Consider the following 70,843-nt stretch of genomic DNA (forward strand, 5'->3'; position numbering starts at 1 on the left):
CACGTGAGCCAGGAAACAGTGGGCCAAGTGTGAACATGCCACGAGCCGGCCAGCCAGACCCCTCAGGGCCAGGGCCAGGAGGGAGAAGCGCCGTCCATCAGGCAATGTTTTGAATGCACTGATGTAAACCAGTGTCTTCTTGGTTCCCAGGTGTCATCTCTCCACTCATGGAGGCAGCAGGCAGAGGGCATCTTTCCCTGGGAGGGAATCAGCTTAAACAAATCAACAAGTCGGGGGAAAGAGAATGTTAAAAAATAGAAGTGGAATTAATGAACACTTCTGAAAGAAAAGAGAAAACCAGCCTCTACTCATTCATCCAAACTCTGGGAGATGCTCCGTGGAGCATCTCAGGGTCCATCCCTGGAGCCTCGGTTCTGGTTTTCAGTGTTTGTCCTGCAGGAGGCAGCCTGCCTGCCTGGGACAGATGCTGAGGGACTCATTCTGTTGGGCCCCCAGTTCTGTTATAAGCTCTTGTTGGACCTCCCTTCCAGACTTCGAAATATTTGTGGATGCAGTGATTAAGCAAGAAACGTCAAGACGAGGGCTAGCATGGGTGAAGGGCCCCAACCATCTTCAAGTGATGGTGGCCACTGTTCATTCCAGGGTCACCAGGAACCATGCATGCTACATACATCATCCTGCCCTTCCTGTTTTCCCCATTCTACATATGAGCAACCCAAGGCTCAGAGAGGGCATGTCACTGGTCGGGGTCACAGAGCTAGGACACATTGCTGCTATTTGAGCCTAGAGAAGAGCAGACTTGGGGTAGACTTTGAAAAGCTGGCACATGAGAAAGGGATTGGGCTTGTTCTGTGTGAGGGAAGCCTCTCATTTTGGGCTTGTTTCATGGCACTCACATGGTGTCTTAGTCCCTCTGTGCTGCTATAACAAAACACCACAGACTGGGCAATCAATAAACAATAGACATTTATTTCTCACAGTTCTGGAGGCTGGGAAGTCCAAGATCAAGGTGCTACAGGTTTGGTGTCTGGTGAGGGCTGCTCTCTGCTTCCAAGACGGTGCTTGATTGCTGCTTCTTCTGGAAGGGATGAGCGCTGAGTCCTCACATGGTGAACGGGCAAACGGGTGATCGCTACTTCCCTGCAGCCTTTTTATAAAATCAATAATCCCATTCATGAAGGTTCCACCCTCAGGACTTAATCATCTCCCAAAGACCCCACCTCTTAATACTATCACATCAGTGGTTAGGTTTTGACACGTGAATTTGGGGGAATGTTCAGATCACAGCACACAGCCTGTGGGGTCTTAACAGATGGAGGTGAGAGACTGAAGGCCAAGGACAGGACAGAAGGATCCAAGGCCTGGGGTCTCTGTGAGGATGAGTGGCATGGATCCACTTCCCCACACTGTTGGTCATTTCAGCTCTCTGTGCCTCACTCATCTCATCCATAAAATGGGAAACAATTGATCAGGCCAAACCACTCTGCCTCATGCTGGCTTTCAACTGCTCCCTGTAGCTCTTAGAAATAAACCCAACCCCTTCCCCTTAGCACAGCAGAGAGGCTCCTGCACCTTCAGGCCCCAGCTGTCCTCTCCAGCCTGCCGTCTCATCACTGCCTCAGATACAGCAAACTGCTTCTTGGTCCCCAGACTCCCCATGTCCCCTTCATTCTCCAGGCCTTTGCATATGCTGTGTCCTGTCACTCTGTTGCATTTTCCTGGGTGGGAGAGAATGGGGCAGCAGTTGAGCTCAGGCGTGGTGATCCCAGCAAGAGTGTGCCCAAAACACCTGTGTGTCCCACAGGGGAGCATGCCCCACGGTGTGCACTCGGGCAGAAGGAGGTTGAATCCTTTCAGCGGGGGTGGGTGGGGGGTGGGGTCGGGGGGTGGGGAGGGGTGGCTCTCGCGTGGACTGGATGCAGGCCTGGCCCTGTCCACCCTTCAGGTGGGCAAAAGGACCTGTCTCTTCCTTACTGCTCATTCTGGCCACCTGCTCAGGTGGGCAGGAGAAGCCCGGGTGGGTGCGGCAGCAAGGGGGTGTGGCATTCTGTGGTGGGCTGACCAGCCAGACCCAGGCAGAGCCCGTGGTTTCCAGACCTACCCACTTACCCTGAGGTCTAAGTCTTAAGGAGCCCCGGGTGGGCATTGTCAGGAGAGCCAGCCTAGACCTCAGCATTGCACTGGGGTTGGACACTCAGACGCCTGCAGTAGCTATGGAGATGTCACAATGACTGGCCCGGCAGCTGTGGCCCTCTTGGCCTGCCGCTTCCTCAGTTTGGACAGACGTGGATTCACAGAGAAGACAGTGTGCTGGAAGTAAAACATCAGTGCAAGTGATATGATAAATAACAAAGGGCATGCTGCCTGGGTGCTGGGGAGGCCCTGGGGGATGGGGGTACCCCACTCTTCTCCCCTTAGAGTGGCTGCTGCCTGCTCCCAGCGGCAGCCCATCGCTCCTGTGGGAGTGAGAGCAGCCGGGTGTGCATGCTGTCAGGGCCTGCCCCTCCCTCACACCTCACCTCTCACTGGGCTGTGGAAACTTCCAGCCACCCAGATCTTTGCCTCTGGGCCGAATGGCCTTTCCCAGAGTTCTGCAGCACTGTTCTGCTGGGGCCACAGGCTTGCGGGGGAACCAGTTCTCCCCAAGGGCAGGTTTGTGTGGGGATACGCCAGGCTCCCTCGGCTCACCCCTCGGGTGGGCAATTCCAAGGCATAGGCTTCACACCGTGTCCGGAGGGGTTCTGCTCTGAGTCCCCAAGCTGGCAGCTGGCTTAACGCTGCACCCTTTGCTGAATGCTCCTTTGCCAGCTGTCTGCAGCTCCCACATAAACCATTTTGCTCCCAAACCCTCGTCCCACTGTCAGCTTCTGGTGTAATGCAAACCAAGACACCCAATTTTTATGAGAAACCAGAAATCAGATTTTTATATAAAATTCCTCATTTTTAAGTATTGGCCTCTAATGCCAATTGTTAGGAACAAAAACAAACACTGTGTGGGCCACACATCCACGGGGCAAATGTGGCCCATGGCCAGAGGTGTGCAGGGCCGCGTGTATACCTGGGTTTGCTGGCCTGGCCTGACAGTCCCCTAAATTCCTGGGCACTGTGCCTGTGGCTGTCTTCCTCCCCTGCACTGGCATCAGATTGCAGCCTTATTGTCACCATTCCTCCTTTCCTTCCTCTCTTCCCTCTCCCTCCTTCCCCCTTCAGTCCTTCCTTCTCCCCACGGCCAGTTTTCTTGGGCAGGCCCCCCTGCCGGGTCTTTACTACTGCTGCTTCTTCCAATAAACCGTGCAGCAGCGGTCAGCAAAGGTTTTACTAGCTACTAGGGGATTACACCTCCAGGGAACCTATTTACTGTGAGTAACCTTTGTCCAGCTGTTGCAGAAATGGCTCCTTTAAGAACTATCTCAGACTCCTGCATCTCAGATAAATAGTGTCCCGTGGTGTTTATGCCTGGCCTGGTTCCCCAGGGTCCCCACTCTCTGTGGGGGTCACCACATCTTTTGGGTAATGCCATGGAAGCCCCACAGGTGTGGGCTGAGTTGAGGAAACCAAGGACCAAGGAGGCTTTGTGACAGCAGCATGGATATCTTGGGGCCTTGAATTCCCACACACAGTGACCCTGAGGCTGCTACAACCCCTGAAGGCTTCTCTTGCTCCAGGCCTGCAGCTCCGTGAGAATGTTGTGAAGGTGGGATGGGCCCTTAGACGGACCTGGACCTGTTCTCCCGGCACCTCACCCACCACCTTCTTGTAAGTGTGGCTTTTTACACACTTACAGTGGCAGGCTGTTCTGTAGAATGTCAGAGTCTTGAAAATATTGTTGTTTGGGAAAAAAAAAAAAAACAAACAAAAAACCCCAAAACCAAACAAACAAAAAAACCCACACACACAGAAAGGTTTTCATGATAAAGGAATTCGGCTCATAAGCATGGTTCTGTCCACCGTAAATCCGCAGTGCTGGGTCAGTCAGAGGAAAGCAGCCCCACTCAGAGCCTTTAATACGCTAATGTGCTAATGCGCACTGCGACTTCACAAGAGCAATCCTGTGACCACAATTCCTCCAAACATACTTGGGGATGCACTGCCAGGCTCCAGGGCTGGGCAACAGCACAGGCCCCAGTTCCCAGGTCCCTACTGATCAAACTGCTCCCCAGACGGGTTCCAGCTGTCACTCTCAGAGATCCCTCCCAGGGCTGGGTAGATTGGGGAACAGGAAAGGAAGATTCAGGATCCCAAAGGGGTCTGAGAATGGGGGATGGGGAGGAGACTGAGGGGGTGGGTGGGTGGGGAGGTGTCTGGCTTCTCGGCTCTGCGATTAGGGCAATTTGTTTCTCCAGGGGGTCATTTGTGGTAGGAAATGCAGCCTAGAAATTAAACTAACTATATCCGGTCCCCAGAGCAGGCAGGGGAGACAGCAACAGCACCTGACTGCAGTGGGAGCTTCTATTCTGGTTGGGACGACATTGCCTTGACTCAAATATTTTAGGGCTTGGGAGGGAAGTGGTTTGAGCTTCCAAACCTGGGCTGGGTGAAATGGCAGAGACACGTGTGTGAGGCTGGGGGGAGGCATCCTGTTCCCTCATATCGTGCCTCACTGTGTCATCACTCCCCAAAACTCAAAACACTGTCCCCCCATGGCTCAGCTCTGCCGCTACCCCCTGCTGCTGTTCCTGCCTCCCCTGTCCCCCCAGACACACAAAGCCTCACCAGCTCTGGCTTCCTGTGTGTCCAATGAACACTCTCCCTTCTCCCCGGGAAAACACCCACTCCCTCCAGGTAGCTCTTAGGAGACAAGAGGGGCTAAAATCTAATTTGAACTAAAGTTGTTATGACCGATAGACTAATGTAATCGCAATTTGAAGACTCCATTAAATTTCTTAGCTGAAAGGTCCTTTAGTAATCGCCTCCAGTGGTTTTTGAGATTTTGCTGAAGGCCAAACACATCTTAAGCACGAGCTCAACCTGCAAAGCAGAGCAATGCAGTCCCCTGGCTCAAGCCCCCTTGGCTGCCTGCCCTTTCAGCAGACTTTTACATTCCTAAAGGGGCTTTTTGGAACAACGGTTGTAAACCACTGATTACACTCTTCATTCTAAAAGCAAACTGGGGCCCAGATAAAGTGAGTTAGTCCAGGTCATACGGACAGATAGTGCAAAACTGGGCCTTGTCCCCGGGTCTCCTGATCGCTGACCTACTGCTCCTGCCCCTGACCCATGACACCTGGGCACTTCCTCTCTCATACCTCATCCCTGCAGCTGGCTCCTCCAAGCACAGCCCCCACCAGCCTGGTAACATAAAGAACGTTCTTCATGCCCCACACTTCATGCTGGAAGTCACCTCTTTCCTACTGCTGTTAATTTTTTCCCTGTTAATTTTTATGACCCCATTGCTGCTGAGAGCAAATGCAAAAGAAAGGCAGAGACACAGGGCAGATTTTGCTCATTGCATGTTTTCATTTTTAATTAAATAAGTCAAGTAAGCCATCAGGCGATGGGTTCACATTCTATTCCGCAAAGCAGACCCTGACCGCCGGCAGAGGCCAGCTCCCTGAAGGGCAGCCCTAGCGTTTCCAGGAGACGGCAGATTGTCTGTGGCCATGGCAAGGACATCTGGGATGACGGCAAGGGGGCTGGGAGCAACGTGTGGGGGAGCCAGAGGCTGAGCAGAATGAGCTACACACTACACATACACACGTGTGGACACATATGTATATACCATGACCAAGTATGCCATGAAGGGGGTGTCTTAGAGCGTGTGGCATGAAACATGATACAGGGCCAAGGTCTTGGCAAAAACACAGCATGTGCAGGATCCAGGAGGAAGCAGGGGATCCAGGCAAACTTGGACGAGAATATACAGATGAGATGGAGACTTCAGGCGGTGCCCAGCTCAAGCCCAGTGTTGGAGGAAGCAGCCTACAGGCCCATTCTTAGTCCTCAAATAAAGTGCCTGGTCTACAACACGAGCTGGGCCCGTGAAGATGGCGCCATGTCTGCATCCTTGGGAATACGCAACAAATTTGTCCCCATGCACAGTCACGGGATGCCAAAGGACACAAGACCAAAAGGATCTTGAAGCTCTTAAGTCTGAAGTTGCCAATTCTGCTTTGTGCTTTTGAGGTAAAGAGCAGCTTCCACTGCTTCTGACACCGCGGGCGGTGGAGGGTGACGTGGCTGCGCCCGGGAAACCCTCGATGCAGCTGTCCCGTCGCACCAGCCCCTGGCGGGAGCCCCTAGATGTGAAGTAAACTCGTCATGAAACATTTCTTTTCTGTCATTTCATTATTTATTTTCAAGTGTGTGAGTCACCCAGGGACAAAGGCTAGAATTTGCTTATGTTCCTCAGCCTTTGCAGAGTGACTTGAACTTGGGCGTGCTACAGAGCTGCACAGCCAGGCTCCTCTTTCCGTTTCCTGGGGACTTGAGAACCGTGTCCTCCACTGACTACTCCCAAGGACACCCCAGGGTCCTCACCCACTCCATGGTTTATGAGCAGGCAGTGGGGCCAGGGCCCTTGTGTATTAGACACTGCCCCGTCTCACCAAGGCCTGGGACGTTCTGAACCACCTATCTAGGCTGCGCTAAAGAGCTCATCAGCAAGGAGGAGAATGAGTACTCTCCTTGCTGCATGGGCCTCTTGTGCTGAGGAAGCTGGTGGCCAGGGAAGGGGAGGCCTTGCTGCTCCCGTCTCCAGGAAGGTGGGCTCTGTGGACAGGAAGGCTCCTGGTGGGGCCAGCTGGAACACAGCAGCAACTGGGGCTGGCCTCTGCCCCTAGCTGGACCACCTGCTCCTTCCACGCTGAAAACCCCAAACGCACGACTCCGACCACGTTCACAGAGAGTCAAGCCAGTTGGTACCCCACGCTGTCCATCCCCAAACCCCGAGGGCTCCCAGAGCATCACTGAGCCCCAGGGGGATCCGTTTCAAGGCAATACCCATCCATTTAAGTCGTGCCCTGTCTCGGACACCTGGGCAAAGGTAACACAGCAGAAAGGGCCTGTTGCATCTTGAAATCAACAAGAGAGAAACCAAGGATTCCCCTCGAACAATGTCCTGGGGCCGCCATGATGCTGGTTCACTCCCCTCTTGTATTCTGAATTCTCTTTGGGTGTCCTTGTGTGTATGGTGTGTGTGAATGGTTTCTATTCTTTTGTCTTTCTTGATTTGGGTACTGCTTTGAGTCCCTGCAAATAATTAGGTATTTTCTGTTTCTTTTCACAAAATAAATAAATTAAGTCAACTTGCAATGTGCACATTGTCAATGTCCTGAGAAGTCCCAAAGGTCCATTCTCGGTACCGTCCTCACAGAGCGGAGACATGGCCTTGGCCCCAGAGGCACAGGAAGGGAGGATGAAGTTGGCTGTCCCCACACCAAGAGGGCCCCTAGGAAGAGCCCCGGATGGAGGTGGCTGGCCCCCAGCCCCAGTGGGGAACCGAGGAGGGGACAGGGTGGAGACTAGGGAAGAATGGCCAGCACTTCTGGGCCTGCCAGAGACATCCTGGCCCCAATCTGCCCCGCGGTCAAGTTTTCAGAACTGGTGTCCCTTTGAACTCCAAATTAGAACCATCTCTCTGCACAACTTATCCTTGGACTGTAAAACCAAGAGTGGAGACCTCCTTGAATGACCGAAGTCCCTGGAGATAGAGACCCCACAGCTCAAATACACTTATTCCACCAAATCCCACAAGCTGGCTCCTGTCCTCAAACAGTGGCTTTGTGCCAGGATGCACTCTTCCCTTCCCCACAGCAATGCCAGCTGGACTCAGATCCTGTACTGCCCTGGTGTCCGTATTACTCAAACCCAAACTCAGCCCTCTGGGTTTGACAGTGGGTTGTATCTGACAGAGCGCTTGTCCAGGAAATCAGAAACAGAGCAGAGCAGGCCATGGTGAAGCTCCCTGCAAGCTCCGAGGCGGTACTGAGTTCTGCTTGCTGCGTGGGGTGGGAGTGGGGAAGAGCCTTCACTTTGGAGATACTCACTGTTTAGTCCTAAGACCCCGGGCCCCCAGGAAACCTGTCAGGGCCCAGGAAGGATTTTCAAATCTATCCTCTTCTCAGGGAGGGGGCAAGGGTCACTATTTATACTCCTTCTGGACACTAAGCAAGAACACTGGTAGTTCTGAGATTCATTCCACATGGGGTTCAAACAGAAAAGCCCGTGGGACGCTGTGGGCTGCCACGTGGCCACCTAGGCTCCATCCCTCTTGGGCAAGTCTCCTTCTCCCACCCTTTCCCTCTGCCAGGAGGCAAGTGCTCCCTGCTGGCTTCCCCAGCCCCCCTCAGGCCCTCAAGCCCAGACTGCTTCAGGGCCACAGTCCTGCAGAAACAAAGCCAAAACACAGCCACAAAATAAGACACTAAGCCATAAATAACCTAAAATCCCCAAATAAAACACCCAGCCCATCCCGAGTTGAGCAATAATCTTCCCAGAGCCCTAAAGGAGGAATTCCAGATACTGGTTGTAACCATGGTAACCAGTTTGCTGACCTCTGTCCACGAGGGAGAAGGCAGGCTTCTCGGGAGGAGCGCATCGTGAGGTGACTTCTCCCCCAAGAGCAGTCTGTACTTTCTTCTTGGCCCCACCCCAGTTGAGGCCTGGCTGGAAATCGCAGGACTGTGAGCTGCCTTTTGTCTCCAGGGACCACAGCTGCTTCTGCCAGTCAGGCCCCAGGCAACCTTCAAATATGGACATGTTCTTGGGGAGCCAGCCGAGCTGGACAGGCCTTTGGCCACACCATTTCAAAACATCCTGCCTGCCAGCCCTGAGGACGTGGAGGGTGGGTCCGAGGAGGTAGCCACTAGAATCCAAGGTGGGCAGGGCTTTGGACTCCGCAGTTCTGAATCCATTCAGGCCCAAACCTGGGCAGGGAACCACTTCATTGCCTCCATTGTTTCCTTCCTGTGCCTCTCTAATAGTCCTAAAAATTCAATTAAAGGCTTCTGTTTAGATGGGTGATACAGATAAACCCTGTGGGCATAAACAACAGGAAACCGTGTCTGGTGTGTGTGCTTGTGTGCTTTTACGGTGCGTGTCTGTGTGTGTGGTCTGCTCCTAACGGGTATCTTTATATTCCCGTGTGTGTTCTGCTGCTCCACACGGGGCGGATATTCATCAGTAACCAGAACAGCTAATCCATTTATGAAGATATTGAATCGTTCTGTACTGGCAGGTAAACAGCCACTGTCACCTCATGATGCCACCTCAAATGCCACCCCTGATCCCTGGGCTGTCCCAGCATCTCCCCAAGGGCCCACCCAGACAGACTTCCCCACCATCCAAAAAAGAAAGGTTTGCAATGGTGGCGGGGGGGTCCACTGGGACTGGCCAGTGCCTAGGCCCTCTCTGGTTGTTAAATATTTGGACTTTGGCCCACAGGGTCTCCAGGCATTGATGTGTGTTTCATGTATGTTTATGTGTGTTTGTGTGTGTGAGGGAAAGAAAGAGGCTTGCCAATAGATCCCAGCCTGTCTGGGCCTGCCCAGGAGGCTGTAGCCCCTCAGGTCCGGGTGTGACGTCCCACAAAGGGACCAGGCACTGTCCTTCTCAGAGAGAAATGCCAGGGCCTGTGGCCGTGGCGGGGACACTAGCTGGCAGGGGGCCTACTGCTACAGCGAGGGGCTGCCTGCTCACGGGGCAGCTTCCCGCCCGCCCGCCCTCTGCGAGGGCTGCACTTCACCGCTGGCCTGGGTGTGAGGAAGGCAGGGCGGGCCTTTTACCAGGAGGGGTCCACAGGGCTCCAGGCCCCCTACGTGACCCAGAAGGTGCCCCGTTCCTCCAACAGGCTGACGGAGCGGTTGGTGAGGGAGGCGGCATCCCGTGCCAATTTGTAGCCGAAGAGGTGCATGGCGGGGCCGCAGGCGGCCTGCACCACCTCGGCCAGCTTGAAGGGCATGCTGAAGCGCCACTTCTCGAACTGCTCCGAGGAGTTCTTCTGGGTGGAGTAGATGCCGCTGCTGTCGCGGGCCGCCTGGGTGTTCTTCTGGATCCAGTCCTCCACCTGCGGGGTCAGCGGGATGCCTGCGAAGCGGTACATCTCTCGGGCCTTCTGCAGGGGCCTGCGCGCCACGTCCTCGTAGCGCACGAGCATGTAGCGGCCCCGGAGCCAGGCGGGCTGCCGCAGGCCCAGCTCCGCCGACAGGCGGATGCTCTCGCAGTTGCCCCGCAGCCGCTGCACCTCCTCCTCCCTCAGCCGGTCCTCCCCCTCGGCGAGCCACTTCTTCCAGGTCTCGTACTTGCCGGCGAAGGCCACCATGCGGGAGGCCAGCACGGCCCGGGGGTCGCGCACCAGCTGGATGACGCGCAGGTCCAGCCGGGGGTCCTCGGCCAGCGGCTGCAGGAACTCCAGCTGCCGGATGCGCACGGCCTTGAGGGCCATGTGCTCCTTGCGGCGGCAGGCCTCGGCGGCCAGCGTCACGTTGAGGGGGCCGCAGCGGCGGTTCTTGCAGTGGTACTTCTCAAAGACCTTCTTGACGAAGGGCGTGCACACCGGGTCCTCGCAGAGGGAGCGGCTGGAGCCCCGGCGGAACATGAACTGGGTCAGGTGGTCCTCGGGCAGCGGCGTGATGAAGTGCTCCAGGACGTACAGGTCGCACAGGAAGAGCTGCTTGAGCACGTCGCGGTACACCAGCGCCGAGCCCGCGGCGTTGGCGCCTCCCTGCTCGAAGGACACGGTGCGCTCGATGTGCCACAGCGGCTCGAAGAGGTAGAAGATGTTGCCCTGCTGGTTGAAGAACTCGCCCACGAACGAGGAGCCGGTGCGGGTCGTGGCCATGAGCAGCACGTGCCGCCGGGGCGGGCCGGGGCGGCGCGGCTCCACCGCCTCCTCTTCCTCGCCCGCGGGCTCCACGCCCAGCTGCAGGCTGAGGTTGCGGAGGCGGCTCTGCAGCTGGGAAAAGGCGGAATCGAGCTCGCTCAGGGACAAGAGGGACGCGTTCTCAGCCAAGACCAGGGCTGGATCGGTGCTGTTGGCTTCTGCCAGGGTTTGGGGGATCTGCTTCAGCTTGTCCGAGACCCTGTGAGGACAAGGGAAGAACATGGTCAGTGGCTGATTGGGGACCCCGTCTCCTGTGCAACTCTCAGCAGTCTTCCAAGCCAACCACCCAAAGCTGTCTTAGTTGGGTTTCCCCAAAAGCAGACTCTGAGACCAGGAGCTGAGCGTAAGGAGCTCATCTGGGACGTGATCACAGGAAAAACTGGGTGGGGGAGTGAGGCAGGGGAGGAAAAGAAGTCCATGGGGAGGTGCTGCTATAGAGCCGGCTGCCCCTGGGGCACAGGAGGCTGAATCTGAGGGAGAACCCTGGGAGACATTTACTCCCTGGTACTCCTCGCTTGCCAGCGTGCAGGTGCAGAGAGAGCTCCCAGGTGTAGAGTTGTAGGGGCTTCCAGTAGGACGCAGTAGGCATGAAGTAGAACAGCTCATGCTGAATGACCCAGGCGGGGCGTTGACCATGTCTGCTACACAACCCGATCTTGGTTGATGCTTCGCCTGACCTACCCATCCTGGCCAATGCTTTCTTGCAGGGCTTGTGCCTGGGAGGAGAACAGGTCTAAGAAATCTTTCTTTATCTAACAGGCCCACTGCACACAGTGGTACACTGCCCACCCAGGGGTGTGGGGGCATTTACAGAGTGGCCTATTTGAGGGACACTTCCCTGGAGTTGAGCAATACACGACCTGGGAGGCTACATGGGGCAGCCCTGCCCACTGGCATATCCTGCCTGTCCAGGGGCTGATTCTCACACGTGACGTCAAGACTTGTATAGAGGATGTGCTGCTGACACAGGGCATCATTCTAGGCCAGGAAGTAAATTAATAGTAATAGCCACAGCCAGCGAATAATGGCACTGGGCTATACATGCTTTTACGTCTTCTCATTTAATCTTTATAACAAGGCAGGTCCCACCATTAACTACATTTTATAGAAGATGAATTGAAGACTCAGAAATGTGAAGGACTGGTATTATCAGTAAGTGTTTTCTTAAGCTTTTCCTTTCTCTTACACCTGCCATCCCTCCCAAACTGGGCATTTAGTTCATCTTTGAATTGGTCATTCCCTTAGTTGCTAATTTAGTAAGTGCTTTTCTTCTAGAACCCCTTATTTATTTATTTAGAGACAGGGCTTGAGGACAGTGGCACCATCATGGCTCATGGCAGCTTCCAAACTCCTGGGCTCAGGCGATCCTCCTGCCTCAGCCTCCCAAGTAGCTGGGACTAGAGATTCACGCCTGGCTATTTAAAAAAAAAAAATTTTTTTTTTTGTTTAAGAGACAGAGGGAGGGTCTCGCTATGTTGCCCAGGTTGGTTTCATACTCCTGGGCTCAAGCAATCCTCCTGCCTCAGCCTCCCAAGTGCTGAGATCACAGGTGTGAGCCATTGCACCTGCCTGGAACCCCTTCTTAATGAGCAATAGGCCTCCTTGTGTTATGAAATCTTTCTCATAATGCATTAGAATTTTTTTTATAGATTAGTAAAAATGCTTTCCTGTTTTCATGTTACTTTAGTCAAAGCTAATAAGTGCTTTCCTTAGTTTTCTAGTAACTAGGTATAAAAATCATGTGTTGCTTTACAGTTTTAAAAATACTTTATTCTTAAATGATGATGAGCCTTCTTAATGTCACTGTCTTGCCAGATTACTTGTCACTTGACTAAGACTGACCATCTTTGCCTCACCCACATGCATACACACTTCCTGTTGTTGCTTTGCCTAAGAATGTTCTTTTGGGTCCATGAGGTTCTGTAAACTGTGCTAGCACTAATGATGTTCTGTACAACTAATTTTTTTTTTTTTTTTTGGAGACAAGAGTCTTGCTCTGTTGCCTGGGCAAGAGTGCAAGTGGCATGATCATAGCTCATGACAACCTCAAACTCCTGGGCTCAAGTGATTCTCCTGCCTCAGCCTCTTAAGTAGCTGGGACTACCGGCGTGCACCACCACACCTGGCTTAGTTTTCTATTTTTTGTAGAGATGTGGTCTCGCTCTTGCTCAGGCTGATCTTGAATGCCTAAGCTCAAGTGATCCTCCCACCTTGGCCTCCCAGAGTGCTGGGATTACAGGCGTGAGCCACTGCGCCCGGCCAGATGTTCTGAGCAACTTAACTCACTGGGAAGAATACAATGTTGGACCTTTCAACCGATAGAACAAATTTTTTTAAATTGACAGTTGCAGAATTGTGTTGTTTTTACATTTGATCTTTTGCTAATGCAATGAGCTGTATAAAGGCAAGGAAGGGAAAGGGAAAGGGAAGAAAGAAAGAAATGTGACGTGTCTTGCCTAAGCTGTCGAAGCTGGAGAGGGCCAAGGTGGAGGATTCTAACCCAGGCTCCCTGAGTCCAGACCCCGAGTCTCACCCTGTGCAGGCGGGAGGACGTGTGCATGACCCACTGCCTGGGACACAGGAGGGGCCTGGCGATGACTGGTTAAAGAAATGCATTTGCAGGTCAACAGAGAGCCCTGCAGTTACCTCTCTGCCCCGGCCCAGCCCACCTTATAAGGAAGACTTGTACTTGTGTCCCTCACCTTGATATGATTTTATTTTCCTTTTCAATGAAGACAAAAACTATCACCACAAAAGCCAAGAAAAGGGCATATTTGCCCCTCATCCTCAGGCTGTGCACAAAGTCCCGGCAGTCCTGGGGCAAAGAGAGTCCTTTCTCCATGGGAAAAGTGGGGCTGTGGGGACTCCTCAGGCCGGCCGTGGACATTCAGCTCAGGGGCATCACTTGGGACCTGGCTCGTCGTCTTCAGGTGGGGGACACCCTCGTCCTGTGGAGAGACAGGTGGTCAGGACACCCTTGTCTGTAGACGAGGAATCTAGAGGATGCTTCTCCACCAGACTTTTGAGGACCCCCACCCTGCTTAGCAGCCAGGACCCCAGACCCATTCTCCGGACAGACTATGGCCCCAAAAGACCTGAGGTCTCTCGAGTAGGTCATTTAAAATGCTAATGAACTCTCCAATTCATCCATCCCACCTCCATCAATTTCTCCCTTGACCTCACAGGTCAAAGGCAGATATATGGAAAAGAATATTTCTTGCAGCATAAATATTTACAATAGCAAAAGACCGTAAACACCTAAATAAAAAACAGTGGCGCATCCATGCGATGGATTATCATGTGTCCACAAAGACTAATCAGGTGGCTCTATAAATGCTAATGTGAATAATCCACAAAATACATATTTAAAATAAAATCAAGGTGCAGACACAGTGTTTTTATGTAGGACGGGATTTCTCGACCTCAGCACTGTTGACATTTTGGACCAGATAATTCTTTGTTGTGGGGGCTTGTCCTGTGCGTTACAGAATGTTTAATGGCATCCTTGGCCTCTAGCCACTAGATGCCAGCAGCACCCGCCCTGCTCATTTGTGACCATCATGAATGTCTCCAGACATTGTCAAGTGTCCCCTTGACAAGTGGGGAGGTGGGGGGCGAAGAATCATCCCAGGTTGGGAACCTCTGACGTAGTATGATCCCATTTGGAAAAAAAAGTGGGAAAAATATAGACGCTGGATACAAATGGGCTGTGACTGCGGGGAAACAGGTGTGGTAACCATGGTTGCCTCTGGGAAGGGGGATGGGTGGGTGGAGTGAGAAGGGTGGGTGAGCCTTATGTTTACTGAGTAACATTGTGCATTGTTAGACATTTTACCAAATGTATGTATAAATTTTTAAAAGTTAACTAAGGAGGAAAAAAACCACCATAGCACATACATTCTACCAAAATCCTTTAACACGGCCGTAGTCTCCAGGTCTCCGATTTCTGGGCAAGCTAGGTTAGGGCTCCCTACAGCCCCCCTACTGTGCAAAGACTCCCATTGGTACCCGATGCTCTGTCCTAAAGTGACAACTGTTCAGTGCAGAATATCCCTTTGCAGGGAACAGGGAGTGTGTCTGGGCCTCTCGTTATCCCTTATCCTTGGCTAGGACAGAGATACCCAAACACAATTGCTGAATGACAGACGGATAAAGGAATAAATGACCAGCCACTAAAGCCATGTGTATTTGTCAAAGCTGGAGCATGTACAGCATTGCCCCATGGAGCCTGGTCGCCATGTCTTTCACTCCCCCTCATCACCATCAGCAGCATCACGCACACCCCGTTCTGCACCAGCACCCCAGATTCCTGCACAGGCCCCCCTCCTGAAATTCCATCCCCCTTCTCCACAAGGACACTCATGCATGGGGACCACCTGCTCCAATTTGGAGTTTGGGAACATCTTACCATGACCTCGCACAGGGCACCCGGCTCTTGCTTGCCATTACTGCTTGTCGCTCTTTTTGGAAAAGATGGATTTTCCCCAAGGGAAGTGGCTCATGTTGACACAGGGGAGTGGGAGGGCAGAAAGGAGGGTCCCAGGGCTGTACTTTCATCATACAATGAAGTGGCCTCAGGAATAGCCAGAAAAATCTGTCCTTTGGGGAAAGCAGTGAGGTGGGGGTTCTGAATGCGGGTAAGCAGATGGGCACCCTGGCAGTGGGAGTGGAGGTCCCTGGCTGTGCTGGGCAGAGGGTGCTGGGGGTACTTCCTGAGTACGAGTGAGTAGAGAGGGGCCCAGGAGGGAAGACAGCCACAGGCCAGCTCCAGGGCAGCTGGAATAGACCTGCCTCTTCCTAATTCTCCTGGGCCTTTTCCCATTAAATTAGTATTTCCCGAGCCCCTGTTACGTGCTGGTCTCTGGTCTAGGCATTGGGAATACAGCAGCAAACAAGCTGATGTGGCCTGTGCCTCCATGGGGCTTATACTCTGGCTGGGAGGGCCAAAAGGAACGATGAGGGTAGCTGGAGCTTATTGAGTGCCTACTTCTTTGGGCTGGGTGCTGTGCTAAGCACTTGCATTCCTCATCAAATTCTCCACAAAGCCCTGTTAGGTAGCAACTAGCCCATTTTACGGATCAGGTAACTGAGGATGAGAGAGATTAAGTAGCCTGCCCAAGGTTGCTCCAGCAGCAACCCCTGACCACCCCTCCCAGGTCCAAGTTGCTCGAGTCTCCTGGTGCACCCCAGGCACCCCCATCATAGCACTCTGGTGGGGCTTTCCAGTTGAGCGTTTGCTCCCTTCCTAGACTGCAAGCTCCCTGAAGTTGGGACTAGCATCTGGATGGCACCTGGCATATACCAGCTGTCTAACAAATCACTGGTGAGTGAGTCTGTGGAGGCTGGTGCCTGGCATGGTGACTGGTGGGCTGCTGGCATGAATGTGTAGAATGACCAGTGGGGCCACATTCCCCATGCATGCTGTTTAGCCCGTCACAGGTGTGAGGCCACCTGTCCCATTGAGTGGGTGAGACCCAACGCTGAGTCTTCAGAACACAAGGTGTTGAAATCCTGACTTTCTGCCCTCTCGGCTCTGAGCTGCAAGTTGCCTGGGTCTGATGATGTGAGGGAAGCAAAAGCAGCTCGGGTCAGAATTGCTGGGTTCTAGTCCTTCCTATGCCTCTGCCATGCTGTGCAACCTTGTATAAGTGACTTAACCTTTCTGGGCCTCCGTTAGTTCACCTGTAGCATGAAAAGGGCAGTCCCTGCTGCATAAGGTTGCTGTGAGGAATATATCTGGTGCACGGTAACTATTCACTAAATAGGAGAAGCGTGAAAAGGCGGGAGTGGGTGGGGGGAGATGCCCTAGCTGCTCTCTCCCTTCTGGGTCTAGCACCTTCGGTAAGATTTAGAAGTTGTGTTGCCTTCATGACTAACTCCTGAACCTCTTCCTACCCTCCCTTCCAGGGACTATTTCTATTGTTGAGTTGCCGTTCCAGCCTCCTCAGCCCCAGAACAATACAGGGCTCTGAAGATCCTTCCTGACATTGCCCTAAAAGGAAGAAGCAAGGATTTCAAGCAACTCTGACATGAAACACAAGGGCAGGCTCATGGCTCCTTCGCCCTGCCCCAGGCAGGCTGCCCCTCTGTTTGGCTTTGGAAGCTGGCAGGGCAGCGGGTGGGCAGGTGTGAGAGAGATTTAGAGGTTCAGAAGTGGGGTGGGGGTGGGGGGACGACAGTGGTCTCCAGGGCTAGGAGGTGGAAGAGGGTCACAGTGCCAAAAGTCACAGGGTCATGAAGGAGGGGACAGGGCCTGGATGGGGGTCACTCAGCAAAGCCCCAGGCAGAACCCGCCCTGCAGGAGGCTCTCTGTAAGAAGTGGGCCTGTGACATCTGTGACACTGAATGAACCTTAGTGCCACCTCCTTCCCAAGTTGCACAACACAAGGGCTAGTTCTGCCTCCCTTGCTTGGCTCATGAGAGGAACTGAAAAAAATCTCTTCCTCCTCCTTGTGGTGTGGCAGATACCCCTTTCTGGCCCTGAGTACTTGATACTTTTCATCCCTTCAACGCCCCAGCAACTATGTGACAGTCCAGGAAAAGGTGGCATTCCCCTGCCTGTGTCCCAGTGGAGGCCACATTTGTGGGACACCAGGGCCAATGGTGAAGAATGCCAAGAGCATGTGCCAGCCCAGCTCTGCCTGGGTGCCGTGGGAGTGGGACAGCTCCCCTGGGCCCATTGTGCCCAGTGCTCCGGCACGTTGAGAGCAGACACCAGAGGCAGGAAGAGAAGCACAGCGCTGCATAGCAGCAACCGTTTGACGAGTGCACATGGTGTGCCAGGCCCCAGGCAGATGCCGGGAGTCACCCCGAGGACTTAGTACCCAGCCCTCCAGTTGCTGGCAGTGAGCTCGGACAGGGACTCACACACCACCTATAACTACCATACGGTTCTCAAAAGGACTGTCATTCCCTGTCTCACTTCCTCCCACCTCTCAGCCCGCTCCACCTGGCTTCTGTCCCCAGCCCTCCCCATCCTGAGAGTGTCACCAGTCTCCTCTAGCTCTAGCGTGGCTTTGGCATGGCCGGTTTGGGTCTCCCATGCTCCAGGCTGCGCTGCCCATGCCCTCCCTCCTGAGGCCTGCAGCCCGCTGGCTCCCCCACACCCCCTGTCCTCTTCCCTCCTGCCTCTCTGGCTTTCCCAGGCTCAGCTTCCTCTCTGGGAGCACACGTGGGAGTCTTCCCACCTGGGCAGGTGAGCACCTGCTCACAGCTGTGCCGTCACTCAGCTCCTCAGCCACGCCGAAGCTTCCTGAAGGCACAGACAATGCCGGTACTGCTGGAGTAGCTTCTGCTTAAAACACTCAGTGCTCTGCTCAGTAAGACACAAGCCCTCCAAGGGCCTTTGAGATCCAGACCCTGCTCACCGCACCCACCTCTTCCCCTGAGACCCCCGCCCCTGCCCTTCCTGCCCTTCCCTGCCCGGGGCTTCTGCACAGCGGGTCCCTCTGCCTGGGAGGCTCTTCTTCCAGACCTCCTCTGGCTGGCTCCTCCTAAGCAGTCAGGACTCAGCTCAAGTGTCCCCTCCTCTGGAGTCCCTCCCAGACCCCTGACCCAAAGGTGACCACCTCCCCTCCCCCATCCTTTCCCCGTCAGCATCCCGCTTCATTTCCTGCAGATGGAAAATACCCTCGGCTGCCTCTCTCATCATCTCCATGAGGACAGCTCCACCTGTCCGCTGCACCGTTGCATTCCCAGTGCCCAGAACTGTCCCTGGCTCATAAATACTTGTTGAATGAATGAATGAATGAATGAATGCCTCTCCCAATGCATTTGGCCCGGTGCAAGTGCTTAATCATTCTAAGTTCACAGACAACCTGAAGAGGAAGAAAGAAAAAGCAGTTGCTCCACATACGAGGGAGCCACGTGTCGGCGCTGCGAGCACGTGCTCCGAGTGTATTCCACGCCCGTGCAAGGAACTCGTGCGAGGCGTGTTGCGGTGGACGGATACCATGGGTGCGACACTCGGGGCTTCCCGTAGTTCTTTCGGTGCAAGCTGCTCCCAGCTGTGCGCTAGTCACTGGGAGGGCAGAAAACAGCCTAAGGCGTCCCCAGGCAAATGGTAGTGAGGGAACACGTGGAAAGAAAAGTGGGCTGTGAGCTGAGGCAGGGCAAGCCCCAGCAAGCTGGGCTTTGGCTTCCTTCCCCTGCTCTCCCCGGGGGTCTTTCTGCTCAGGCCTCCCTCGTGACTTGGCAAGGCGCCTCACTGGAGAACGAGTTTTCTACTTGGATGGCCTCCAGCCAGGCCTTTCCACCGAGGCCCCAAATGGACCGCAGCCCATCTCTGTCTCCCTTCGGGAAGGGGGGACGTCCCAGCAAGCCGGCTGTGATAAGGGACGGCCCTGCCAGACATTGCATCAGGCAGCAAAACTCCACTCCCCTTGCTCAGGGGGCCGAGAGCACAGTGGGGATGGGGCCTCGGCTGTTGCTGGCCCGGCTCACACGGCCTTTCCCACGGGGAGGAGGAGGAGCTGCGCAGAATAGAGGAGCTGAGAGAGGGCGGGAGCTGGATGTGGAGGAGCTCTGGGCAGAGACGGGAGCACGAAACCCACTGTGGGAGTGCTCCAGCCAACCCGTGGGGGCCGGGAGGTTGCCCTCCCCCCTTGCCAAACACCTGGGAGGGGGCTCTTCTGTGAGTGGCCTCTGAGTCCCCAGAGAGTGGAGACAGAAGGAGACAGGGAAGCCCCCAGGCCACTGGCACATGAGGACATGGAGAAGGAGCTCAGAGGGTGACCTGCCTTCCTTGGTTTTAGATGAGAAGAGCTTGTCCATCCAGTGCCTGTCCAGGCTGGGTTTTATTTTACTTGGGGACATCCTGAGATGCTCGGGAAGACCAAGGCCCCCAGGTACCAGGAGCACAGTGTGTGACAGCAGAGGGAATCCCCAGAGGCTGCCGGATGACCCAGGAAGGAAGAAGAGGAGAGAATGGGACGTGCACAAAGGCAGACGCGGCTCTGTGCAGCAGAGCCATGGCCACCCCCAGCACCCCAGCGCCCCGGGCTCCAGCTTCCCCTCCCAGGGAGGACTGGTCTCTAAATTCCTTGTGTGCATCCTCAGCCAAGACAGAGACAGAGTTGAAACAGCCCAAGCAAAGGTGTGTGTCACCTGAATGTCAGTGGACATTACATTGCTGGGAGGAGTCACAGGCCAGAGCCACAAGGTGGACCATGGGACTGCCACAGACTCTCAGGGACCCGGCCCTGGCCAAGATATGCCCCACTGCCCCTTGGCCCTTTTATGCCCGCGTAAGACATAGGGGGGCACACTCTTTCTTGCCCCCGTTTGACACGGTCACTTCCAATAGCTGCATGAAGTGCAGGGCCCCAGAGAAGAGCTTTAGGCCCCCTGTCAGCCTGTCACACTGAACCCAGGCCCTGGGCCACGTAGGAGCAGACCCACCCCTCCCAGCTTCGCTGCACTTGCAGGAGCCATGGTGGAGGCTGGGGTCCGGAATGCCCATGGCCATGCAGCCCGGTGGCCTGGGGAGAAGTCCACTGGCTCATTCAGAACTGGCCTGGATGCGGACCAAGGTTCATGGCCAAGGATGTGCACTAAGCCCTGGAAATCCAACAGGTGAGAAGCTCCTTGAGTGTCCCGTCAGGGTGGAGAGTGGGTGGGCTGGGCACCTGTGGTGCACTGGCACAGTGAAGCAAGAAGTGTGGGGACACAAGTGCTGATGCAGAAATACGGAAATATTAATATTAATATTAAGTGATGGTTCTTCTCACTTTATACTCTTTTATGTTGTTTCAATTTTTGATGACCATGTATCTGTATCACTTTAATACCTTTTAAAAACCTAATCTAAAATTTCAAAAGTGGAATGTAAGATCATTTTGGAAGTGGTTTGAAAACTGCACGGGAAGAGGGCAGGACTGGAGGCCAGGAGCCCTGACAGTCCCTGCTGCAACGGTCCAGGAGAGAGATGGTGCCTGGGCAGGGTGGTGGCAGAGAGGTGGAAGGGAGGACAGACGATGCCCAACGCGGATGCCTCTGGAGGACGTCATGCTCCGTGAGATAAGCCAGTCCCAAAAGGACAAATACTGTACAATTCCACTTACATGAGGTGCCGAGACTAGTGAAAGTCAGAGACAGACATTGGAAGGGTATTTGCCAGGGGCCGCAGGCTGGGGACTTAACATCTAATGGGTACGGAGTTTCAGTTTTGCAAGATGAAAGGAGAGCTGGAGAGGGGTAACAGTGAGGACTGCACAGAATGGGAATATATTTAATGCCAATGAACTTAACAATGCATACTTAAAAATGGTTACAATGATAAGTTTTATGCTATGCATATTTTTCCACAATAAAATAAGCAAATAGATAAATAAACAAGCAGCAATGCTCATGGACAAGGGGAGGGAGGGGGAACCGAGGAATCTAGGAGGCTGCCTGGTTCTTGCAGTCTTGTTCACCACTGCACCCGAGGCCCCTGGCACACGGCAGTGCTCGGTACATGCTTGCGAACTGAATGAATGAACTTATGCACTATTTTAAAGAGTTAGCTGTTGTTTTCTGTAGATTGGTCTTCTCCCCCCAGGAGCTAGCAGACTAGGCACATATAAGATGCTTAATTTATTCTCCACTGAAAAAAAGAAGATTGGCATAAAGTTAATTTCTTGCCCAGAAAGATGCTTATGTTATGCTGCTGCACCCAAAAAGCAGAAATCCCAGTATCTACAGCTGTAGTCCATTTTATTTTTTTTAAGTGTGTGTGTGTGTGTGTGTGTGTGTGTGTGTGTGTGTGTGTGTGCGTGCATATACATGAATGTGCGCAAACACAAACACATATGCGGGGAGAGGGGAGAGGGAGACTCACAAAGTCAGCAGTGATGTTCTCTATAGCTATGGGTGCTCTGGGCTTCCTTGTTTTTACTTATTGCTTTTGAAGCCCTGTGACCTTGGGCAAGGAACTTAAACCTCTCTGAGCATGGTTTCCTCATCTGTGAAATGGGGACATTATCTATAGCAACTATTGTATACTCAGGGTCATGGGAAGTTCAGTGAGATGATGCCGGTAAAATGTTTCACCCAAGCCTGAGATGTAGTAAGTGGGGCCAGGAAGGAACTGTTGGCCTCAGTGCTACAGATGCAGCAGATTCAGTGGCTTGCACACTGGTGTTGGAGTGGGGGGGTTGTCTCAGTCCCTCCGCCCCCCCCGAAAAAACATAAAGATGAAAGAAGCAGTGATAATCTGACCTGACCACCAGCTAGAAATGTCCCTCAGGCACAGCCACCACCTGGTCATTTACTGGACAGCATTTGGCCCTGGGCATCTTATCCTGCCCCTCACCTCATCTGGGGGTAAATTTGCCGATTTGCCGATTTGCCCTGTCCCAGACACTGCAGCGCCTGTGGCCCCAAGGCAGCAGGTCAGCTAGAGAGAGTCAGAAACACCATGGCCAGGCCCCCAAGCATGCCCTCCCCTCAGCTGCCCCGCAGGCCAGAGCCACTCACACATTCCCTGTGGCCCCCTGTGGCCAGGAAGGGCTGAGTAGGCCACAGGAATGACAGGAGCCACGGGGTGGGGGGAAAGACAACAGACCCTTGTAGGGCAGCCTTCTCCAGCCCACTCTGCTGTGTGAAGGGCGTGCACTCTGGGTCCCAGGTGCAAGGCCCAAACCCAGTAGGTCTCAGAGCTATAGGGCTGAGAACAAGCTGAATGCCAGTGAATTTTGTCTCCAGGACACAGTCATGTTGTCAGCAGTGGCTCAGGTCAGCAGCCTTACACAAAGCAGTTTGGCTTTCCAATTTTAGTTGTACTTTCCTTCCACTGTGCAAGTCATTCTGAGAGGTTCAGGAGAAATCCGACCTGTACATCACTCCACCAGTCGTGAGAAAACATGGCTCTTATCCTTAAACTGTAGAATGTCAGGACTGGAAAGAGCTTGGAAATTCTTTTATCCACTCTTCCTCGCTTTTCATTTACAGAAACCTGGGCTCAGAGAGGTGAAGTGCTTGACCAGGGTATAAACTGGTGGTGACAAAACCTAGGTCTCCTATCTCCCAGGTTAGTGATGCCCCTGCCCAACTTGATCAGCTTGAGTCTCACAGCTTAGCCCACTCTGGGATCTTCAGCATTGGAATGGCAAATACGTGGCACTCATTCCACCATGCAGCAGTCCTGTGCCTGGGGCAGACATCACTAATCAATCATCATCCTTTTTTCAGCTGGGGCTGGATATAGCCTCACAAGCCTTCTCAACACAGGGCCAATCCATTAGAGTGGGCATGTGAGATAAAACCTAGTGGCCTTCATCACTTTAGAAGATCCTCACCAGCTACCAAACAAAATTCCTCACAGTCCTTTAGTTTGGCATTCTACCATGTGACATCACCCTACAATGCCTACCCAAATTCCAACTCTCCCTTGACTTACATAAACCCTCCATTCAAGCACATACACCATGTACACCCAGCCTTCAAACCTTTAAGCTATAAAGCTCTTTACTGCATAAACCACCATAGGTCACATTAACTGTGAGGTTATTAAGAATATAAAGCATCAAAGTTTGCAAAAAGAGTTTTGCTTTTTGAAAAGAACTGCAGTGGGTGCAAGGTTCTCTTATAATTAATTCCACCCTTGTCCCTTGCTTGTCTTGTGCTTTCACAAACAAGAGAGGAGGTGGAGTTACAGCAAGCCTAGGAAATTGCCCGGAACTGCCGCCAACCCATTCCATGCCATAGCTGGCAAAAATCTGGACCTGGATAATTTTATGTTATTACTCACATGCCTTTATATGTTTTTATGAATACAGGCAGACCTCATTTTGTTGTGCCTCACTCTATTGTACCTTGCGGTATTGCACTTTTTACAAATTAAAGGTTTGTGGCGACTCTGCATTGTGTAAGTCTATTGGCACCATTTTGCCAACAGCATGGGATCATTTGTGTCTCTGTGTCACACTTCGGTGATTCCACAATATTTCAAACTTTTTATTTATATATACATATTTTTTTAATTTCAAAATATTGAGGGGGTACGAATGTTTTTGGTTACATGGGTCACTTCTGTAATGCTTGAGTCACAGCTGTAAGTGTGCCTATCACCCAAATCATTGTTCATTGTACCCACCAAACTTTTTCATTATTCTATCTGTTATGGTGATCTGTAATCAGTGATCTTTGATGTCACTATTGTAATTATTTCAGACACTACAAACAACGCCCCCATATCTCTCCCCCTCCTGGGGTCTCCCTATTCCCTGATACACAACAATATTAAAATTAGGCCAATTAACAACCCTACAGTGGCCTCCAAGTGTTCAAGTGAAAGGAAGAGTCATCTCTCACTTGAAATGGAAAGCTAGAAATGATTAAGCTTAGCGAGGAAGGCACGTCACAAGCCAGGACAGGCCAAACGCTAGGCTCTCACACCAGTTAGCCAAGTTGTGAGTGCAAAGGAAAAGCTCATGATGGAATTTAAAAGCGCTACTCCAGTGAACACATGAATGATATGAAAGCCAGACAGCCTTATTGCTGATAAGCGGAAAGTTCTAGCGGTCTGGATAAGAGATCAAACCAGCCACTATATTCCTTAAGCCAAAGCCTAATCAAGAACAAGGCCATAACTCTCTTCAATTCTATGAAAATTAAGAGAGATGAGGAAGCTTTAGAAGAAAAGTTGGAAGCTAGCAGAGGTTGGTTCATGAGGTTTAAGGAAAGAAGTAGTCTCTATACTGTAAAAGTGCAAGGTGAAACAGCAAGTGCTGGCGTAGAAGGTGCAGCAAGTTATCCAGAAGATCTAGCTCAGATCACTGATAAGGGTGGCTACACTGAACAACAGATTCTCCATGGAGACAAGGCCTTATATGGGAAGAAAATGCCACCAAGGACTTTCACAGCTAGAGAGGGGAAATCAGTGCCTGGCTTCAACGCTTCACAGGACAGGCTTACTTTCTTGTTAGGGGCTAATGCAGGTGGTAACTTTGTGCTCATTGACCATTCCAAACACCCTAGGGCCCTCGAGAATTATGCTAAATCTACTCTGCCTGTGCTCTGTAAATGGAAAAACAAAGTCTGGATGATACCACGTGTGTTTACAGCATGGTTTAATTTTTGTTGTTGCTGTTGTTGGAGACAGAGTCTCACACTGTTGCCCTGGCTAGAGCGCAGTGGTGTCATCATAGCTCACTGCAACCTCAAACTCCTGGGCTCAAGTGATCCTCCTGCCTCAGCCTCCCTAGCTGGGACTATGAATACAGGTACATGCTACCATGCCTGGCTAATTTTTTTTTTATTATTTTTTGTAGACCAGGATCATGCTATGTTGCCCAGGCTGGTCTTGAACTCCTGGCCTCAAGGGATGCTCCTGCCTTGGCCTCCCAAAGTGCTAGGATTACAGGTGTGAGCCACTGTGCCCAGCCTACTTAATACTTTAAGCCCACTGTTGAGACCTACTGCCTCTTGAGTAGCTAGGACTACAGGTACATACCACCATGCCCAGCTAATTTGTACATTTTTTTATAGAGATGGGGTCTTGCTATGTTGCCCAGGTGGGTCATGAACTCCTGGCCTCAAGCCATTCTCCCACATCAGACTCCCAAAGTGCTGGGATTACAGACATGAGCTACCTTACACCACTGTGCCCAGTCTGGTGACATCTTTGACACAAAGAACAAGCCCTCATCAGACCTGACCAGGCCAGTTCTGCTGGTTACCTTGATTTTGGACTTTCCAGCTTCCAGAACTGTGAGCAATACATTTCTGTTGTTTATAAGTTTCCCAATATGTGGTATTTTATAATAGCACCTATGCAGACTAAGACACTCTTTGACCCAGCAATTCAACTTCTAGGAATTAATCTTGCAGATATATTTAATACTTGCATGAATACAACAAAGACACATATAATAGTAAGTTGTTTATAGTTGCAAAAAGCTAACCATGACCTTAATGCATGTTAATGGGCCAAAAAAATGTGTTAGCTAAATGTTAGGGACATTTATCAGTGCAATACTCTGTAATGATTAAAAAGAAAGAGGCAGCTTTGTATGGGTTGATAAGAAATGCTGTTTAAGATATGAGTGATAAAAGCAAGGGGCAAGAGTATACACGTGGCATACTTCCCACTGTGTAAAAATCAGAGTACATACACACAAATGCTGACACATGCGTAGGACACCTCTAGAGACAGAAACAAGAAATTGGCAAGAGCGGTTGAGAGAACTGGGAAATATGGTGGGAATTGACGTACACCTTTTTCTATTGTTTGAATTTGTTACCTTTTCAAAATAAAAGGACATGGTTATAAAATAAATTGGAATAAAAAGAGTGTATAGGCTGCTCACAGTGGCTCATGCCTGTAATCCTAGCACTCTGGGAGGTTGAGGCAGGAGGATTGCTTGAGGCCAGGAGTTCGAGACAAGAGCGAAACCCTGTCTCTACAAAAAATAGAAAAATTAGCCACGTGTCTTGGTGTGCACCTGTAGCCCCAGCTACTCGGGAGGCTGAGGCAGGAGGATCACTTGAGCCCAGGAGTTTGAGGTTGCAGTGAGTGAAGATGACGCCAGTGCACTCCAGCCTGGTATACAGAGCAAGACTGTCTCCAAAAAAAAAAAAAAAATGTATATAAAGTTGTGTTCCAATCCATCGCCCTACACAGTTAGTGCTTAACGCTTACTTGAGTGACCAAGTCCATCTAAGAAGGTTTGAAATGAAACTAACCCAGAACAAGCAGGAGGGAGCCTGAAAAAGATGGTGACTTGGTTTCCAGCATCTTGAACCACAGAATGCTGTTAAGCTGAGGGTGGCAAATAGTTTTCATCCCACGAGCAAAAGCCAATAGGCTCATCTCGGCAGCCTAGAGCACTGTGATGAGAAGAATGCTGAGGTCAGGATTGTTTTCTGTGGGAAAGAATGTGGTGGTTGATTAGTGATGTCTGCCATGTGTGTTGACAGGGGAAGGGTGGGCAGGTGTGTCACATATTTGCTACTCCTACTTTATGAGGAACAGGCTAAGGAAGGCTAGGAATCTTCTGGGCCCTAGGGTTCTTTTTCTTCTTTCATTCCTTGTGTGCCCTATTATTCCTATTTTGGTCATGCTCATGACTGCAAAATCCTGTGTTCATTTGTGGGTTTTGGAGATTTTGTCAGTTTTATTGATCAGCAGCCTTTCGACCAGGAATGTGTGCATGTACGTATACATGCAGTGGGAACAGGGGCTGGCCTTCAGCGTACACAGCTTTCCCACTTTGCTCTGCACCCCTGTAAAGACAGCTCTATTACAGAATTTCTGAGATAACTGGGTAGAGAAAGACTCCCCATGCATAAGCCCAGGATTCCTAGTCCCGCTCTGTCTACTTACTGAACTTCCTAAGGAGACTTTGTCTCCCATCCAAGTACTAACCAGGCCTGACACTGCTTAGCTTCCAAGACCTAAGGAGACTGAGTTTTCCTGCTCCTAGAGAATGTTTAAATAAGGGACAGGACAGAGAGGAGAATTTCTTTTGCTCCCTGTTTTCTTCCAACCCTACTTCTGAGTGTTTCTTCTTCCATTTCAATACAGAGGAAATTGAATTGGGATCCTCTGGGCCTAGGTTGGCATCCCACAGCCTCAAGCCCTCACTTAATGGCCCCAGTGATAGCAGGAAGGGGATTTATTCCTGTGACAAAAAGAGGAACCCTAGCCTCTTCTCTTTTTCACCAGTGAGTTCTGCCCACCACCCCAGCTCTGGATCCATGGGGGCAGCAGGGGTCTCAGCCCGCATATATCTGTGCTATCCCCTGGGCTGCGGTATGGCCACAAAGGAGTCCGTCTATACTCAGTCCTGGGAGAGAAGCGCTGCAGTCTGCAGGTGGGAACAGAGGCCAATTGTCCAAATGCTCTGAGCACTGGACAGATGGCCGTGGACTTAGACAGACCTGGGTTGGGTCCCAGCTCTCCCACGTACTCTCTGCTGATCTTGGGCAAGGGATTTAACTTCTCCGAGCCTAGGTTGGCCCCACAGGGTTGTTGTGAGCATCAGAGAAGCTGTGTGGGGCTCTAAAAATACTAATAGAAAAGACTGCACACAGGCTGGTCATTATTGCTGGTCTGGAAAAATGTCACCCAGAGCCCGTCTATGCCGATGGGACTGTTGCTTTCCATTCCTTGGGAATCTCTCTCCCAGATGGGCTACAAGCTGCTGCAAGGAAAAGGCCCTGGACGATCCTAGCCTGCTGCAGCTGTTACTACTGGTCAAGGGCCCACCTTTCCAGCATTATTTGGAGGGACGCTCTCACCTAACACACCAGGCCTCAGGCCTGGACACACCTGGATGTGGTCATGACAAAACAGTCTGAAGCTTCTCAGCTAGGAGGGCACGTCAGTTTCAACTCCAGGCCAAGGCTGATCAATGGGGAGGGGATGCCTGGAGTGCTGTAATTGACCAGGTGGGCCCCAGCTGGAAGGGGTGCTGTGATTGTGGGTAGACCCTGGACACCAGGACTGTTTAAAGCTCCTCAGGTGATTCTAACCTAGGATCACTAGAAGATTGAGAACCACTACTTTTGCCCCCAACTTCACCACCTCAGGGCACCTCAGAGACAGCAGGAGCTGCTGCCTGTGCACACATGAGCTGCCAGCAGGGCCACACTGGCGGGGGGCTGCAGAGTCTCCTGCTGACCAGGAAGGGATGCCGGGAGAATGGGTCTGTGTTCCTTGCTTTACTCAGGACACAAGCGCTTGTGGAGCTTCTGGGACCATATGTGAGTGATCCATTCAAAACCAGCTATACCTGGTACCCTACCATTGTATCCTACTCAGTAGTAAACGGGAACATTGATACACACAAAAGCTCAGATGAATTTTGATGGAATTATGTTGAGTGAAAAAAGCCAATCACAAAAGTTACATGCTGCATGATTCCATTTATATAATATTCTTGAAATGATAAAATGGTAAGAGAACAGATTAGTAAGCTGAGAGTTAAGGATGGGGTGAGGGTGGGGAGGGAGGTGAGTGTAGGTATAAAAGGGCAACAGAGGCCAGGAGCGGTGGCTCACGCCTGTAATCCTAACACTCTGAGAGGCCGAGGCGGGAGGATCGCTTGATACCAGGAGTTTGAGACCAGCCTGAGAAAGAGTGAGACCCTGTCTCCACAAAAAATAAAAAAATGAGCTGGGCATGGTGGCACATGCCTGTAGTCCCAGCTACTTGGGAGGCTGAGGCAGGAGGATCACTTGAGCACCAGAGTTTGAGGCTGCTGTGAGCTATGATGATGCCACTGTGCTCTAGCCTGGGCAACAGAACGAGACTCTGCCAAAAAAAAAAAAAAGAAGAAGAAGAAGAAAGAAGCAAACTAGCTCCACAACAGTAGGTAGGGTTTAAAGAGATCTTTGCAAAATGGAACTAGAGGTGGGGTAGTAGAATTGAGCAGAAATGGCCACCCTGGGACAGAAGAGTGAACTAGTTGAGTTCAACCTGGGTTTGGGTTTTTGCAGAACTATGGGTTGGTGACCCTCCTGGGGCCTATGCATGTGCAGTGATAAATCTGGGGACTTTCTGAGGGGAAGGCTGAAGGAGGAAGTCCCATCCTCATGACAAGGAGAGAAACAAGAGGACAGGACTCTGGAGGGAAGGGCATGATATCTGGTCCTCCATCAGCTGGAGGACTCGAGGACTGTCCGTTTAGGAGAGGAGCTGCGACTAGCAGCCCCAGCCACTGAGACCTGTGAGACCACACAAGACCAGGTCCCCAAACAGTGCCGCTGCCACAGCCCTGGGCAACCTCGGTGGGTCAGTCAGGCACGGCCTTGGAATGAAGGAGATTGGAGTAGGAGACCTGGGACATCTGGGCTATCTCTGAATTGCTCACTGGGCTTAGCAAGGGACAGAGTAAGCCTCAGGCTGCTCTATGGCAATTCTGCAGCTCCCAGGCAGGAAGAAGAAGAAGGGTTTGAAGAACTAAGATGGAAATTTTTAAAAGTGAAAGCTTTGGTACCTTATGAACCTCCAAGTGATAAAAGCTCACATGGAACAAGGACATTCATTTGCTGAGCACTTGCTCTGGGTCAAGCAAGGAACCAGGCACTGGGAAGAGAGAGGGAAAGAGCCCCCCCCCCACCCCGGGGAGCCAAATAATTCCGGAAGTTAATACTTAGTAATGAACCAGGGATTGTTCCAAGCACCTCATGCACATAAGTGAACGTCAGCTCAGGAAGAACCCTCGATAACGATCAGAGATGGCCATCACCATCCCCATCTAAGTAAGGAGAGGCATAAACTTACTCTCAGTTAAAGGACTCTCAGCTGGGATTTGAGCCCAGGAAGCCTGGCTCCACGGTCCACGGATTCAGCCACTGTGCTGCACGGCTAAGCCAGCTGATTTGAGCAGATGCAGGGAGCTTCACAGCAGGGGGCAGAGCAGTCCTGGCCAGGAACTGCTCTTTCAGGGCCTGTCACCAACTTGTTGTGTGACTTTGGACAACTCTCGGGACCTCTGTGTGTCTCACACTCCTTCTCCAAGAAATACACGTGGCCCCAAATACAAGGTTCTTGGAGGGTCTTGAAAGAATTATACTTGGGAGGCACCAGGCCACTGCTCACCTCCCAGGAAATGGGAGCCCACTGGCCATCCCAGATAAGTGGCTGTCACTGGCTGCAGGTGATGAGGAGTAGAATGGGGTTCTGACGGGAGCTGGGCTGCTGCATTAAGTCAGATCCCAAAGACTGAGTGGGCCTGGTCATCTGAGGCATCGTCATGAAACACAGCAGAGGAAACCAGGGACAGGGCCCTGTGGGCTCCAGTCCTCCAAAATCAAGTCCAAACTCTGCCACCCGGGGACAACCTGGCCCACCCCCTCTTCCCAGCTGGTCTCCACACCTCCCCGCCTACCCTCCCTGTAGCCTCCCCATTCACAGAGGACACACAGACAGACCATGACAGAGCTGGGATTTGAACCCATGTCTGTCTGGCTGCAAAGAGGGCAGCGTGGTGAGGTGGGAGTAAGGGGCTAGACACCCCAGGTTATTCCAGCCTGGTAACTCACTAGCTGGGTGACTCCCAGGTGACTGCCTGACCTCTCTGTCCCATCTGTAGAGCAGGGTTAGTAACAGCATTGTGTTCATTTCCTGTGGCTATGATAACATATTATTACCACACATTTAGTGGCTTAAAACACATTATCTTAAGAGTTCTGAGTATCAGAAACCTGAGATTGGTTTCACGGGCCTAAAATTAAGGCGTCAGCAGGCCCAAGTTCTTTCTGGAGGCCTTGGGGGAGAAGGTGCCCTCTTGCCTTTTGCGGGTGCTAGAGGCTGCCTGCTTTCCCTGGCTCGTGGCCCCTTCCTCCTCTTCAAAGCCAGCAACGGCCGACGGAGCTTTTCTCATCATGCATTACTCCGACACACCTCTGTGTGCTCAGATCCCCTTTGTGGCCCTTTGTGGTTGTGTGTAGGGCCCACCTGGATGATCCAGGATAATCTCCCATCTCAAAATCTTAATCACATCCGTAAAGTCCTTTTACCATGCAAGGTGACGTATTCACAGGTGCTGGTGGTTCATATGTGGACCTCTTTGGGGGCTGTTTTCAGCCTTGCACAAGCATTTGCCTCATTAAATGGGGTACTACAAATTAAATGCTCCACACAGCGTCTAACCCATAGGAGGCCAGTGATGCTTACTCCCAGCTGGGCATAAGAATCACTTTGAAAGCTTGAAAAAAAAATCAGGGCTAGGGGTTCCCCTCTGAAGATTCTGAGGAGGGAGGTCTGTGCATGGGAATGTTTTTTTTTTTTAAGAGGACAGGGTCTCACTATGTTGCCCAGGCTGGAGTGCCGTGGCTATTCACAGGTGGGATCATAGCTCACTGCAGCCCAAACTCCTGGGCTCAAGCCATCCTCCTGGCTCAGCCTCCCGAGTAGCTGGGACAGGCATGTGTCACTGCACCCAGCTTGCATGGGAATTTTTATAAGCTCCCTGGTGACCATTGGGCAGCCTGGGGTGGTTGACTGTCATCAGCACTGAATTCATGTTAGTAGCTATTCTTTGGTCCCCACAGCTACTTAGCACCAAACCTCGTGCCCGGGAGCTGTTCAATAAATGTTTGCTGAATTGGACTGAACTGAATCACTCCAGGGGGCCCCACACTGCCCCAGGGAAGGGGAGGGAGGGTGAGAGGAGATGGGTTTCTCCCTGCTGCATCAGGGGCCTAAAGAATGAAGTTCTGTGGGCAGACAGAGGCTCGGGCCTCTGAATCAACCTCACACCCAGAAATGGCTGCCTGGGGGGCTGGAGTGCTTTCTCCTCCCCAAAGTCCAGTCAAGGGGGCTCACCCGGGCAGAATCAGTCATCAACGGGCCATTGTTACTGGAACAGAGGGGCTTTGTGCCCATTCAACACTCCCCTCCCTCGAGAAGCTGCTCCCAGCTGAGGGCTGGCTTCTGCAGGACTGCGAGGCTGGGGAGGGGGCCGTGGGGCCCCAAGGCTGTGGAGGAGGAGGATTAGGGGTAGGGGCTAAGAGTCCCCCAGTTGGAGGAACAGAAACAATTTGGGATATATATAGGCTGGTCTCCAAAGTCGGCAGGCTGAAAAGCTTAGGTGCCGTAGTGGGTGTTCAGCTGCAATGCCAGGAAAGGTTCCGGTCAAAGCCGGGGAACCAGGGACAGCCAGTGAAACCCACCAGACTCCAACCAGAGCCAGCGGGGACAGCCTTCCCTGTGAGGCAGTCAAGCCTGACCTACCTTCTTCCCTTTAAAAAAACAGAAAGGTGAAACCCACACGGTAAATGGAGCCTTTCACTGCCTTTGGAAGAATAGTGTTTTCAAAAAGGCTGGGAGGGTTTTATGTTCTGTGGGTTTGGGATTGGAGAGGCAGGTAATTCAAACAGAGCAGGGCATAAATGTCCCTTTGCTTAGCAGACCTTTTCTACGTTCAGCACTTTATATTAACAGTGTGAGCTGGATTTTAGGAGGATGGTGTTAAAGATCTCAAAGCATCCTCAAAAATCTCAGAGATCCACAATTCTGGTGCAAGCCACCAGCAATTCTCATCTGTTCAATAAAGCAAATGCCCTGATGGTCTTTGCCAAGGGAGCACATTGCCTCAAAAATATCCTAGGAGGGTGGATCTCAAAATGGGGTCCTCAGGCCAGTGGCATCAGCATGACCCAGGAACTTGGTGGAAATGCAAATTCTCAGGCCCCACCCAGATCCTGAACCGGAATCTCTGGGGAGTGGGGCCCAGCAAGCTGTTTTAACAAGCTCTGCAGGTGACTCTGATGCACACTAATATTTAAAAATCACCGTCCTAGAGCGGCGCTTCAAACTGTAGCTTGTGCAACTTGGTAGGTCGGACAGCTTTTGTTGTTGTTTTTTTTAATATGACAGTATTGTGTAGATTAGAAAGTCTCATAGTGCTTCCTGTATGATAATGACAAATGTGAGTTTCATACAACTTTCGTTTCAGGGGTGTGTGTGTGTGTGTGTGTGTGTGTGTGTGTGTGAGGTTTTGGTCACTAAGTGTGAAAGCTACTGCTCTAGAGCCGGAATGCCGTCCCGAGGAAGGCTCCCCTCTGTAATCTGTCTGAATGGGGAGGTTTTAAAGATCACGGCAGGAGAGTTGCCCCTGCCCCATCTGGTGAGGTCACGGTCACATAGGCAGCAGCGAATAGAGGAGAAGGACTGTGTCAGGGCAGACAGCCTCTTTACAACTCTGGCCTAAAGTTAAATTATTAATAAATTATGCATTTTCCCCGGGCTTACAAAACTTTGTCCCCTGCCCCCATGCAGATGTGCCTAGTGAGGTGTCTACAAGTATGTGGACCAAATAGCTAACCAGTCACATCTAGGTAGTGGGCCTGGGGGTGATTTGTAATTTTCTTCTCTGTATTTATCCATTGTACTTGAATTTTGCATACTAAGCATCTAGCATTATTACAAAAACAATAAAGTCACTGCCTAAAAAAATTTCAAAGCCGAGGGTCCATCTCTCTGGAAATACAGAAAAAGGCAGGCCGTCCCCAAGGGAGGGCAGGGATCTGTCCCTGGCCAAATTCCACCCATCCCTGAGGCTAAACCCAAAACCCCACATGTCCCCAAAGCCGTCCTGATCCTGCCCCAGAGCCATAACCAATCCCCCAGGGGACTAGTACTACGGCCCCCCCCCCCACACACATCTATCACCCTCATCTCCCTAGAAAGCCCCTTTTGCTCCTCCCAGTTCTCACACCAGCCCCCTAGGCAGGCTGGTCCCTACCTCCACTCTCCTCTTCATTATCCAGAGAAGCTACGCGAGCTGCCCAAGGTCACCTGGCTGGAGGTAGGAGGCCAGGACATGAAGGGCGGGGTCTCTTGACCGCACATTCCTCTCCCAGCACCATTTATCTCTCTACCTTGCACCGTTCTTTATCAGGTAATGTGCATAGCTATCAAGGTATAGCACCGAATAAATAGAAAAAGCAAGGGAAGGGAAGGAACCTATTCCAGGGCCAAGGAGAAACCTGGGATGTTGTTGAACTTCCCCTTGACACTGGGCCCCCAAGGTCAGACATGGGGGAGGCAGCCTGGTGGGGCTTGGGGAGTCCAGACATCACCTAGCTGTGCCTTGAACACTCCTGCTTTTGGCCCAGCAAGCTGTGCTGAACAGGGGCCCCTCAAGGTCATTTCCAAAGAATCAGCAGACAGGAGGCAGGGCAGCTCCCCTCCGGGTGCAGGAGGAGCCCTCCCTGCCTTCCTGAAAGGCTGCTCCCTCGCTGCCCTGTGCCTCAGCCTTCTCACCTGTAAACAGGGTGTGATGATATATATGATGGCAGTGCCTACCCCACTGGAGCACTGTGAGGACTAACAGATGATAACGCATAAGCTCCCAGAGCAATGCCTTGCATAAAATAAAGGGTAGAGGGTCACTTAGTATGACTACTAGTCTTTTTTTTTTTTTTTGGAGACAGAGTCTCACTCTGCTGCCCTGGGTAGAGTGCATCATAGCTCACTGCAACCTCAAACGCCAGGGCTCAAGTGGTCCTCCTACATTAGACTCCCGAGTAGCTGGGACTACAGGCACGGGCCACCACGCCTGGCTAATTTTTTCGATTTTTAGTATAGATGGGATCTCACTCTTGCTCAGGCTGGTCTCGAACTCCTGGCTTCAAGCAATCCTTCTGCCTCAGCCTTCCAGAGTGCTAGGATTACAGGCGTGAGCCACCATACCCAGCCTTAGTACTAGTCTTGCTATTAAATTAGCTATGGGGAATGAGAGGTCACCCTGGAGAGGAAGTGAGCCCCGAGATACCCTGCCGGGAAGCCTGGTATCACTGGGCTTAGAACCTCGTGACTGGCACTGAGCAGCATGTTGGGGTTTCAGGCCCAGCCAAGCCACTTTCTACTGTGTGACCTGCAAGTGGCTGACTTCTCTGGCTTCACCCCTCCTCTGTCAAGTGGGGACAGCAATGCTACTTCACAGGGTTGCCAGGAAGACGAAATGGAATGACACCTGTAAAAGGGTGGAGTGGTGCCTGGCACGGAGGCGGGTTTCATTAGAGGAAGTGGTGGTGGCGTTAGTATTATTGAATGCTCTATGGATCGCCCTTCTTAACAAGTGGCTCAGAGCTAGTCAAAGCAAGAGGGAAAATGGAGGCGGGCAGGGTTAACCGGAGCCTGGGAATGGCAGGTTTGGAAGCTGAGTGGACAGGCTGGGGCTGGCTTCCAGGAGCTACAGGGGATGGATGAGGGATGTGGGGGCCTCCATTCGTGCTGTGTGGGTGGAGTCCAACGCGACTGCTGAGGGCTGGGACTGTGGGAAACCAACCTGGGAGCAACCTCTTAGCAATGATCATAGGCAATTACCATAATAACAGTCCCAGGCAGAGCAGCACTCTGCAGGGGTCCCTCAAGCTGTTTCCAGAGCTGGTTATTTTCCAGGTTGTGCCTTGGTAGACCTAATGGTGGAACACGGAACCCGATAGGGTAGAACTTTAATTGTTTTAAAACTGGATAATTTAAAACCAGCTTATCCTGGGCTCGGCGGCTCACGCCTATAATCCTAGCACTTTGGGAGGTAGAGGCAGGATGATCGCTTGAGGCCAGGAGTTCAAGACCAGGCTGGGCAACATGGCAAGACCCTATCCCTACAAAATTTTTTTTAAATTACCCAGACATGGTAGTATGTGCCTGTAGTTCCCGCTGCTTGGAAGGCTGAGGCAGGACTGCTTGAGGCCAGGAGCTCGAGACCAGCCTGAGCAACACAGTGAGATGCTGTCTCTACAAAAAAATTAAAAATTAAAAAAAATTATCCAGGTATAGTGGCGCATGCCTGTAGTCCTAGCTACTCAGCAGGCTGAGGCAGGAGGATCCCTTGAGCCCAAGGGTTTGAGGCTGCAATGAACTATGATCACACCACTGCACTCTAGCCCAGGCAACAGAGTGAGACGCTGTCTCAAAAAATACAAAACAAAAATTAAAAAAATAAAAGCAGCTTTCACACATGAAACTGATAATGCTGGTTGCCTCTGTGGAGGGACCTGAGGTCTGAGTCAGGCCTGGGAAAGAGACTTCACCATGTATCTTCTCGTGCCGTTTCAACATTGTACTCTGGACATGTTATTACTTATTTCATAAAACTTAATAAAACTAAAAATAAAAGTAGGTGCCAGTTTTTTACCTATAGGGGTAGTGGCAAACTTCTTTTGAGGTTAAACTCGCTTATTTGGGAAAAGTCATTTTAACAGGCCTTTGGATTTAAGCAGAGGCAAAGACAAAATCCTATCCCAGAAAGGAAAATCTGGGGGCAATGAGAAGAAAAACTGCCCTTATAGTCTAACTTCAAAGCCTACCTTTTCTGCAAGAGAAGCGACACCTCCACAGAAATTACAAATGTAGTGATCAGGCCGGAGCCTGCAGGAGCCTGTAGGGAGGAATGGCTGCCCCTACAGCTGTTGGGGACTGGGGGTGAGAAGGGAAGTGCAGGCGGAACAGCCCTGCAGGCTGTGGACTTATTAGCATTCCTGGGGGCTTCCCAGAAATCCTTGGGTGGGGAGACTAGAGTTGTGCAACCCACACAGAACTGGGGCTTGGGTATAATGATGTGGGCATTGAAGGGCACAGGGGACCCCTGAAGGGTGTAGACACACAGACCTCTGGGTGTGCGTGCAGCACCTGCCCACTGAGGGCAGTGGCAATGTGTCGCATGCCCACCTGGCCAGGCCTCTGATGGAGACCATGTGTTTCCAGGCCCTTCCACAGACAGGCACTGCTAAGGCCAGGGTGGTGCTGGCACCCAGGTGGAGAAAGGAACATGTCCCCTAAAGCCTGGGGAGGGCCTCTATGGCTTCAAAAGTACTCCAGGAGAAATGGTGACTCATTGCCCAAGGGAAAGCAGAACTTTTCTCTCATCCCAGAGGGTCATTTGCCCCAAACACAAGCACCCAGTGACTGCAGAATGAATCAGAAGTGCCAGCCAGGGACAGAGAGAACTGAACAGGCCTGTGCTTCCGCCCTCCTCCAGGAAGAAGCTGGCCCTCTCGCTTCTCTGCAGAAAGAAGACTCAAGTCTTGTTCCACCTCTTTCTGGCTGAGGGAGCTCAGGCGGCCAGTAAACTTCTCTAAGCCTCGGTGTCTTTGCCTGGAAAATGGGGATAATCGTGCCTCCCTTGCAGGTGAGGGTGAGAGGGCGACATTCCGCACAGGGCCGGGCCACTGGCCCCTCCTCAGCTAGCCTGGCTGCGGGCGGCACCAGGAGAGAGCCGTGAGTGGCAGCAGCAGCTGTGGAGCTGGCGTCCTGCGCCCACAGGCTGGGCCAGGGAAGCTGGCACTCGGCCCCTAGCTTGACTCATACTCCTTTTCCAGGTCTGGCCCACCAAAACCAGGACAGTCCCTGTGCTCCTTCCAGAGAGAACAATCAACAGGGGTTTAAAGAAACCTCGCACCCCAAATGGCCGCATCAGCAGGATTTGCACAGCCAAGGAAGCTGGGGCTCTCTGCCACCTCCTAAATGGATCTACGATCTCCAAGAAGCTCTGGGGCGTGACCCACACTCTGAGATGGAAACGCCCCTGGCACTTCCTGTCTGCACTGCGCAATTTATTGGGCAAATGTTGGGAACACTCCACCCCCCTGTGGTTCTCTGGTGGCTTCACTTGTGGCTGGATGGCAGAGTGGCTAAGAGCACATCTGGAGTTTGACAATCATGGGTTTGAATCCTGGCTGGATGACCTTGGACAAATCACCTAACATCTCTGGGCCTCAGCAATGTCATCTGTAAAATGAGACTTCATGCGATCAGACTGATGCAAATAAAGCATCCAGCCCAAAGTACATAAAAAGCTCAGACACAACCGTATCCCCCGGGAAGGTAGGGCCAGTTTGTTAGTCTCTGAGTGTCCTCTGACATGGCACAGGTGGGACACACAGCTCAGCCAGGCGTTACTTTCATAGGTGATTCCAACAGGACAGCAGGCACCATTGTCTTGGAAGAGCAACTCTAAAAGCTCAACACAGGCTCCTGAGCCGTCCCCTCCCTGCCCAGAATTCCAAGTAGGAGCTTGGCACGGAGGCCCTTTTGGAAGCTCTTCGTGTCCATCACCACTTCCAGAAGCTTCTGTCTCAGCAGTGCGTATGAGTGGGGCCGGGATGGGGGCCCCGGGGGTATGAGGGCAGCTGACTTGGCCCTGCCGCCTGGGGTGTGAGAGTCCCCTCGTAGGGCTCTGGGCTCTGGGGTCATCAGAAGAACCACAGAGGGCAGACGGTAGCTGGGCGGCAGACAGCGAGACTCAGTGATGTCATGTTTTCCCCAAATGACTCCAAGGCTTGCCCCTGGGCTATGAATGGTGCGCTGTGTGCTGTGGCCTCCTGCCCTTCCTGTCGCAGGGACCCACGGCTGCAGCATCCCTGCCCTGCTCCTGGCTGTGGCCCCAGCCCAGGGCTTGTCCCAGGCTGCCCCTGCCATGTTATCTCCAATCTCCACTTTAAGAGAAGACTTGAGTGATGGCCAACATGAGTGTCATTACTGCCCCATGACTGGGTGACCTTGGGCAGGTTACTCTGCCTCTCCGAGCCTCAGTTTCCTCATCTGTAAAATGGAGACAAGGGGAACAGCCTTGTTGGGTTGTATGGGGCTTGGTGAGGATGACTGTAAAGCACCTGGCACACAGCAGGTGCTTAGCAAGTGGAAAGTATGACATTCAAGGGCCTCTGTGACCGCAATTTACTTTTTTAGCTGCATCAAAATCAGTCTCAATAATAGCTCACCCTTTTAGATGCTCACTGTGTGCCAGGCACTGCTCTAAATGCTTGTATACAAATGTATTTTATTCTCTCATATCACCCCCATGCGGTGGGTATCACTAGTGAGAAAACCGAGGCACAGAGAGGGTAAGCAACTTGGCCATGGTCACACAGCCAGTGAGTGGGGAGCAGGGTTTCCCATGCACGTAGCCCGGCTCTAGAGCCTGCACTGTAACCACAACTCCACCCCACCTCGTCTTTCTCTCTTCTCATGCAGCCTACAAATAACAGTTCAGTCCTACCAGACTCCTCACCAGTCCCTGCATTCGCTCTGAACTTCCCAGCTCTGGGCCCTTGCCTGGCTTCCCTCTGTGCATCGGAGCACCCACCGCCCCCAGGAAGCCTTCCCCAAGTCCTCCCTCAGGCCCACCTTTGTGGGCTCATCACAGTTGGACTCAAAGGTGGTTCCTGGTGCCCAAGTCTCCCCTCTTCGTCTGGCCTGAAAATGTCTCTTGTTATCCCCAGCCCACCCTGCAGTGTCAGGCATGAGCAGGTGCACAGGTGAGGCCCAAGAATCCAGCACGGGGAGCCTCACTGCTTTTGCGAGGACGGCTTGCAGGCTGGAGCCGGAACCACAGAACGCTCCTCCCCAGCACTGGGGAGACAGCCTGCCAGCCGGGCTTCCTTCTCTCTGCTCAGGGGAAATGACTCAGCCACAGGAGGCCCCTGTTACCTGGGCATGGGGACTGGACCCTGGAGAGCTTGAATAGATGTCTGCAAAGGGGACAGAACTGCTGGTAGGGTTGGGTAATGGCCCCAGCTCATGTAATTCAAAAGGGTCTCCATGGACAGGCAGGAAGGGGCAGGACTGGGGGGCCTCTCAGAGGGTTTCAGGCTGACCTTCAGGATCCCAGCCCAGCACCCCCAGGGTAATGACCTCAAGAGGCCATGTGCCCGGGGTCCCTCTCTCCTCATCCCCTCCATAGCCCACACCAGCCACCCCTCCCACTCACTGTGACTCCCACCACACTGCCCAGACACGAACCACTCCTGCAGGAGCATCCTGAACGGGGACTGTCCCACTGTCCCAGCCAGCAGGCCCGGGAGGGTCCTGCATCACAGCTGTCGCTCGCTCCTCCCACAATCAGGCATAAGCCCTCACTGCATGCCAGGGGCTGTGCTAACGGGAGACACGAAGGTGAACCAGGCAGATGCTGTGCTGCCCTCGCAGAACTCATTACCTGGTGGAGACCACAGGCCACTGAACAGCAATCGCAGAACGGCGGGGTAAGATGTGATGAGAGGGACCCGCAGGCAGCTGTGGGGAGGGGCACTGGCCCAGCCTTCCAGGAGAATATGACATCCAAGCCCAGCGGAGAAGAGGGGAGGAGGGAATGTCCTTGGCAGCTGGAAAGGCTACAGAGAGCAGGGTGTGCGCATCTGGAAATGAGGACAGTTTGGAACTTGGGGCACCGAGTGCAGGTGAGGGCTGGGGAAGAAATATTCACTGAAACCCACAGGGCCTGTGGAGGCCACTCCGCGTCCTGAGCGGCTCCGTGCTTACTCTAGGTGGGGTTTCTGTCCTGCTGGAACAGCCGCCGGGGAGACAGAGGCCTCCGATCTGCTCGTTCCCCTTGCTAGCGTAGATCACACCTGCTGCCATCCGAGCCCCGTGCTGAGAGCAGGTCAGAGCAGGGGGGAGCCGCAGAGAGCTGGGCCTTGCAAGAGGCAGCTGTACAGCCTGAGACGCCCTGCCCAGGTCAGCCAAGTGCCCAGGTCACACTTTCACTCAACGTGCCCACAAAGGGCTGTGCAGCGCCAACCTCCCCAGAGCTTCCTAGCCAGAGCCCGGCGGCACCCCTTGGTGACAGTTAGGAAACGAGTGCTCGTGAGTGCCACTTCTGTCCGTGCAGCCACAGCAGGACAGACACACACAGGTGGTTCCACGGCAGGGCTGAAAGCACAGCCCTCGGAGCCAGAGCCAGCCTCGGAGCTCAGGCCCGGCGTTGCCCGTCACCAGCCGTGGGATGTCAGCAATGTCCCCAGCCTGCCTGGCTCTGCCTTCCCGTCTGTGCGATGGCAGTAAAAGCGCAGCTACCTCAGGAGCTTCCGGTGACCACTCAATGCGTGGATGCCCGAAAGGTGCTGGGGACAGTGCTGGGCTTGCTAGCTGCGGTTACTATCACCGTTTCCTGTGTAACCCACCCCAGACACCTGCGCCAGATGCAAAGGGAGAAGGAAAAGTGAAAGAGCAATAGCATCTCTGAGAACAAAGGTGAGACAGGGGGCCTGACCTTTGCGGTCATGGCCGTTTTGGTTCTTCATCTTGGGTGGAGGGCGACATCCCCTTTGGGACTCCCAGGCTCTAGGTTTCTAATCTCAGGGCCTCTTCGGGCATATCTGTTCTCAGCCCTACAGGACAGGCCCTCAGCTTCTGTCCCCAGGGGAGAATGGGGCACCTCCAGCCTGCTGTGGCCCGACTTGTGAAATTCCTTGCTGAAAGTCTGAGCAGTCACAGCAGGGGGGTGGGGTGGCCCAGTTTGTTTTCAAAATATTTCCTCAGATAGCACTGCTTTGGCTCAGACACGTTAGCACTTTCCAGAATCCTGCAGATGGTGCGGCAGCTGGAGAGGAAGGGGAGGGGGGACGCGGGAGGAGAGTGGGCGTGGCCCAGGGCCAAGCTCAGGTAGCCGCGTGGGCCGGGGCTGGCGCAGGCGGGCATCGGCACGGCATGTGTGAACAGGAGTGTGCACACGCACAACAGAAAGCCGATCAACCTGTACACGTGGTTTGCAAATGTCTAAGCCGTGGAGCCTTACTATGAACCAGAACTTTCCTCAGAAGCCCAATATGGAGACCAGACAAACGGAAGAGGGGCCTGGAGCCCCCTCCCATCAGGCCTCTGATGGGTCCCTGGGGAACTCTAGGACTCTGGGGAACCTAGTTTGAAAACCCCTGCTGCTAAAGGAATCAGACCTTTCTCGGGGAGTCAGCACCCACACTGGTTTAAAGTAATGAGCTTCCTGGGGAAGATGACATTATCTTTCCAATAAATTCCAATCAGATAGAGGAAATGCCATACATCCTGGAGAAGAGGGCCTCAAAGAGTGCAAGTGATCGATCCCATTCGCTAACAAGTTTGTGGGTGTCCCTGGGAAGCCACGCACTTGGGTCTGTGAGTAGTGGGGCAGAGACTGTGTGGTGGATGACAGTAGTAACACGTGCCTGGCTCTCACTGCACCAGACACACTTCTAAAGTCCTCACATACACCAACCCGCTGGCAGCCCTGTGCTCCGGCAGGTTACTACTACCCTCCTCTCTTACAGATTAGGAAACTGGGTCCCAGAGAGGTTAAGTAACTTTCCCAAGGCCAAACGGCTCCTAAGCAGCACCTCAGGCATTCTGGCTTTAGAATCCCAGCTCTTAACCACTACATAATTTGCCTTTCGAATCAGTGTGTCCCTGTGTTTGTGTACCTGTGTGTGCACACATTTGTGCCTTGTAATGGTTGTTTGGGTGTGTATCTATAATATGTCTGGCTGTTTACAGAAATGTTTGTGTGTGGGGGTCATTATCGGAGTGTGCGTGTGTGTGTGTGTGTGTGTGTGCACATTTCTGCCCACAATGATGCACGTGCTGGTCTGTGACCATATGGGCGTGCAGCCCAGCCCACCAGCCCTTCTCCCACCGAGGCTGCAGCACTCAGGGCTTGCCTCACAGCCGCCACTCCAGCAGCCTGGCAGCAGCAGGGCAAAGTAGCAGGACCCAGAACCTTCCAGCAGTGCCCCGCTCCCCAGATCCCAGAGGGGTCCGGGTTTGCAGCTTCAGCTCAGCATAGCCACACAATGAGAAGGCCCCGTGGCCACCCCCTGGCTATGAGGTGATGCCCTCCGCTGCCAAGCCCTGGGTCTCCCCCTCCTCATTGCTGGGTTTTTAGAGTTGGTCACCAGAGAAATTGAAGGTAAGAGACTGACACTTTGCTTCCTATCCCATAGACTCCATCAAGTACAATAGTGCTGAGCTTCTCAAGATCACCACCACCCTGAGCTGTTATGGCTACAGCCAAAAGCAAAGAAACTTGACATTTTAGTCCAGGAAGCCACAAAGTAAAGGAATAGATGGATTTTGAACGTTTCTTCACAGGTGGGTCCCCGCTTAGGGAGACACGATGAGAAAAGTAGCTTTGGTCCACCCACCCGAAAGCCACGTTTAAGATACAAAGCTTCCTTAAATGCCACAAAACTGCAAAAAACCTCCACCGGTCTCCACCATCAAAGTCAAACTCACCAACCCATCAAGAGGTCACCATCTGCCCGCTGGGCAGGGCCGGGGCCCGTGACTTAGTCAGATGGAGCAGGGCTGAGCTGGGACCCCCAGCGAGCTTCTCTCCCGCACACATGTTCTTCCTGTCCGTGGCCACCGCGTCCCTGCAGCACAAGGACTGGCTGGTGCAGGGTGTGTTTCCTGACTTTTGAGGCGCCCAAAGTCAAGGAGGAGGGGCTGGGCAGGGAGGGGGCAGGTGTAACCACAGGAGGCCAAATAAGAACATCCCAGGCTGGCCTCCGAGGTGGTTGTTTACTTGCGGCATTCAGGGGAGGCTGAGCTGGGAACTGGCTTGTTTATTTTCCACACTTTTCCTCCAAATCCTTTTCATAGACTCCTCCCGAACCCCAGTGATAAATTTCCCAGAGCCCAGAGAAACCCACAGCCCTGCTGCACACAGCCATCTTTATTAGGAGGCCAGGGCGGGAGGAGCGGAGGGGGTGGGAGTTGGGAGACACGAAGTTGCTGGTGGTCGGAGCAGGCCTGCCCCCTCCCTCCACACTGGCCAGGGCCCAGGAGCAACTGGCCAGATTCGGGGTGACGGAGACAGAAGGCTGAAGTGTGTCCACCCTCAGGCACAGAGCTAACTGTCCCGGCCTGCCAGGGGGCCACCCCACACCCAGCTGTGGAATCCACACGCTCTGGGTGGGACCAACAGCATTCTAGCATCTCTTCAGGCCTCAGAGAAGAAAAGGTGACAAGTATCATTTCTGTTCAAGGATTGAAAAGGGGAACTGTTTCTGTTCAGATGTCACGCAAGCCAGAGACCTCTCTGAGTGTTCCCACGCAGCTAAGCCTCGCTCAGCACTCGCTGCTTTACAATTTCCCAGCACAGACACTCACAGACCCTCCCTGAACTTCACCCATCACCTGACAATGGTCCCAAGTGTCTCCCATGTGTACCGCCTGTGTGTCAGGCACTGGGGCGGAGCCAGGGGTACAAAGCCCCTGCCCCACAGGTGGAGTGGCATCTCCTCACACCCGGTCTCTCAAATTCCATTCTGGTCAGCGTGCCCATTCTGCAGTGGAACAGGGAGAGGGCCCCGGTATCTTTGCAACTCAGCCCTGCAAAGGCTCTCGGAACTCACCCAGGTGGGCTTGCTGTGGACGTGGGCAGGGACCGGCAGGGCAGTACTCATCCAATGCTCCTGGCCTCCTTTTAGGGGTGCCAGCTTTTCCCCTACTATGGACACCTGTGCCAGCAGCTCTTGGGGCACAGGTGGGGCTGGGTGGAGCAGTGAGGACCTTGCCCCACCAAGGCAGGCAGGTAACCCCTCTCAGCCCTTGGGGGAGCAGGAGTATAGAATACCAACAGGCCTGGCACAGTGGCTTATGCCTGTAATCCCAGCACTTTGAGAGGCTGAGGTGGGAGGGCCACCTGAGGCCAGGAGTTCGAGACCAGCCTGGGCAATATATGGAGCCCCCCCATCTCTAAAACAATAAAAAAAAAAAATTAGCTGGGCATGGTGGCACGTGCCTGTACTCTTAGCTACTCAGGAGGTTGAGGTGGGAGGATCACCCGAGCCCAGGAGTTCGAGGCTGCAGTGAGCTGTGATTGTACCACTGCACTCCAGCCTGAGTGACAGAGTAAGATCCTGTCTCTTAAAAACAAAACAAAACAAAACAAAACCCCAACCAGACTGAAACACGGGGATATACCGAAAGCAGAACAGCTACAGCTCCATGGCTTCACAATCTTGGCCCTCCACTGCAACTCTTCAAGCCTCGTTTCCTCATCTGTAGAGTGGGGGCAACAGATAACTGCTGTTCCTCTGTGGGGCCTGTGTGTGAAAGCAGCAGCTGGGGAACACATGAGCCAAGTGGCTGTCACCTCCCCTGGCTGCCCCGGCTCCACCCCATCCATCTCTTCTGTGGACCAGACACCGCTGGGGAGTCCAGCTCTCCAGGGTACCTGATCGGGGTGGGAAGGATGGCCCCTTATATTTACCAGTTAAGTGACAAGGAGAGGTGACAGGGAGGGCTGATTTCCCTAGGTAATAGATTACCCTGGGGAAGGCCAAAAAGGGAAAGGAATACAGAAATCCACTTGAGGATGTTTCCATTTACCTGGCAATTTCTTCCCTACCCAAGGTATGGCCGTAGTGGCAGCTTTGTCCCCACTTCTCAGATAAGCAGCAAATCATCTCTCACTGGAGTAACTGCAACATATCTCTGAATTTACCCCCAAACCTCCAGATGCACATAGACAGCTCCAGCAGCCTGGTACCACCCAGCCTTTGAGTCCTACGGCCTATGGTATAACCCAGCTCGGCAGAGTGTGTGGAGAAAGAAGAATGCAGTCAGAGACCCCAGGGCCACGTTAGTATACAGTAGCAGTGGTGTTTCCTTGTTGCCATGGAGAACCAGTAGGGACCTTACAGACAGCCTGGCATGACAGGGACAGCATGGGTTCTGGAGTCAGACGATCAAGGTTCAAATCTTGGCTCTGTCTCTCATCACCTGTGTGACCTTAAAAAAGTTACTTAACTTTTCTGACCCTCAGTTTCCTAATCTGTAAAATGGAGATGAAATGCTAACCTCACAGGATGTAATGGCTTAAGGAGATAATATACACAGGGCTCCTGATTCACAGAAGGCATAAAGAAGGTGGAAAGGTGGTATGGGGAAGGGACTGGCTGTAGTGTCCCACCTGAAATTGAGGGTGGCCAAGCCCCAATCACCCCTTCTTTCATTTGGGGGCCATAGTCCTTGGCTTTGCTAATTTCAGCATTTATTAATAGAAGTCTGAAATGCACACTGAACCTAGTCAGAGTTCTTCACAAGGGGGAATGAGTGGGGAATGATACATTTCTTTTCAATTATATCGAGCCACCCCCACATCTTTGTGTGCTCTGAATCACAAGACTACTGGCAATGCAGTTCTAGGAAGGTGGATGCTTCTGCTCCTCTGGGAAACTCATGCAAGCTGGTGTGGAAGAACCCACACCAATACTCAGGACAGGGACCGTGACCACCCCTCCACCTGCTGCCACCACAGAGCCACTGCTGGAGGACACTGCTCCTAGACCCTTCATGAGACCCATCTCCAGCCAGGCCAGAAGGAGCCAGGAAGAAATCAGATGCTCCCCAGTTCTGCATGTTCCCATGTCCCCTCTGCTCTCAGCACATGCCCACCAGCCTGGCCCATCTCTTTCTCCACTTACCCACCCCTTTCCCCTGCAGCCAGGAGATGGGCGGGTTGATGGAATCAATCCTCTCTGCTGCAGATCTAAAGTTATTCTTAAACTGAGACCCCACTGAATCTGCCAAACAGCACACTATCTACCAAACCCCACACTGTCCCCAGCGTGGCCAGGTACAGAAATGGAACTTTCGCTGCTGCCCTCTTGGGGGGACAGAGGACAGAGGCCAATGATGGGGCTCAAGTCCTCAATGCCAGCCCACAGGGCACCGTACAACATGCTGTTTGGGTCACTTACCCAAACAGATCGGGCAGGGCTCCCCAGAGCCACTCAGAGTCCCCTCCTCTGTGGGAAGACCAATTCCAACCTAGTGGAGGCCCACTGGGCTTGGCTCTCAGTGAGTCCATAATAAATATTAATTACTGGTGACTCTATTTATCACTCAACTACTTATCGAGTACTCACCGTGCCAGGCACTACACTAGGCCCAGGGAAACCCTTGGTTCACCTTGGACCCCAGGACACCACGCATCAGAAACCAAACACAATTTCAGGTGCAAGTAAAATAAATAAGGCTTCAGGACCGGCCTGGTTTCTCCCTGACCTTGGAAGCTTAAATTCCCCCAACTTCCCTTATACATCCACACCAGGGGCTGGAATCTCCTCACCGGGTCCCCCTGGAAGTCCCTCTGAGGAAGCACATCCGCTGGGGGGAGGGTCTCTGCTTCTCTCAGAGACCCTGTCACCGCCACCACCCAGCTGTCCAGCACAGCACCGACCTGCCAGCCTTTTCCACTCCGTTCCCAGACCCCGGCACGCGGGGCTGAGTTTATGAATCACTCCCTCCTCTCTCCGTGCCTCGCCTCCGGAAGGGCAGCACACACCCAGACACATCATCCAGACACCGAGTTTCCACACCAGATCCGCCCCTGCTGAACCCCGAGAACTGACTGCAATGTCTGCTTTCCCCCTCCCCACTCCTTGGCCTCGGTCCCGGCCACTACTTTGCAAAGACCAGGCAGCCCCTTCCCTGCCCGTTGCGCTCTGGGGGGAGGAGGGGTCCTTCTCAGTGGGGGGCTGCGGGGCAGCAACGACCAGGGATTTATTTGAGGGGCATAAGGACGTGCCTGGTTTAAAGGCCCAAACCGCCCCGCGCTCCCAGGAATGCGCATTTCGGGCTGCGGCTTGTGCCCTGTCGGTGTGGCGTGCTCAGATCTGTACGCGCTGTGTGTCTGGGGCTTGAGTGGTGATGAGCTGTGTGTCTGGCAGGTGTGACTCTGGGTGCAGAGGTTGTGGGTGCCAGCGTGGGGTTTTCCCCGAGCCGGGACCTCCCTGTCCCACCCTCCGCTTCGCCCCCCTCTTCCCCCAAAGTTTGGCGCGCGCGCCGGGATGCGGAAGGCGGCGGGGCGCACGGCTGGGCGGCCTCCCCCAGGCCCGGGAGGCGGATCCGGGACGCCGGCGCCCCACTTACCCCGGCCGCCGAGCCTCCCCCGGCGCGGGCGGATCTGCTCCTCCGTGGCTGGGGTCCGACGCGGGCAGCATCCGCTCGCAACTTCGCCCTCCTCTCGGAAGATCCCGGCAGAAGCGGCCCAGCGGCCCCGGCTCCCGCGCGGCCCGGGCTCTGCGCCCTCCCCGGGGGCGGCGGCGGGCAGGGAGGGAGGGAGGCGCGGCCCGGCGGGTCGGCACGCGGGGCGGGAAGCGGCGCCGGGAGGGCGCCGTCCTGCCTGCGCAGCGAGCGGGCGAGCGAGCGGTCCTGCCTGGCGCCCTCCCGCTCCGGCCCGAGCCGGCGAGCGGCCCGCGACGGCGGCGGCAGCGGCAGCGGATTCCTGAACCGCGTCCAAGGCGCCCGGGGAGCCCTCCTCCTCCTCCTCTTCCTCACCCCACCCAGCTCCCACCACCGCGCGCCCTGCAACTTAGGAACCGTTGGCGAAGTTGGCGCTGCTCGGGCTGCGCGCCGGCCGGGCCTCTGGGGGAAGGAGGGGGAGGAGGAGGAGCTGAGGGGGAGGGGACCGGGACCCGCCCCCGGGGAGCCGCTCTCTCCAGGACCCCTCTGCAGGCCTTTGTTCCGGGCGCTGCACCTCGGCCCGCCCGTCCCCCGGGACTCGCTCGGGGTCGCTCGGATCCCCACCCCTTCCCAGCAAGGCCGGGAGGAGCTCCCAGCCACGGGGCGGGAGGGTGGGGCAGGAGGCTGCGTGGAGATCCCGCGGCTTCACCCTGCCAGAGCCCCCCCAGGCTGTTAGCGACCCCCCACCCTACTCCCTCGGGAGACCCCACTGGTTGTGCGGGTTTCCGTCATCTCTGGCCTGGGGAGGATCTTCCTGCCCCGCCTCGGGGCAGGGAGACTAAATGCCAGGTCCTCCTGGTTTCCAAAGACCACAGCACCGTCTCCCGGGCGGCAACAGGTCACCCTCCTGCCCTTCTGCGCCTTCCTGCGCCGCCTGCCCGTCCAGGGCTCCCGCAGTGCAAGACCCGGGAAGCGGGAAGGAAGTCGGTCCTCCCCGGGCAGCCAGAGCCTCTTGGCATTATCTTCGGACCATCCTGGGCAGATGGCGTCTCCGGCGGGGGCTGCCGGGCAAGCAGGGACCCCGTCGCCTCCCGCGTATGGGGCAGTGGCCGGCCGGGCAGCTCCGGCTCTGGCGTACAGAGGCTAGCTTCGCCAGGAACGTGGGCAAGGGCTCAGAACCGGAACACAAACCGAACCTCCCCGTTGCTTGTCCGAATCGTGGTGATGGCCATGCCTCTGAGAACCTCAGAATGGCTTTGATGCTGCTTGTCTGGCTTTTCTCCTGGGACTTCCGAGTAATTAGCGTCCTGAGCTAATTCAGGCCTAAGATAGGAATCCTGATGTTTAATGGGAGTGTGGGGTTTAGACACAATAAGTGATTTCCTGTAGAGGAGAAGTAGGAAAATCCAAAAAAAAAAGGCAAAAACCTCAACATCTGCACTTGGCTTCCCTCTGTCATTCTCAACATTTACAGATGGGAAAACGGAGAGCAGACATGCTTCAGGCAGCAAATGAAGAATCAAATCGAGCTGAGCACGACGCAGGCCTTCCCAGGAGCCGGCCCCCTCAGGGGGTGGGAGTTGAGGTCCCTGTTCCTTGCCTGGGTCCAGACCAGCTGAACTTCCACCAAGGCGGCCCGCAGAGCCAGCCTGGGCAAAGTGCTCCCGACTAGGATGTAAGACCTTGGTTTCTCTTTTAGCAGAAAAAACCGATTGGGTGCCTTGGTCCTATTAGTAACAGTTCTGTGACCTAGTACAGGGAACCAGAGATTCAGTGAGAATTCAGACCCCGCCTCACCTCCTGGGCAAACTTCCAGCATCCCTCTCTCTGCATCTTCCACAGACCTGGTTGTCCTCACCTCACCTGACGTCACGTCACCTCACCTCACCGGCTGCCTCTGCCTTGAAGTCAGTCCGCGTGCTCTGGGACAAGTTTTCAGTGAGGGTATCTTTGCACGTGGGTTCCTCCACATGCTATGGCGTCTTCTCAGATGGGAGGGCTGCCATTGCAGCCTCACAGATTTGTCAAGAAGCTACATTTAGCTGTACCTGCTGGCCCCATAAGGGAGACTTTCCCATTGGGACATATGAAGTCTTGGATTTTATTGTTGACACTTTGTGATGCACCTAAGGGATGCAAAGGCCAAAAGCCAGAACTGAGTCACCATCATATTAAAGAGAATGGGACTCTGTGCTGCTGTTGGAGGAAGGGGAAGGTGGAGCACAAGCGATCACTGAGAAATTCCTGTGTTCACCCAACCCTTACTGAGCACATATTGGAGCGCATACTGGAACCTACAGAGGTAAACAAACCTTAGTCCTACCCTCTGTCTAGAAAGGACATACGTCTAAACACATACTAATGATATAATGTGCTAGTTGAGGTGAGGGTGATGGAGGGGTTTCCAGAGCATCACCACAGGCACAACTCCAGGGGGCACCAGGCACACAAAACGTGATATGACTCTTGGCTCCTGGGATTGTGCAATCTTGTAGCCTTATTCCTGGAGCTGAAAACCCTGGCCTGGGCTTAAGAGAGGAGCCGGAGTTGCATAGGCAGAGAAGGAGGCAGAGATGAGACAAGGGCTTTCTGGGTGAAGGGACAGCAATTGAAAGAAACAGAAGTGTGAAAGGGCATTCATTCCCCAAGCCGAGGACTGGCATGACAGCCAACGCTTGGGCCTCCCGTGAAGGTATCCTTGGTGCAAATGAGAGGTAGAGGGTAAAGGTCTGATCCAAGACATTGGGAATTTTCATCCTAAAATAGTTTCCAGGCTCAACTTCTTCCCACAGTTGCTCAGCCAAGAGAATTGGTCTCATTTTTTTACCCTGTTTGAAAAATGGAAAGAACATTCCCAGCCAGAGGCAGAATTGCAAAGCAGTTAAAAATATGGGAGCTTGAGCACCACCTTAACCAAGCAATCCGAGTAACATCACTAATAATAACAGGACAAACGGCCTGACGTGATGCCCTAAGAAGAACACAACGTTGAGTGTGAAGTATTCCTGCCAAAAAATGCATCACTCCAACCTCACCATGAGGACACATCAGACAGACCCAAATGGAAAGATGTTTACGAAAGAACTGGCCTGTGATACTTAAAATGCCAATGACGTGAAAGACAAAAATAAATAAAAAGGCTAAGAAACCTTTCCATGTTAGAAGAGACTAAAGAGACAGGAGCACTGTGATAGGCAGGTTTCAGTGATGAGCTGTCACTTCCAAGATTAGGTTACAGAAGACTGAGACTTCTGTCTTGCTAGAATTCTCTCTCTGGCTCCTCTCAGCATGCTTGCTCTGAGGAAGCAAGTTGCCAGTTGTGAGCTGCTCTCTGGAGAGGCCCATGTTTCAAGGAACCGAGGGAGGCCTGGCCAACAGCCAACAAGGAACTGAGGCCGTAAGTCCAACTGTCTGCAGTGACCTGAATCCTGCCAACAATCCCTGAATGAGCGTGGAAGCAGATCCTACCCCATTCGAACCCTGGGATGGCTGCGCCCGACACCTTGATTGCTGTCTTGTGAGGGACCCTGAGCTAACGAGCCCAGCTAAGCCATGTCCAGATTCCTGACCCACAGAAACCAAGATGAAAAATATTGTTTGAAGCCACTAAGTTTGGGGTAACTTGTTATGCAGCTGAATATAGCTAACAGAACCACTAAATGCAATGTGCCCTCCTGAAGTAGATTCTGGCACTGAACAAAAAAATTGCTATAAATGACTATTTAGATAATTGGCAAAATATGAACAGGGACTGAAGAGATACTAAATTATATCAATGTTAAATTTTCTGAGTGATAAATGTATTATGGTTTCGGAAAAGGATGTTTTGTTCATTAGAGATAGATACTGCAAGATTTAGGGTCATGATATCTTCCACTTCCTCTCAAATGGTTCAGAAATAATAATAATAATAATGAATATTATACATAATAATAATAATAATGAATATTATACATATTATATGTCACATACATAATTACAGAGAGAGCATTTCATTCATATATTAATCATATTCATATATTAATTTGCATGACAAACCACCCAGAACTTAATGACTTAAAACAACAAAAATCGATTATTTCTCACAATTTTGTGGGGTTAACTAGATTTAGCTGGAAGATTCCTTTGCTCCATATGACATCAACTTAGACCACTCAGTCTACTGCATTTAGCTGGGCTGGGCTGGGCTGGAAAGTCCAAGAAAGCTTCATTCACGTGTGCGGCGCCTTGGTGCTCCTCAACATGGCCTCTCTCTCCATGTGGCTAGCTTGGGCTTCCTCACACCATGGTGGTTTCAGAGTAGACAGATTTCTTACACAGTGGCTAGCTTCCAAGACGGAGGGATTGTAAGCTGCTCATCCTCTTAAGGCAGCCCAGCTGTATGCTGGGCCAGGAAGTTGCTGAGCCTTTCCAGGATCTAGGGCAAATCCTTTTCCGTACTCCAGGAAAAGTTAGTTGGGCAGTGACTCAGAGAATAATCCTAGGCACAAAGGAGGAGGGGAAGAGGAAGAACACAAAGCAGCTCCCCCAGCTGGAGGTTAAAGGGCCTAGAGGTTCAACAGCCTAGAGTGAGCTCTTTTCTCACCCTGCTGCCTCCCTTGACACTTAAAGATGTCAAGGGGTCGAGAGAGGAAGAAAAAATGTCACTTCTTTAGCACAAAGTGCCAGGAGCTTAACCCACGCCATTCCATTTAATCTTCACATCAACCCTGCGAAGAAGCCATCATTATCCACTTTGAAAAGAAGAGGTAGCAGAGGTCCTATGAGGTGCAGTGCCTTGAGCAGATGCGTACTGCAAATGTTTTGGATCAAAGAATGTATTTGCTTTATTTAACAAACATTTTTAGCTCAGGACTGTGCTTGGGAACGCAAGGATGAATGATGTCTTAGTTAGCTATTGCTGCAATAATGCTGCATAACAAACATCCTCCAAATCTTGGTGGCTTACTCCACCAAATATTTATTTTCCTCATTCACAGCTCAATGGGTCAGCAGTGTTCTGTTTCAGGACATAGGTTGCTGGGCTAAGGACCTGGCTTTGGGTTCAGTTCAGGTCTACTGAATCTCTCCACTGGCTACCCTAGGATACGTACTGTGTGCATGCAGGTGGGTCCCTGCAGCCAGCTGGATATCTGAGAAGACTTTCTAGAGAAGGAGATGCCTGAGGTATAAGTGCAAAAGGTTGAAATAAGAGCTCCTGGCTGAAATGGAGAGAAGTAGGTGAGGAAGGGCATTGCAGGCAGTCAACACTGTGTGAGCCAGGGCAAGGAGGCCAGGAACAGGATGGCATGTGCAGGGAAAGTGAGGAGTGGTTTGCTGTGGCTGGAGCGTAGAGGGAGAGGCAGTGGCTGTGAGGAGGGGGAGGGAGGTAAGGGTAGGCAGGAGCCAGCCTTGGAGGGCTTTGTGATGTTCTGGACATCTTCCTTCACTCCTCCGGGTCTCTCCCCACATCTTTGTCCATTTTCTGTTGCTTATAACAGAATACCTGAAACTGGGTAATTTATAAAGAAAAGAAATTTATTTATTAGAGTTATGGAGGCTGAGACGTCCAAGGTTAAGGGGCCACATCTGGTGAGGGCCTCCTTGCTGGTGGGGACTCTCTGCAGAGTCCCATGGTGACACAGAGCATCACATGGCAAAGAGGCCGAGTGTGCTAGCTCAGGTTTCTCTTACTCTTCTTATAAATCCCCCAGACCCACACCCATGGTAACCCACTACTCCATGAATCCATGAATGAATTAACCCGTTCATGGGGGCTCTGCCTATTACCTCTTAAGAGGCCTTAAGAGGCCCCACCTCTCAGTAATGCCACACTAGGGATTAAACTTCAACATGAGTTTTGGAAGGGGCAAACATTCAAACTGTAGCACCCCCCTTGCTCCATTTGGCTCCATGCCCCGCCCCCCCCCCAGTAGCTGACTGGTGTGGGCCATGCCCAAAGGCTGTCTAATTTTGGGAAGATGAAGATGGCAGAATGTAGTTTTTGCCTTTCTCCAAATTACCCCTGTTGTGGACTCAATTGTGCCCCACTCCATTCATATGTTGAAGCCCTGAGCCCCAAAGTGACTGTATTTGGAGGTAAGGCCTAATGCTATGGTTTGAATGTATTTATATCTCCAAAATTCATGTTGGAACTTAAACCCTAAAATTATGGTACTAAGAAGTGGGGCCTTTGAGGGGGTGATTAGGCCATGAGGGCTCTGTTCTGATAAATGGAATGAATGCCCTTATAAAAGAGGCTTCAGAAAGCTGCCTGGCCCTCCCATCCCTTCCGCCATGTGAGGACATTGCAAGAGATGCCAACTTGAAGCAGAGAACAAGCCTTTATCAGACACTGAATTTGCTGGTGCCTTGACCTTGGACTTTCCTGTCCAAGCCTCCAGAACTGTGAGAAATAAATTTCTGTCCTTTATGAATTACCCAGTCTCCAGTATTTTTGTTATAGCAGCACAAATGGACTAAGACAGGCCCTTATGAAGCTAACTAAAATTAAATGAGCCCCCCCCCACACACAATTAGGCAGGGTCCTAATCCAATAGGGCTAGTATCATTATAAAAAGAAAACACACCATATATCTTTCTTTGTCTGCATGTGCACAGAGGAAAGTCCACATGAGGACACAGCAAGAAGGTAGCTGTCTGCAACCTGCAAGAGAGGCTTCACCAGAAACCAAGCTAATGGTGCCTTGATCTTGGACTTCCAGCCTCTAGAAATGTGATAAAATAAGCTTCTGTTTTTTAAGCTACCCAGACTCTGGTATTTTGTTATGGCAGGCCTAGTAGAATAGCATACCCCCAGTAAAAACAAAACTAGGATTAAAAATACCCAGAAGATCCACAGACAGTATCTACAACAAAACTAGGTTACAAGTTAAAACCAGAAGCTCAAAATACATGTGGGTGGGGACAATCCTAGCAGTTACAAGACTCGTGTGATATCAGTGTCTGGGGGTTCTGATGGTCCCGAGAACAGGTAACCCCAGAAATTACCAATGAGCGGTCACACACATGGCAGGCGCATCTGGGAACAGCAGGTGAAACCAGAACATAATTCTACAGAATCCAATTTGCATGTGAGTGCAAGAGGACCATTGTGCAATGAGGTCTGATCGTGCTGGGGCCATTTGGGAACATTTCATTTTATTGTGCTTCACTTTATTCTACTTTGTAGCTATTGCATTTTTTACAAATTGAAGGTTTACAGCAACCCTGCATTGAGCAAATCTATTGGTGTCATTTTTCCAACACCATGTGCTCACTTCATGTCTCTGTGTCATATTTTCACAATTTTCATAATATTTCAAACGTTTTCAGTATTATTATATTATTATGGTGACCTGTGATCAGTTATCTTTGATGCTACTGTAGTAATTGCTTTGGGGTGTCATGAATAGCGCCCACAGCAGACTGCAAACCTAACTGATGAATACGTGTGTTCTGACTGCTCCACCAGCCAGCCGTCCCCCCTCTCGCCCTCTCCCTGGGCCTCCCTCATCGCTGAGACACAACAATATTGAAATAAGATGGATTGATAACCTTACATGTGTTTTACCCTACATAAAGAATTTTAAAAAATCACCCTACAATGTCCTCAAGTGTTCAAGTGAAAGGAAGAGTCTCACATCTCTCTTTAAATCAAAAGCTAAAAATGATGGCGTTTTAGGCCAGGCACGGTGGCTCACGCCTGTAATCCTAGCACTCTGGGAGGCCGAGGTGGGTGGATTGCTCGAGGTCAAGGAGTTCAAGACCAGCCTGAGCAAGAGTGAGACCCCGTCTCTACTAAAAATAGAAAGAAATTATATAGACAGCTAAAAAAATATATAGAAAAAATTAGCTGGGCGTGATGGTGCATGCCTGTAGTCCCAGCTACTCGGGAGGCTGAGGCAGAAGGATTGCTTAAGCCCAGGAGTTTGAGGTTGCTGTGAGCTAGGCTGACGCCATGGCACTCTAGCCTGGGCAACAGAGTGAGACTCTGTCTCAAAAAAAAAAAAAAATGGTCGAGTTTGGTGGGAAAGACACGTCACAAACCAGGACAGGCCAAAAGGTAGGTCTCTTGCACCAAACAGTTAACCAAGTTGTGAATGCAAAGGAAAAGTTCTCGAAAAAAGTGCAAAGTGCTATTCCAGTGAACACACACATGATAAAGTAAAAACAGCCTTATTGCAGATATGGGGAAAATTTAGCAGTCTGGATAGATCAAACCAGCCATAGCATCCCCTTAAGCCAAAGCCTAATCCAGAGCAAAGCCCTAACTCTCTTCAATTCTGTGAAGGCTGAGAGAGGTGAGGAAGCTGCAGAAGAAAAATTGGATGCTAGCAGAGCTGAGTTCATAAGGTTTAAGATGCCATTTCCAGGCAGGGTGCGGTGGCTCACGCCTGTGATCCTAGCACTCTGGGAGGCTGATGCGGGAGGATTGCTTGGACTCAGGACTTTGAGACCAGCCTGAGCAAGGGCGAGACCCCGTCTCTACTAAAAAAAAAAATAGAAAAAAATTAGCCAGGTGTGGTGGCGTACACCTGTAGTCCCAGGTACTCTGGAGGCTAAGGCAGGAGGATTGCTTCAGCCCAGGAATTTGAGGTTGCAATGAGCTATGATCATGCCACTGCACACTAGCCTGCATGACAGTGTGAGACCCTGTCTCAAAAAAAAACCAAACAAACAAAAAACCACAGATTTTCAATGTAGACAAAGCAGCCTTATATATGGGAAGAAGATGTCATCTAAGATTTTCATAGCTAGAAAGGAGAAGTCATTGTCTGCCTTCAAAACTTCAAAGGACAGGCTGACTCTCTTGTTAAGGGCTAATGCAGCTGGTGACTTTAAGTTGAAGCCAATGCTCATTGACCATTCCAAAAATCCTAAAGCTCTAAGAATTATGCAAGATTGGCCTGGCATGGTGGCTCACATCTGCAATCCCAGCACTCTGGGAGGCCGAGGCAGGAGGATCCCTTGAGGCCAGGAGTTCAAGACCAGCTTAAGCAACATAGTGAGACCTTGTAGCTACAAAATTTTTTTTAAAAAAATGAGCCAGCTCTGGTGGCATGTGCCTGTAGTCCCAGCTACTTTGGAGGCTGAGGCAGGAGGATCCCTTGTACCCCAGAGTTCAAGGTTGTGGTGAGCTATGATGATGCCACAGCACTCTAGCCTATGCAACAGAGCAAGACCCTGTCTCAAAAAAATAAAAAAATGTTAAATCTACTCTGCTTGTGCTCTCTAAATGGAAAAACAAACCCTGGGCGACAGCACATGTTTTACAGCATGTGATAGAGAATATTTTAAACCCACTGTTGAAACCTACCAGCTCAGAAAGAAAAAATCCTTTAAAAATATTGGTGCTTTGCTTATGTAAATTTGATGTTGTAAAAAAATAAAATACTATTGCTTATTGACAATGTACCTGGTCACCCAAGAGATCTGAGGGAGATGTACAAGGAGATGAATGTTGTTTTCATGCCTACTAACACAACATCCATTCTGCAGCCCATGGATCAAGGAGTAGTTTTGACTTTCAAGTCTTATTATTTAAGAAGTACATCTCATAAGGGTATAGCTTCCATAGATAGTAATTCTTAGTGCTAGATCTGGGCAAAGTAAATTGAAAACCTTCTGGAAAAGAATCACCATTCTAGATGCCATTAAAAACATTTGTGATTCATGGGAGGACGTCAGAATATCAACATTAATAGAAATTTGGAAGAAGTTGATTCCAACCCGCATAGCTGACTTTGGGGAGGAAGTCACTGCAGATGTGGTAGAAATAGCAAGAGATCTAAAATTATAAGTGGAGCCTGAAGATGTGACTGAATTGCTACAGTCTCATGATAAAACTTGAAAAAATGAGGAACTCCTTCCTACGGATGAGCAAAGAAAGTGGTTTGTTGAGATGAAATCTACTTCATGTGAAGATGCTGTGAACATTGTTGAAATGGCAGTAAAGGATTTAGAATATTACATAAGATTATTTGATAAAGCAACAGCAGGGTTTGAGGGGACTGACTCCAGTTTTGAAAGAAATTCTATTGTGGGTAAAATGTTCGCATGCTACAGAGAAATCTTTCCTGAAAGGAAGAGTTAATCGATGCGGCAATCTTCATTGTTGTCTTGTAAGAAATTGCCACAGACACCCCAGACTTTAGTAACCACCATCCTGATCAGTCAGCATCCATCAACTTTGAGGCAAGACCCTCCACGAGTGAAAAGATTACTATCAACACTTGGGGAAGGCTCAGATGATCATTTTTTAACAATAAACTATTTTTCAATTAAGGTATGTATATCATTTTTTAGACACAATGCTATCACATGCTTAACAGATTGCAATATAGTGTAGACATAACATTTATATGCACCAGGAAACCTAAAAATTTGTGTGACCTGCTTTCTTGTAATATTCACGGTAGTCTGGAACTAAGCCTGCAATATTTCCAAGGTATGCCTGTACACTGTTTTTTGGTTCCTCCATAAAATCTCAAAACTAATAGGTTGGAGCTCTCTTTCCTGTAAAATTCCCACACTGGGACTTTGAGAGTAGACTCCAAACTGACCAGGACAGGCACACCAGGGATAGAGAAAGAAGTGCCCGATAAAAGCGGGCTTGAAGGATCACGGTGGGCTGAAGGATCAGAAAGTATAAACACACACACACACACACACACACACACACACACACACATTGTCATTGAGACAGATTTAATTTTCCAAAAATGGTTGCAAATCTATCTCTTCATTTCACATGCTCTTCTTACAGTGTGACCTTGACACTTGTCCCTTTAAATGGTAGGATCTGTGTCCCTGACTGGGACCTTGTGATTGGCTTGACCAAAGGAGTTCAGTGGATGTAGAGCCATGTAACTACCAAGATTAGTTCATAAAAATGCCACACATGTCCACATTTTTTTCTTAAAATGTTTGCTCTTGGAAATCAGCCACCATGCTGTAAAGAAGTCCAACGAGCCACATGTGGAGGTCATGTGTGGGTGTTCCAGTAGATAGCAACGCTGACTGCTGGACATGTGCGGGAATGAGCTTCAGATGTCCCCGGCTCTAGCTGCAAAGTCACCTCCCAGCTGAGTCATCAGAGAGATGGCCGTCTCCTACTGTACTCTTGCTGAATTCCAGACCCACGGAATCGTGAACATGTTACGAATGGTTGTTGAGTTGTGCCCTGAGTTTGGTAGGGTTTGTTATGCAGCAATAGTAACTAGAACAGTCACTTGTGGACTCAATAGAATTAGGAGCCCAAGAGCTGAGAAGTTAAAATATTATCCTTACTCCACGTCTCCTAAAATAACTGAAAATTCATTTTACTTTCAAAAGTAGCACCAGAAAAGGATCAAGTTTGGCTGGGCATGGTGGCATGCACCTGTAATCCCAGCTACTGGGGAGGCTGAGGTGGGAGGATTGCTTGAGCCCAAGAATTCGAGACCAACCTGAACAACATCACGTAAGACCCTGTCTGAAAAACAAAAAACAAAAAACCATTTCAGAAATGAAGATGAAAACAGAAGGAACAGAAAAGAGAATAATCACAATAGATAATACCTTAGGAGAAAAAATAAGATAGAAAAGAGGGCATTTTAAAATATAGAAATAAAACAAAGAGATAAAAAGGGTTCAAGAATAAATGCTAGATACAACAGATAGAAAAGGAAGATTTTGGCCAGGTGTGGTGGCTCACGCCCATAATCCTAGCACTCTGGGAGGCCACTGTGGGAAGATCACTTGAGGCCAGGAGTTCGAGACCAGCCTGAACAAGAGCAAGACCCTGTCTCAACAAAAAAAATAGAAAAATTAGCTGGGTGTGGTGGTGCACACCTGTAGTCCCAGCTACTCGGGAGGCTGAGGCAGGAGGATCACTTGAGCCCAGAAGTTGGAGGTTGCAGTGAGCTGTGATGATGACACTGCACTCCAGCCTGGGTGACAGAATGAGACCCTGCTTCAGGAAAATAATATAATAATAATAATAATAATTTGGTGAAATGTGAGTTTTTGTGGCATATTTGATGATCTGAGGAGCTATTGTTAAAAATTGATAGGTAGTAACGGTATATATAATGGTATTGTGGTTCTGTTTTTGTGGATAACTCTCCTTACCTTGCAGTTACATAAGGAAATCCAGATGAAATGACATGTGTGATGTGTGGGATTTCTGTCCAAATAACCTGAAGTGTGCGGGGAGTGCACAGGGTGTGAATGAAACGTGGCCACGTGGTGATAATTGTTGAAGCTCGTGATGGGGACGTTGGGGTCCTTGCGCTATTCATTCTGTTTTGTACGTGTTTACAAATTTCTTTAGTGAAAGCTTAGCTTAAAGGCTCCCTGTTTCTGCTGGTGCCCAATGCCAGCCTGATGAAGAGGGGAGCAGGGCAGGCAGAGGTGTCTGAGGTGGAGCAACGCAGACAGAGCGATGGGAGGGGACAGCTGCTGTTGGGCAGCGGGGGCGGTCGGGGGAGGTCGGGTGGAAGCCGCAGACTCAGGTCTCGCCACCCCAAGGACCTTGAACATTTTTCAGAGCGGCAGGACACGTGGAAGAGTGCAAAGCAGAGGGGTGGCGCGAGCAGGCTTGCAGCTGGTGAGGTTGCTGTGGATGCAGCGTCAGAGTCGAGAAGGCTGGAGTTAGGACCCAGTTAGGGTCCAGCCAGGGAGCTGGTGCTGGCCTGGGCAAGGTGGTGGCAGTCGGGTGGAGTGAAGCGGACCCATTCTGGTTTATTTCAGAGCTGGCATCAGCAGGGCCTTGTGATTGGATGGCTGTGGGGAGGAGGGGGAGGGAGAAGCAGAGGTGAGGACAGAAGCCTGACCTGGGCCTTTTACAGCCACAAACTTACTCCACTTCTCACAGCCCCTTAGAGGAAGACAGCACTGTGTTAGCCTGGGTTTCCTAGAGAGCAAAGCCTGAGGTGCAGGGCTTGTGCCCCCGACTCTCTTAGGAAGCTGATCCTGGGTGGGGAGGGGAAGGGGAGAGTGAAGCTGGGCGGGAGGCAGTGGATGCAGGGGTGTGTCCCCAGCGGGCCACCACCTGGTGCGTTTGAACGAATGCTCTATTCCATGGAGGAATACTTCAAGAATTCCTATAAAGGACACCCCAGGACAGGCAGACCAGGGACAGGAGGCCAAAGGCGAGCAGCAGGGATGCGAGGCCAGGCACGGGCAGGCTGCACCCTGGAGGAGCTGATCACAGTCGGTGCAGGGCTGGCTGCCCCCGCAGTGGTTGGAATGAGAACCAGGAGAGGTCAAGTGCATCTCGAAGTGGTGCCCAAGAGGTGTATGATGCACTCTCATCGCTAGTACCACCACCTCCAGCACCATCCCTGCTTCACAGGTGAGGAAACTGAGGTCACAGAGGCCACCCAACTTGTCAACTGCAGACCTGGATTCAAACCCAGTGGTCTGGCTCTCAGGACGGCATTCTGAGCCATTACGCTGAGCTGCCGCTTGGGGGCAGTGGCCCCACATCATTGCCCTTGGTGGGGCTGGGGATTCAAAGCCTTTAGGGAGTGGGAGAATAGAGCCATCAGGATGGGCTTGATTGTTGATGGGTAGCCCAGGGTGGGGAAAAAGACAGAGAAGAAATGATAATCATATATTGGACAACAGCTTTGCCATTTATACTCATCCATTCATTCATTGAACAAATACCTGCCAGTCACCCATTCCCCGTCTAGTCCTGTGCCTGGTGCTGGGGAGACAGAGCTCAACCTGCTACCCTGTATTTTTTGTGCAAGGTTTTTATGGCCTTTGTGCAAAGTTGTGGGTTGTGCAGTCTTTTGTGAAAGTTTTTGTTACCAGGCATATACGTGGGAGAACCCTCTCTCTTTATGCCCTTCCCTGGCTCTGGCTGTATTTGTCAGGGTTTATTTTTTTTAGTGTTAGAGACTCCATTTTGAGTTTGACAATTTTCACAGGTGTGACCCATGCTGCCTCCAGAGCTGAGCTCCCTGCAGATGTGGGTCCCCAGCACCGCCTGTGATTATCGGTATGACATCGCCCTCTTGCTTGGCGTCCATCACTTCCTGATCCTATTTAATAGTCCCAGATAATCACTGTCACGTGATTCCTAGACCTGCTTCAGAAAATCCCACCTAAAACCCTTCCCAGCCTGACCCTCACACCCTGTGTCACCTTGGGCAAATTACTTGCCCTCTCCGGGCCTCAGTCTTCCCATCTGGACAACAAAGACGTTGGACTGGCTGATGCTCAAGGTTCCTTGTAGCTCTGGATCAGCAACTCTGCAGCTTTCCATTTCCCAGCCTTGAGCACAGCGGTCCAGCCCCCCAGACCTCCCTGCCAAATGAGCCGATCCTGGCATTCTCTCCTTTCTTGGGATCCGGATAAGAAATCGGTTCAGGCAGGGCTCCGTGGCTCATGCCTGTAATCTTAGCACTCGGGGAGGCCGAGGTGGGCGGATCGTTTGAATCCAGGAGTTCGAGACCAGCCTGAGCAAGAGTGAGACACCGTCTCTACTAAAAATAGAAAGAAATTAGCTGGACAACTAAAAATATGTAGAAAATATTAGCCGGGAATGGTGGCGCATGCCTGTAGTCCCAGCTACTCGGGAGGCTGAGGCAGGAGGATTGCTCGAGCCCTGGAGTTTGAGGTTGCTGTGAGCTAGGCTGACGCCACGGCACTCACTCTAGCCTGAGCAACAGAGCAAGTCTCTGTTTCAAAAAAAAAAAAAGAAAAGAAAAGAAATCAGGTCAACAGTTCCAGCCCTGCAGCCCCGGAGACCCTGGACCATTCTGAGCCTCTCCCCAGGGCCAGCTTGAGCAGCAGGGGCTCCTGGGCTGGTGGGATGCTGTCCAAAGATATCATTAGAAGGAAGCCCAGGGGCCCGGTTTCCATGGTGACCAGAATGCCCACTCTGGGCTGGTGAAGAATGCACAGAGCCACCTGACTGTGATTACAACAAGCCTGGCAACTAGACATCAGCCTTGGTCCAAGCTGGTCAAGGGTTTGCCTCCTTGGATGCGGAGGGGGTTCTTATACAGGGTGATTTATATATACATAGTGACTCCTACCCTGCTGGGGCACTTTGGATAGGTTTTGCTGCCATGCTTAGAAATACCCCAGGTACCTCCCATCCCCTCAAATCCCTTTGCTTGAACTCTAAGAGATGGGAAGGAGTGGGGTTGGTTGGCAAACTCTTTTACACCCTCTTCCACTAGGGACTCCAGGAGATCCCGGGACGGGAGGACCTGGGTTCAAATCCTGAGCTCAGCTCAGCTGGCTCTGCAGCCTCCAGCCACCGCGTAACCCTGCTATGCCTCAACTGCCAGGCAGGCTGCTGATGAAAACAGCAACAGTTTGGAGTCAGGCAGACCTGACTTTGAATCTAGACTTTGCCCCTGAATTTATTCAACAAAACTTGCTGATTTGCCTTCAACATGCCATCTCTGTGCTAAGTGCTGGGATTCAGCTGTGATCAAAGCAGTCAAGGTCCTTGTTCTCCAGGGGCTTATTGTCTAGTGGGAAAAAGGCCATAAACCATCAGACAATAGGCTGGAAAGTGGATGATATGCCAGAAGGTCGAGGTTGCTGCTGTGAAGAAATATAATGCAGGACCAGGTTTGTTTTTTCTCTTTTGTTAAGGTTTGTCTGTGCATATTAATGCATTAATACATTTTATGTAAACATTAATATTAACATTAAATATTAAGTAAATATAACCAATTAACATTACTTATATTTACTTTAAAGATTAAGTAAAATTAAGTTAAAATTTAAATTAACTAAATATTAATACTCATGAATTTTATTAAACAAATGAAAATCTGCAAAAACAAAACCAAAAATACCCTTAACTGTGTCAGCACTCTGTAAGTTTGCAATAACATGTTAGAAAGTAACTGAGGCACAGTAAAATTGGAAAGGGTTTATTTGAACAAACGACGACTTGCAGATCGGACAGGTCCAAATCAGAAGCAGTTCAAGAGCTCTGCAGAGGCGACGCAAGGGGAGACTTTTATAGGACGAGCCCGAAAGTAAAGCCAAGGAAAGATGTGATTGGTCACAGTTATACAGTTGTCTTATTTGGTCTATCCCATTGGAAAATTCCTAGTTGTATAATTGTAAGTTTGTTGGTTGCTTCTGATTGGTTGAGCTTAAGTTCTGCTTTTCTTTAATACAGGCATTTATAAGAAATAGCTCAAGTTGGCTGGGCACAGTGGTGCAGGCCTGGAGTCCCAGCTACTGGGGAGGCTGAGGTAGGAGGATCGCTTGAGCCCATGAGTTTGAGGCTGTAGTGAGCTATGATTAGGCCACTATAGTCCAGCCTGGGTGACAGAACAAGACCCTGTCTCAGAAAAGAAAGAAAAGGAAGGAAGGAAGGAAGGAAGGAAGGAAGGAAGGAAGGAAGGAAGGAAGGAAGGAAGGAAGGAAGGAAGGAAGACGGGTGTGGTGGCTCATGCCTGTAATCCTAGCACTCTGGCAGGCCGAGGCAGGAGACTTGCTTGAGCTTGGGAGTTCGAGACCAGCCTGAGCAAGAGTGAGACCTCGTCTCTACTAAAAATAGAAAAAGAAATTTAAAAAAAAGAAAAGAAAGAGAAATAGCTCAAGTTAAGTTTTACTTCTGTTTGCAAATCAAGCAAGGTCACTTATGACGCCAAACTGGCTTTATCTGCTCAGGGATTCCTCAGGCCTGGTTTCTGTTTCAATTTACTTTAACACATGTTAGATTCCCTTTCTCCTAAGGAGTTGGGGCTTTAATTTGTGGGTTCTGGAGAAGGGGCAGGATGGAAGCAGAGTTTCAGTGAAATAACCCTGACAGGCACAAAAGGCCCCTAGTGTCTTCCTTGAGGCAGGACGGTGTGCAGCCAGCACACGATGGATGCCAAGAGAGGCTGCAGAGGAACGTCAGTCCGCTGAAGTGACCACGCACAAGGAAGTGGGAGACCAAGATGTGCTCTACCGAAGGTTGCCCTGGCACCTGAGCGACAGTCCTCCCAAGGTGCACCGCCCAGCCTTGCTGATTGCAGCAAGCCCCACACTCAGCACCAACCTGTCTCCTTTGGGGAGCAGTGGCATGCCCATACTTCTAAGATGGCCAGGTGCAATTTGATGGTGGAGATGAAGCTCTTGCTTCAGAAAATCCAGAGACTCCAGACTCCTCCCACCCCCTGGTTTTGACTCCTCTCTACCAAGACCTGACCCCTAATTTGCAGAAGAGACTTCTGGCCACAGAGCGTCACCAAAGTGCCAGTCGAGGGGGCCATCCGGAGGTCTGAGTGTCTGCCAGGGAATTACAGCACAGGGGTGGCCAGGCTCCCAAATTACAGGGCTGCCAGGCTAACTGGTGATTGGGATGGATAAAAATAACCCTGGCCAAGGGTCACAGTCCCTTCTGCACATAGCTCTGCAGCCAAGCAGGCTGCCACACATCTGCTCCCTGGGCTTGGAGTCCCCACCACCAAGAGCCGTTTGTCCAGAGACAATCTGGACAAGAAAGAGGATATAAAATCCCATGATAGTTATTTCACTTTTCTCCCATCTTTGGGGCCTGATTTAAAAAAACAAATCTTGGGATAATATTTGGGGCCCTGTGTATAAAGCTAATAGTGTTGCAATTTATTTCTCTTAAGGTTCTTTGCTTTTAAAATGTGCCAGAAGGGGAGAGCTGTGCACACACTTGGCTGCCACTTGTGTGAAAATGGCAGGGGAGGAATATATCTCTATGTTTTTATACAGAAGTGTGGATCATCTCCAGAAGAATTACCTAGAAACTAACAACATTAGTTATTTCCAGGAAGGGGAACTGGGTGGCGAGGACTAGAGGTGAGTAGAAATGTTTGTGTTTTTCTTTTGGTTACTAAAGAGGGTCCCCGAAGACCCCCCAAATGGGGGTGGGTGTCACAGAGGCATGCCTTGGACCCAGCAACTCCATTTCTAGGAATTTGTCCCAGGAGATACGGTAAAGTACACAAAGATGTCTGCAAAAGGATTTTACACAGTATTGTTTGTGTACTGAACTAGGACTAGCAAAATAAATTATATATGTGTCTGGAAAACTATGTAGCCTTCAAAAAGGACAACGTAGATCTAGAAACTTTGACCTGGAAAGACATGCATGTCATTGCTGAGGGAAAAAGGCAGCTATAAACCAGCACGAGCTGCATGGTCCTGTTCATGTGAACCCATGCGTGTGCATCACATGGGTGATACCTGGGAAGATGATCGGGCAAAGGGTAAGAGTGACTTTTGTCTCCCAGAAGTGGCAGAGTCACTTATATCAGATTGACAGACCTGCTGATAACAATTACAGCTCTGGATGAAACATAAAAAGACAACTATTTGGAGGCACTGGAGAGCTACCTGGAGCAGAAGGAGCAGGAGGGGCCACAGGCCGAGAGCCATGTTTCTCCAGCCCAGGCCCTGGTGCCCAGGGGATAAAAGCCACCATGCACTGGCTTGAGGGGGGCCAGAGTTCCTGCACAGGTGTGGGGTGGGCGGGACTCTGAGGAGGCCAGGGGAAATAAGAAGCCAAGGGAAATCCTGCAACAGCTGAACATAATATCTGAAAATTTAAAATCCACTAAGAATGATTAACAGCACCTCCACCTACTTTGATATGCTATGCTTTCATTATCTTTCACTTAGCAATATCCTCTAATTACCCTTGTGGTTTCATCCTTCACTCTGGAATATGTATTTCGAAGTCTTGCATAATTTTAAAATATTTGGGAGAGTTTCTGGATATCGTACTATTATTGACTTCTAACAGAATGCGTCTGATTCCCTTACATCAAAGAACATACTCCGTATTGTTTCAGTCCCTTTACGTGTATTGAGACTTGCTTTATGGCTCAACATGTGGTTTATCTTGGTCAGCATTCCTTGGGCATCTAGAAGAATGTGTCTTCTGCCATTGGTAAGGATACTCTTCTACGAATTTCAATTAGGTCTGAGTTCCTGGAGGAGGGATGTGGAAGATGAGGTGGCAGCCGTATCAGGACAGCAAAGACTTTCCCGGGACTCCTCAGTAGCCGTCTTGGTCAGAAGTGTGTCACGTGGCCACTGCTGGCTGCAAGGGGTTGAGGGAAGCTGAGTTTGTAGTTTTCTAAGATTCTGCAGTAGACTCAAGAAAGGGCAGCTTGAATGTGTGCTGAGTGGGCCAACCCATAATACCTGCCACACTGTGTTAGTCCCTCAGAAGTTGCAAACTGTGACCATTGTGCTGTTGCACACGTTGTTCCTTGTGCTGAGCACGTGCATACACACACACACACACACACACACACACACACACACACACACCGTCTACACAGTCTGCCCATGAACATACCCAGCCTCTGGGCTCCTAAATGGCGTCTCCTCCTTGAAGCCTCCCCAGCTTCCCAAGGAGGGCTGCTTTCTTTATCTGGAGTCTTGTAGCCATTTCTGCCCACCTCCTATTATTTTAAAAACTTTCAAATTTAAGAAAAGTTGAGGGCCAGGCGCAGTGGCTCACGCCTGTAATCCTAGCACTCTGGGAGGCCGAGGCGGGTGGATCGCTCGAGGTCAGGAGTTCGAGACCAGCCTGAGCAAGAGCGAGACCCCATCTCTACTAAAAATAAAAAGAAATTAGCTGGACAACTAAAAATATATATGGAAAAAATTAGCTGAGCATGGTGGCGCATGCCTGTAGTCCCAGCTACTCTGGAGGCTGAGGCAGGAGGATCACTTAAGCCCAGGAGTTTGAGGTTGCTGTGAGCTAGGCTGACGCCACGGCACTCACTCTAGCCTGGGCAACAAAGCGAGACTCTGTCTCAAAAAAAAAAAAAAGAAAAGAAAAGAAAAGAAAAGTTGAAAGACTGGTAGAACAAAGAACAAACACCTGTGTACCCCTCATCCAGATTCACCACTTCTTAATATTTTTGCTCATTTTCTCTCTCCCTCCTATCCTCCTAATCTCTCTCTCTCTCTCCTGATAGTTTGAAAGTAACTTGCCAATATCTCGACACTTCACCTATAAACATATGTGTACATCCTCTAAGATCAAAGACATCCTCCCACAGAATTGTAGAATCATTACGACACCCAAGAATAATGTTAATTAAATAATAGCACCAAACACACCGACGCCTGCGTTGCATTCCAAGTTCTTTAACATTCTTCCACCAAGTGTCTTTTTGTTTCCCTGACCCAAGATCCAATCAAGTTTCACAGCTGCCTTGGGTTGCATCTCTGTTGTCTGTCTACACTGAAATCATCATCCCCCAACCCCGTCTGTCATGGGAGTGACTTTGTTGGGTCTCAGAGCCCTTTATTTATGCTCCTTCTGTACTTACCGTACTCAGGTTTTGGTTGTGACCAATTCTGGGTGCTTTGTCTTGGGTTCCCCTGGAAGCAGAGCCTCAGATGAAGACTTGGGTGCGGGGGGGGGGTTATTGGGGGCGCTCTCAGGAAGCAGGGATGAAAACGAGAGGGGTGTGACAGGGAAGGAGGAAAAGCTGATAAAAGGCGTGTGGTTGAGGTCACTTGTCTCACACAGAAGGCATCCGGAATGGTCCGTCTCGTGGCGGAAGGCAGGACTCCTCCGCTGGCTCCTGCTGGTTGGGGGTGGCCTTGGCTAGCGTCACACCCTCCCAGGCTGCACCTGCCTGGGGGCCACAGGCTTCTGTGGCTTTGGAGAAATCCCTGGGGCAGAAAAGCCGAGGGCTGCACACAGCAAGCCTCGAGTGACAAGCTGCCATCAGCATCCACGAGGGGCGGCCGCCACAGCTGTGGCTGTGGTCAGGGGGAGTGTCAGGACCACTGACAACACCTGCTGCAGTGTGGGTGGCTTCCTGCACTGACCAAGTGAAAGCTCTTGAGGGCACAGAGAGGAGCAAGCCTGTGTCACCCTTCAAGGCCAGAGCTGGCCTGCAGATGCGCCCCAGCACACGCAGGACCACGTGTCCTCTGTGGCTCTGTGCATCCCAGATGGATTCGGGCCTCAAATCCATCTCTTCTCTCCTCCACCCTCCTGACAAAAGAGGGCCCGGACGAGCCCAGGTGGTCGCACTGTGTTAAAGGAAGTGGTGCTCCCTGAGGCTTGACCGGGCTGCAGGAGGTGGGGAGGTGCAGGAGCTGGGCTGGGAAGGGGCCCAAGGGCGAGTTCATGGGGAGGAAGTGGGCCGTCTGGGGGCAGGATCCACACAGAGCAGGCAAGCGTGTGGTGAGGAGAACATCGTGGCTAAAGGCTTCCTCCCAGAAGGAGGAGTGGGAGCTAGGGAGGCCGGCCCAGCCTCGCAGGTCCCGAGAAACCTGGCCGGGGTAACGGGCAGTTCTGTGCTTGCCCAGTGTATGCATTCTCTGTTGCTGCCATAACAAATACTCCCAACCATCGTGGCTTAAAATGACACAGATTAATGATCTTACAGTTCTGTTTGTCAAAAGTCTAGGGAAGAGGCCATTTCTTTGCCTTGTCTGGCTTCTAGGGGCTGCTCACGCTCCTTGGCCCATAGCCAAGGAAGGCCTCTCTGGCTTTAAGGACTCATATGATTAATTTGGGCTGGCCTGGATAATCGGAATAATCTCCCCATCTCAAAGTCCCTAGCCTTAATCACATCTGCAAAGCCCTTTGCCTTGCGAAGTAACACAGCCACAGGCCCTGGGTGGGGGCGTTACTCATCAGGCACACTTGCCTCCACCCTGCTGGGGCTGACTTGTTTCCGCCAAGGCAGCCTTAGGTTTTGTAAAGGAAGAGGGGAAGTAAAAATTTTAAAGACAGAAAAAATTTCAATCTAGGGCTCGGGAGCCCGTGGGAAACAGGTACTCTCAACCCTTATGCGTGGGAGAATAAATTGGTCCACTTTTAGGGGAGTAATTTGGCAGCAGGTACTAAAATTTCAACTCCACAAACCCTCTGAATTAGCCACCCGCTTCCAGGAACCGACACTGTAGAAATACAGCATGACAATGTCAGTTAGATATTGATACAAATGCACAGTCACAGGCGCAGATGTTAATCTTTGTTGTAATATTGTAACACAGAAAAACTGAAAATTATATCCATCTCTGTGTCTGTATCTGTAGCTATATATCAACAGAGCACTGAGCAAACAAATCATGCTGTATCCATGCCGTGGAATTCTATGCAGTCATTTAAAAAGGATAAAGTAGATCTATAAATACTGACCTAAAAATGTCTATTTTTTCTTTTCTTTTCTTTTCTTTTTTTTTTTGAGACAGAGTCTCACTCAATCACACACAAAATTTTGAGACCAGCGTGAGCTGGGGCAAAACCTCATCTCTACTAAAAATAGAACAATTAGCCGGGCATGGTGGTGCACGCCTGTAGTCCCAGCTACTCGAGAGGCTGAGGCAGGAGGATCACTGGAGTCCAGGAGCTGGAGGTTGCAGTGAGCTGTGATGATGTCACTGTGCTCTAGCCCACCGTGCCCCGCCTGCGCTTCTTTAGTGACTCCCAGTATAAATGAGACCCCTCTCTCAGGTCCCCATTTTCCTTCACAGCCTCTAACCAAATTTTGATTCTTTCTGTAAAGTTTTGTTCCCCTAGATCAGAGGTCCCATGTGGGCGGGACCTGGGCCCCTTTGGTCATCACTGCGTCCTTAGCGACCAGACAGTACCTGGTGCTTTGCAGGTGCACAAACATCTTTTCTCGATTACATGAATGAGTGAAAGGCTTTCTTAAGCACCTACTGGTGATTAAAAGTTTTAACTAGGGGGCAAGTTTTCCCAGAGCCAAGCAGGGTGGCGGCCAGAGTTAGCGCCCCATAGCTTGCTGCCCGGTTCTGCGTCCTCCTCGGTCTCTGGGTTTAGGGGTCAGGGCTGTGCCCTCCCTCGGGCTGCTGTGGGTTCACGTGGAAGCCAGAGAACACACCGCTTAGCCAGCTAATGGGGCACTTCAGGCATCACGATTGCGGGCAGCTCTTTGAGGTCACTCCTGTCCCAGTCTGTCTCTTCCTGGCACCCTGCCCCAGCCCCTGGGCACCCGGCTGGGGGCGAGGTTTCAGAGCACCACCATGCAGATTAGGGACAG

The 70,843-nt window shown here is 51.5% G+C and overlaps 1 protein-coding gene across 3 annotated transcripts; it reads right to left on the reverse strand.

Annotated features, from left to right (window-relative positions):
* Positions 1-944: 944 nt before the first annotated feature.
* Positions 945-48,232, reverse strand: CHST3 (carbohydrate sulfotransferase 3). 3 transcript variants are annotated; one of them, XR_006739332.1, is made up of 5 exons: positions 47,856-48,232; positions 13,483-13,728; positions 8,454-10,979; positions 2,071-2,271; positions 945-1,039 (listed from the first exon to the last, which is right to left on the reverse strand). XR_006739332.1 is itself a non-coding variant. In XM_045569206.1 (3 exons), exons 2-3 carry the CDS (start codon positions 13,665-13,667, stop codon positions 9,713-9,715), a joined length of 1,452 nt encoding a protein of 483 aa, XP_045425162.1. In that variant the 5' UTR covers positions 13,668-13,728; positions 47,856-48,232; the 3' UTR covers positions 7,228-9,712. The 3 variants fall into 3 exon arrangements, 1 of the variants encoding a protein (XP_045425162.1); XR_006739331.1 differs by lacking the exons at positions 945-1,039; positions 2,071-2,271 and adding an exon at positions 5,404-6,197; XM_045569206.1 differs by lacking the exons at positions 945-1,039; positions 2,071-2,271 and having other exon boundaries at positions 7,228-10,979.
* Positions 48,233-70,843: the final 22,611 nt, after the last annotated feature.

Source organism: Lemur catta, chromosome 14 (genome assembly GCF_020740605.2).
Source record: "Lemur catta isolate mLemCat1 chromosome 14, mLemCat1.pri, whole genome shotgun sequence".
Taxonomy (NCBI): domain Eukaryota; kingdom Metazoa; phylum Chordata; class Mammalia; order Primates; family Lemuridae; genus Lemur; species Lemur catta.

What these genes read in the sequence shown, in the direction of transcription:
- CHST3 (XM_045569206.1), bottom strand. Translation starts at nt 13,667, where the DNA reads ATGTCCACGGCCGGCCTGAGGAGTCCCCACAGCCCCACTTTTCCCATG. An exon ending in GAAAATAAAATCATATCAAG is followed by an intron (nt 10,980 to 13,482) that starts GTGAGGGACACA and finishes TTGTCCTCACAG; the next exon opens with GGTCTCGGACAAGCTGAAGC.